At 32.6% G+C, this 71,835-nt stretch overlaps 5 protein-coding genes across 12 annotated transcripts; 4 read left to right on the top strand and 1 right to left on the bottom strand.

Annotated features, from left to right (window-relative positions):
• The first annotated feature begins 15,519 nt into the window (after positions 1-15,519).
• On the top strand, positions 15,520-19,694 carry LOC18612799 (EamA-like transporter family). Of its 3 annotated transcripts, XM_088806112.1 has the most exons (5): positions 15,520-15,729; positions 16,027-16,759; positions 16,856-17,282; positions 19,044-19,397; positions 19,471-19,694. In XM_088806112.1, the coding sequence occupies exons 2-4, from the start codon at positions 16,187-16,189 to the stop codon at positions 19,358-19,360; spliced, it is 1,317 nt and encodes a 438-aa protein (XP_088662238.1). In that variant the 5' UTR covers positions 15,520-15,729; positions 16,027-16,186; the 3' UTR covers positions 19,361-19,397; positions 19,471-19,694. The 3 variants fall into 3 exon arrangements, with proteins under 3 accessions (XP_088662238.1, XP_017982714.2, XP_088662239.1); XM_018127225.2 differs by having other exon boundaries at positions 15,521-15,729; positions 19,044-19,694; XM_088806113.1 differs by having other exon boundaries at positions 15,524-15,729; positions 16,371-16,759; positions 19,044-19,694.
• Positions 19,695-20,031: 337 nt separating this feature from the next.
• On the bottom strand, positions 20,032-23,736 carry LOC18612798 (PPPDE putative thiol peptidase family protein). Its single transcript, XM_007049730.3, has 5 exons — positions 23,587-23,736; positions 22,951-23,033; positions 22,682-22,779; positions 21,184-21,500; positions 20,032-20,655 (listed from the first exon to the last, which is right to left on the bottom strand). The coding sequence occupies exons 2-5, from the start codon at positions 22,957-22,959 to the stop codon at positions 20,255-20,257; spliced, it is 825 nt and encodes a 274-aa protein (XP_007049792.3). The 5' UTR covers positions 22,960-23,033; positions 23,587-23,736; the 3' UTR covers positions 20,032-20,254.
• A 1,985-nt stretch (positions 23,737-25,721) lies between these two features.
• On the top strand, positions 25,722-33,225 carry LOC18612797 (transcriptional corepressor LEUNIG_HOMOLOG-like). 4 transcript variants are annotated; one of them, XM_018113844.2, is made up of 18 exons: positions 25,722-26,157; positions 26,639-26,679; positions 26,828-26,925; positions 27,167-27,276; positions 27,381-27,673; positions 27,782-27,857; positions 27,993-28,104; positions 28,723-28,772; positions 28,868-29,134; positions 29,644-29,733; positions 29,930-30,148; positions 30,484-30,616; positions 30,696-30,805; positions 31,290-31,439; positions 31,634-31,789; positions 31,913-32,029; positions 32,170-32,367; positions 32,766-33,225. In XM_018113844.2, exons 2-18 carry the CDS (start codon positions 26,648-26,650, stop codon positions 32,907-32,909), a joined length of 2,355 nt encoding a protein of 784 aa, XP_017969333.2. In that variant the 5' UTR covers positions 25,722-26,157; positions 26,639-26,647; the 3' UTR covers positions 32,910-33,225. The 4 variants fall into 4 exon arrangements, with proteins under 4 accessions (XP_017969333.2, XP_007049791.2, XP_017969331.2 ...); XM_007049729.3 differs by having other exon boundaries at positions 25,722-26,364; XM_018113842.2 differs by having other exon boundaries at positions 25,722-26,679.
• A 459-nt stretch (positions 33,226-33,684) lies between these two features.
• PRT1 (proteolysis 1) lies at positions 33,685-37,657 on the top strand. Of its 3 annotated transcripts, XR_016025461.1 has the most exons (8): positions 33,685-34,021; positions 34,112-34,140; positions 34,219-34,398; positions 34,817-35,173; positions 35,268-35,471; positions 35,746-35,867; positions 36,522-36,592; positions 36,677-36,728. XR_016025461.1 is itself a non-coding variant. In XM_088804894.1 (7 exons), exons 1-7 carry the CDS (start codon positions 33,807-33,809, stop codon positions 36,522-36,524), a joined length of 1,110 nt encoding a protein of 369 aa, XP_088661020.1. In that variant the 5' UTR covers positions 33,685-33,806; the 3' UTR covers positions 36,525-36,728. The 3 variants fall into 3 exon arrangements, 2 of the variants coding, with proteins under 2 accessions (XP_088661020.1, XP_017969519.2); XM_088804894.1 differs by having other exon boundaries at positions 36,522-36,728; XM_018114030.2 differs by lacking the exon at positions 36,522-36,592 and having other exon boundaries at positions 33,692-34,021; positions 36,677-37,657.
• A 16,021-nt stretch (positions 37,658-53,678) lies between these two features.
• LOC148764606 (uncharacterized) lies at positions 53,679-54,107 on the top strand. Its single transcript, XM_088807059.1, has one exon. It carries the CDS (start codon positions 53,679-53,681, stop codon positions 54,105-54,107), a length of 429 nt encoding a protein of 142 aa, XP_088663185.1.
• Positions 54,108-71,835: the final 17,728 nt, after the last annotated feature.

The raw sequence follows: 71,835 nt of genomic DNA, 5'->3' as shown, positions 1-71,835 counted from the left end.
GTAACGATATATAAAATCTAGGACATGCTCCCTTCATGTGTTTGTTATACTCTTTAACTTCCACAAATCTAAAAGACAACTCATCTATAATGATCATCTTAACTAAATTCCTTTTAATTGTATCCTGATCAAACTTCAAATTACCTAAAGACCCATTTCTTCCTGATGAAAAACCTAATTCCATTTTATTGTTGTCCTCACTAGCATGGAGCATTTTTAACTTTGGACAAACCTTAACATGATTATTTAAAGAAGAAGTTTCATTTTTTGTATCAGCACATAAAACCTTATCACAATGACTACATTTAGCCTTTTGATTACCGTTGTCATCAACAAATTTTGTGAAGTGATCCCATATAAGTGATGACCTCTTGGATAGTTCCTTTTGCTTCTGTGGTTTAGAGTTTACCGCTTCACTTCTTGCATTACTTTCATTAGTACTTCCCTCAACATGAGGTGTAGATGTTGCCAAATTTATAGCATTAATTTCATTTGATATCTACAAAAATAAATAATTAATTAATTATCATATATGTAATTTGGTATGCCAAAGTGAAAAAGAATAATAGTACCAAGCATAAACAAAACAAAATAAGCAAAAAAAATGTTGAAGAAAATGTGTGAGTAATTTAGTACTAATAAATAAATGTAAACATGCAATTTAAAAGGTGAAGAAAAGGTGCACAAATATGAATAAGCAAATACAAATCACGATCATTTTTTATTACAATCATTCCTAAACCAATATATATCATAATACATCAAGAATAGATAGACACTTTGCATATAGTAAGTCCCTTATCTTCTCAAATTCATTGATTTAATAGGTATATGTAAATATGATTTTTTTTTTCCCCAAGATGAAAGAAAGGTGCAAAAAACAACTAATCAAATACAAATAAATAATCATGATAATTTTTTATATTGAATCATAGATCAAGAATAGATAGAAACTTTACGAATAAGAAATCTCTTAAACTTGTCAGATTCATTATTTGAATCTCAAATGCTAAGCTCTTCCAAGATAAAGATAAGTGATTGCTAAATTCTTAAGTGATGGGATAAGGCAAGTTAGTTTCATTTGTGTTGTTGCTTTTGTTGCTTTGTAAGAGAATGTTAGAAAGCTTGAGGGTGATCATAAGAAAACAAAGGTGTTAATAGGTAATCTATTGGTTTACTTGATTGTATTATGCCAAACTTTTGGGTTTAGAAGAATAACCATTACTTTTTTTTTTTGTGTTTCCCATCCTTGATCATTTTTTTTTGAATAGCAGGAACTATTATTAAGAGAACAAATGTCAAGCATCAAACAAGTAGAACAGAGTCCACCAAGCCAAAAGAAAGCTTTGCCAACAGAAATAGAGCAGTAGAAAAAACAGCCACCAGCGAGACAAAAGAGATAAAGCATCAAAAAGGAAAAAACAAGAAAGATAATAGCCACTAGTGAAATAAAAAGTGAAAAAAGAAAAAGTCAAGAACAAAAAAACTAGAGAAAGCAACAATCAAGAATTAGGGACAAGCAAACCATAACAATAATTGAAAAACTTGGATGGTTGATATTTCCATCCTTGATCTTGCTTGTAAAATTCATGGATTATATTTTGGTTTGCTATGGTTTTAGAAAGGCTAAATCAAATAAAAGATCTAAGAGTGGATGTTGCTGCTGTGCAAACCAATATCGTGAGTATGCTAGCTACTAAACTTATATGAATGAAAAATATATTTTTTTGCTATGCACTCTTAATTGAAAGGTGTCTCGTTCATACAAAGATTTTAGTTAAAATATCTCTTTGTTTTTTTTATTCATACCTTCAAGAGTACCATCATTTACAAATAATCATTCATAAAAGAAACAATAATCGAAACAAAAATATGTATGTATCACACAAAGTAATAAACTGTCTTAATTGGATTGAAAGTTGAAGAAAAAAACCTTGAGGCTTACAATACAATCTGGGTATAAAAATTTAAAATCAACAACTCAACATACCTTGAGGCTTGAAGATAAATGGTTGGGTAAGGAAAGGAAAATAAAGGCAGCTGGTGCAGAAACGGTAACAAGCAACAATGGGTCGATAGAAGGAAGAAATAATGGGGGAGGTTTTTAATTTTTAAGGTTTCAAATTTCATACAAAGGAAATGAGGCTAAAACAATTGGGATTCAGGGGGGGAAGATAAGGAAGCAAAATGGAAATTAATGAAGTCTATTATTGGAACTTCAATCGTCCCTCTATTTTTGGTCGATTCAAGTAGGGAAAAAGTGCCTTCAGTGACCGAACTGTGGTGTCCCCAAAATCGTCGATTATAACCAATAGCACAACCGACACCAAATAATCGAGCCGATGATTATAATTATCATTGGTTTTAGTTGATTGTGCAGTTGCAATCGACTTGTGCTCTGTCTTACATATACTAGGGAGAAACATATACCCCTATTGTATATAGTGGAGTAATGAATTTTTCTTAATAGTTGACCATTTAGAGTAATGGATTTTTCAATGGGTGGCCATTAATGGTATAATAAGAATTTTTCATGGCTAAACGAGAAAAAGGTAAAAAAGGAAAACATCCTAACTATCTTCATATTTGAGCCATTAATCTAAGTTCTCAAAACATCTCAAGGGTGAAACTAAATTGTGAATCCTCTCACTTGTCTCAGGTTACTTTCATTTTTGTTCGCTAATATAGCTATACTACACATTTTGTCAATTGTCATTCCTTTTTGTATAGCAATGTGCTTGTTGTTAAATAACTTTTCATAATATGAGAATTATAATATGTTAATAGTCAAAATTGGATATCTATATTTTTCCCCTTCCATGAGAATTCTTGATTTAAAAGATTCCCATATATTGTTAGCCTAGTAAAAGTGAAAAATATATTTAACATCATGTCTTAAAGAATCATGGGTATAGGTATTTTCAAATATATTAATATTTTTTTCAGGTAAAAAGTTTGTAATTTGCATAGTTTTTTATGTGATATGACATTGGTCAGCGATCAACATTACTAAATAACATGCACTATTGCAGGACACAACATTAGTATAAAGGACAGCATTGTCACACAACATAGCATTTTTGCACACTTCGCAACGCAATTCTTTTGTTTCTTGCTGTTTTACCCCTACACGAAAATTCTTCTACTGAAAATAATATATTTTCTATGCACTAGGAAAAGAAAAAATAAGGAATTTTAAGGTAAAGAGGTAAATCAAACGTAAAAGGAAATTAAATATTCTCCTTAAAAAAATTTAAGTCTTTATAGCCTAAAAACACAGAATTGTTGTGAAAAAAAAATTTAATTCAAAGTAAAGTAGTATTTAGAACAAAATAATGGTTTTCTTTTTGTAGATCCGTTTGAGCAAGTAAGTTTTCTTTTTTATTTTTTTTGTTAGGGCATAATAATTTTTTGTTTGAAATTTTTATCTTTGATTCAAATTTATTGAAACCAAAAAAATCTCTTTTTTTTTTTCAACATTCCTTGCACATAAGGAAGCTCCAGCGTGCAGCTTCTTGCATGTAGGGAAGCTTTTATGCACAAAGCTTCCTATGTAGCAAGCTTTTTTTTTTATGCTGAAAATTCCCACAGAGCCTAACTACCTTGTGATCGTTTTATTAATAATGGGAAAAATTAAGTACAGAGGGGAGGTGGATATAAATCGAGCTTTCAGAATTACATGAGTCTGAGGAGAATTAAGAGAAATACCTAAAAAGAAGTCTCATTTTACATGCATATATATGAGCACAATCATAATATTGAGACACTTCCATATTACAAGATTCTAAATAATCATCAAAGTAAAAATAGAAAAACTAAATTAGGAGTACTACTCTTTTACAATTATTTAAAACGAACATAAGGTAAATTTATTTTATCTAATCTAAGAATACCTTTGAGCTGACCTTCGATTTGTGATACTACATGTAGGTTTTGGTGCGAATGCCCTTGATTGGAGAGATGATCTGCATCCTGATTTTCTTCTCTATAAATGTGTGAAATTCGATAAGAAATAGCATTCAAGCATTTGCAGATGAAAGCCAACAAGTATCTAGCTTAAGAAGAGCCTTTATGTCCCTCATGTATCATTTGTATTACTACTTTTGCATCCATTTCTATCCAAATTCTAGACATATTGTACTCCATACATAAAAGTAAACTTTTATGTAATGCCATTAACTCTGCTTGTAATGAATTATAAGGTCCAAAATTTTTAGAAAACCCAAAAATCATGGTATCTATATTATCTCGAAAAAGTCCACCACTAGTAGCATTTAGACAATTATGTTGGAACTACCATCAACATTTAACTTGAACTCACCTGTTAATGGTTTGTGCCAAGAGAATATATTTGGCGGAGGTGGGGATGCCTTATGAAACATTAGGCCACACGCTTGAGCAATCTATAAATCTCCCCTTCATTTCTATCGTTTGAACTGCCTTCTATGAAATAATTAGTTAATAAGTTTCAAATCTCTCTACACCACTCTATTAGAATACATGCCTAGGTTTCTATACTTCGCATCATTACGTTCAACCCATAGAAACCAAAAAATGAATAGAGGCATTAATGTGTGGATTTGCCCTTTTTTCGTATAATCACCAGAGTGAAACCATGCCCATATAATCTGATAAACATTCTGAGGGTGAGTAATGTAGATTTGGAAGAATTTTGCAAAAACATTCCAAACCTGTGTAGCTATAGGACATTCCCACATGACATGAAAAAAAGACTCATCGGAGTTGCAATATTGACATTTGGAAGTAAATTGGAATCCTTAATTTTCAACCCCAAATCAATTGGAATCCAATTCTGTAATAATCTCCATAGGAAAAAAGAAATAGTAAGAGGAATGCTTCTATGCCAAATTAAGTTAAACATAGAGTTTACCGAATCTCTTTGTCGGATTATCTCTCATGTTGACTTAGTAGTGAAATCACCATTTGAAGTGAGGGCCTAATATGCCATATCTGTGCTAGATGTATTAAATGAAATTTTCAAAATTTCAGCAACCATCTCCTCTAGGAGCACATTATTCAACTTATCCACATCCCATTCATCATTGTTAAAGAAATAACAAACTTGTGTCATAGATGATGAAAATGCAGGGAAAAGGTTAATCAACGGTTCATCACCCATCCAACAATCATGCCAAAAGAATAACTTACCTCTCCCAATCTTCCACTACATATGTTGTTCTGTAACCGGACAACAAGCTAACATTCGTTTCCACGTCTGTGAATCATGGCATTTTGGCTGAGTATCTCCTATGTAGCAAGCTTGATTGTGCACGAGGACTCCATGCACACAAGCTTGTCTACGTGTGGTGAACTTAGCCATAGGCGACAAATTGCCAAGTTGCATACTGCAAGTTGCCTTTTTTAAAATTTTTATATGTATAAGATAATATACGTATGCTTATCTCATATTTGACTTTGATGTTTATAGGACTACTTTTCCTTTCCCCTGCATGGCCAAAACTCATTTCACTTTAATGATTAATTATGGTAAGCCTAATGAGGTTGTTGTAATTGGAACTAATAAGAAAACTACTATAAATAAAAAGCGATATTGCTCTTAAACAGATCCAAGTAGGGAAAACTAATGAAGTTATCCTCGTTCTTGAAAATAGGGAAGATGAAGTAATTAGAGAACGGGGAGAATATTGTTTCTAGGAACAAGCCCATGTCATGCAGATTGATTAACATTTGTCTAAACCCATTAGATACGATTAGGATAGCCTCTATTTTGAAACACCTCCACATAAAAGGCTTTGTATTTTGAGGATGTTGGTTTAGAAGTGTAGGTTTGAGCATAGTGAGTTTCCACTTTCCATTATCAAGTTTGGCTCTAGTTCTAATTTTGTTCATGGTTGGGATAAGTGGGTAAACAAAGTGCTGAAGAATTCTGCTCATGTTAAAGTCCTCTTCATTGCAAAAATACCCAATGTTGTACAAGTCATTTCCAAACTCAACATTCATAAAAAGAGAATGATGGATATATGGCATGTTATTCTCGCAAGGTGAAACACTTTCTCTCATACTTTGATTATATCCTGGCATAAATTTAGATGTGCGAAGTCTTTTGAAACTTTCTTGTATTAAAAGAGATGATTTTCATTCTATCAAACTCTTTGAAGAAGAAAAATGTCCTCGTAAATTTTCCTTATATATTTATTGAAGAGTCAAAGTAGGACTTCGAAGGTTGGACAATTTTTCAATTAGTTAGGATTATTTTGTAAAAAGTTCAATACTAAAAGAGTTAAGAGCGATCCTCTTAAGTAACCAAACTATGAACATGAGCTAGTGACTTTGTTAATCATGTGATTGGCTTGACATGTATTTTTGAGGTGTCTAAATGATGGGATTTCTTCAATAATCATCCCTTTCACAATAAAGATTGCTAAAGGTATAATTATTCCCTTTGCTCATTATATATGAGATCTTTATATAAAATGTTAAACTTGTTTTAATTCAAGATTTTAAAACCTATTAGCTAGTGTAGAATTTTAACTCTTATGGATGTTTAGATACATGCAAAATTTTAACTTATAAGGGTATTGCTCCTTTTTCTAGAGCACAAGGTGTATTAGAAAAATGCTTTGATGATTTAATTGATTTGGATGCTCTTGTTGCTTCTCAAATTTAAAGGGAAAAGATAGATCAAGTTAAAAAAAATGATAAAATGCTACTCAAGTTAAGTGAAAAAATGATAAAATGCTAATCAAGCTAAAGTTGTTCAAATAGTTATTGAAAGATTTAGTTTATTGTGTAGATTACTCAAGCTCAGGTTGCTTCATTTGTCTAAAGCGATGCCCTAAACACTTTGAGTAACACAAGTGTTTTTATTGAAGTTATTCAAAATACTAGCACCACTTTTGGAGTTATTAGGAATAACAAAACATGCATTATTTTTGGTAGAACCTTTGAAAGCACTCAAAATATTTAGACTAACATAGGTGTTACGACTTAAAGTATTCATCATAACATGCATAACATGGTTGTTGTGATTGCTCTTGATGCTGATCTCCATGCATCCTTTTTTTACTTCCAAAGCACAAAGACACAAGTAATGATTCTAGCACTCATGTAGCACATATTGAGTAAAGTAATTCAATTTATACTTTCAAGTTTTGTTGCAGAATGTAGAGTATTTTGAGTGTATTTATAGTATAGATTGGAAGTTTTGGAGTCCCCAAACTCTTTAGAGTTTAGATGTCATCTTTTGTATGTTGGAAATCTTTGGCAAAGCTTTAGTGATTGCCCATATTTTGTGAATAAATTCTTCATCGGAGAAATTGAAGTTGATGTTATAGGTAATGGATGATTTTTGTAAAGTTAGATTAAGCTAAAGTGTTACTAGATATCTTTGAAACCCTCTACCTTAGATGAAGGATAAAAAGGTAAATCTTACTTAATGAGCATTTAAAACGTGTTTTCAGTTCTAAAATTTTGAAAGCTTTCTTTCAAAAAGCTCAAATTCTCAAGTTACTAAGTGTATATGTTTATGAGAGAGAAATAAATTAAATGGATGTGTTTTCCAATAGATTTTTACATTCTGGAACAAAACTATTAATACCTAAAAAACAAGTATCGATATTTATTACCCATACAGCTTTTAACAAGGATTTTGAAGAACAAGTATCGATACTTGAAACTCAGAACAAAAGTATTAATTCTTTACCCAAAAGTATCAATACTTATCATTGTTTACACAAAAATAAAAAGGGTGAAACAATATTTTCATGCCTAAAAGTTTCTCTTTTAGGTATTTTTCTAACTTCTCTCAGTCTTGGCCATCTGTCCATACTTTTTCTATCAACTTTCAGCAACTCTTTTACCCTTTCTCACCAAAAACACCATTTTTGAAGATCCTAAACTTGGTTTTGAGTTTTAAATTGACAAAGGTAATGTTCTCAACTTCAAATCCTTAAGTATTTGGTTTCCAACTTTGATTTTTACCATTTTCAACATATTTTGTTTCTTTCCAAAGAAGCTAAGGTTTTATTTTGGTTTCTCTTACTAGCAGCTTACCAAGGTAAAGGAGAAATAAAGGTTTAAATACTTATAGCATTAGTTGGTTGAAACACAGTAAATTTAAAATTAGAAAATTAGTATTAAACAAGTTCAAGTAAGTTTCAAATTAGATTAAGTTAATATCACAAGGTTTTTAGCTTAAGTAACAATTGTGATGATTGTTAAATGCTTTAAGGACTTTTTGAAACTCCAAGAATCGTTGTGGAGTGAGGTGTTGAGTCAGTCGATTTGTTAGTAGAGGTCAAGTTTTCAATGTGAATGAATACACCATTTTAAGTATTTTAATATGTAAACCTAAGCATGGTTTATTGAATTGTTTGACTTGCATGATTTAAATGTTATCTTTATAATAGCACATGTTATCTAAATCCCATATTTTAGAAAGAGGTTTTTGTTTTTTTCAAATCTATACGAGTATGTAAATATCTCTACTAGGCATTAGTTTTTAACAAGGGGGACAAGTCTTTTTAAATGGTGTTCTTCAAAATAAATCCATGATAGTATGTTTCGAATGCAAAATCCATGTATGTCTAGATGGATGCAAACCCATACAAAAATTAGATGAACATGTTATATGCACATGAGTATGTTGAGAATGATTATGAGTTTGATATGTGAATTTGTACCATGTATAAGATGATATAAGCATGATTATGCTTATGAGATATAGTGAAATATGATGATAAGTTAAGATTCTACATGTTACAGATATATTATGCCCTATACGATTACGATGACCTTGATGCAGGGCATGTACCACACACACAACTATACGTAGCCATAGGTTAAGGCGGAATTCCACTCAAAGTGCAAATAGTTATACTTAGCCATGAGTTGGGGTTGAGTACCACTCATAGCATGTTCTAGATTATGGGGACCATACCATTATCCTCGATTATCCTAGATAGTGAGGATTGTACCATTGTCCTTAATAGGTTTCATGATGAATTTACAATGAATAGATATGTTAGATTTGTGGAAAGAATAAGTTCTAAGTTATGAATGTGACTTATGTGTTAAGTAGTTAAAAAATGATGTTACATGGCTAAGTCCAAGTGAAATCTTAGGCTATATGATTTTTTCTAAGTATAGAAAGTGAAGTAAAAGTAGAAAAAGCAGAAAAATGCCCAAAAATCTAGGTTTTATGAGTGAAGTAGCAATACCTAGTAAAAAAAATGCCCCAAGAAGCATTTTGCATAAAATATTGATACTTTCTCCATAAGTATCAATACTTATAGTCCATAGAGCATTGTAGAATTAAATTATCGATAATCCAAAGAGAAGTATTGATACTTTAGGTATAGAACAATGATTTTACTCCATTTTCTTAAGGTTTTCACTTGTTTTCAACTTTCATTTCATTCTAAACTTTTATGCAACTTTAGTCTCAATTAATATCTCATGAAATGATCTTGGACAACATTATTTTCAAGAATTTGAAGGAAATGCACGCAATTTGTTACTTTCAAGTTTATGTAAATTGTGATTTATGCAAAAGCTCTTCCTTTTGACTTGTTCCTTTCTAGTATTCACTCACGGAGTTTTTGACTCACATATGTAAAATAAATTTATTTTACATATTAATAATTAGCTTACTACCTTTGTCACAGAAAAGAGCTCTTAGTCTTTTCTTGATAGGTGTTTTTAGAAGCCAATTTTAAAGCCTAGAGAGTCGAGTCACGTTTTGTTGATGAGTCAGTCTTTATGTTATGCTTTTATGCTACAAGGTGGTTATGTAGATACAAGGTGGCATTATACTTTATAAAAGATAATATTTTTTCTTGATAGGCTTTTGACATATAAATTTTATATGTTGGCTCAAGAGCCTATATGAGTACTTGAGAGTGCATATCCATGTTTATATGAGATAATGCATTAGTTTATATATTATACAATATGTAAATGGAAGCATTTCAACATTTTATAATGTTTAATTCCATATTATGTGATGGTGCATATAGTTAAATATGAAATACATTATATTGATCATGTGATGGTGTGTGTTATGGAGAAGCAAGCCTCTTTGGAAACTTTAACTTGGCTCTTAAACAGGTCTATAAAAAACTCCTTGACACTCTCATTTTCTCTAAAAAGTACGATCGAACAAAAGTCCTCTCACCCAGCACAAGGAAGTTTCAAAAGAACACACACGTCTTTTTGTTGTTCAATTTTCTATCCATGCAAATTTACATATCACAAAGATAATATAGTAATGAGTAGAGTATCAATCCCACAAAGAATTAAATTACTTCTTACTGTTAACTACTAAATTGTACTACATTAATCTTATCCAAACAATTAAATTTAAAATTATTAAAAAGAAAAATTAAGCTAATAAATTGAAATTAAAATTAAATAGTAAATTTATTTTATAAAACTCACTTAACTATTAGACCTAAGATTATGATGTCCCTTAATACTTCATTTGATTTTGTTTCTCTTTTTTAACTTAATTTAATGGATTAAGTTGTTAACCTAGAATTTTAGATTATTTACAAGCCTCTCTCGAGTTGCTCATAAAAAAACCTCTCCCAATTAATTTACTATATATCTATATAAATTAAATTGAAGAAAGACTCATTAAGTTTATGCTTTAAATTTGGCTACGTATGACTTATAAGTGTTTGCTTACCCTAGATGCAAATAGAACCACCTAATCAATTAAGTGCATTCGATCATACACTATTCTATTCAAAGTCTACCTAAATCTTCGTTGTCAAGGTTTAACGTAGGTTTCCAATTCAATCTAATTGGTGATTAGGCAATTAGAAACATTAAGAAAAAAATAAAATAAACAACTTAAATTCATCAAACATAAATAAAAGAGATATAAATAATTCAGACTACATATTGAGTTCAATCATAATCTTAGATTAATGAATTAATTCTCTATAAAGTCACACATCATCATTGAATAAAATTTAAACATTGAAAACAAAATCAAGAGAATAAAAGAATAACAAAAAGATAGAAAAAACCAAGAATTGTATTTTTGATCTCTAAATCTCTTTGGATCTTTCAAATTCTTCTTAGCTTCAATAACTCTGTGGCTTTACTCTCAACTGTCAATCTAGTGTTTTGTTCTCCCCTAATCAAAGTCCTCCGAGACGTTGCTTTTATAGGACTTTGAAGTTAGGGCAAGTTGGGTGAAGAAAGAAGTCAATTTAGCTGAGATTTTCTTATCAAACCACGTAGATCGCAGCTTTGGCCAATTAATTAACAGAAATCATAATTGCTTTAGGACTGCTAAAGTGTGTCAACTTCAACAAGAGTTTTGACCACCTTCCAAGCCGAACGGGTAAAGTAGTACCATGAAAGTTGTAGATTTTTCTCTTATCTTTTCAATAGTCTAAGAATCGCTTCATTTAAAGCACTGTAAAGAGAGTTATAGCTGAAATACTGAAATATGTGTAGTACAAGTCTGCACCTTAAAATTGCTCCTTTTTTTTTCACTAAAATTCTTCTTTCATCAAACACTTATAAAAATACAAATAAATTAATAATAACCTATCTTAATCGCATTAACACCAAATTAAGCATAAAATTAACTAAAATTAGATTGACTCACCTAAATTAACTAATTTAAAATAATTAAATAAAACTTACTACAAGAACTAAGCTAAATTACTATCAAAATTAAGTCCAAATAACTCTATAACATAGAGTTATCATCTTTAAAAGTCAAAGTAAACTCTCCCTAAGCAATAACCATGGTATGCGAAAAAGTACTCCATCTTGCAAGTATAACACCCCATACTTCAATTGTGATCTCTCTACAAATACAGAGTTCAGTGGTGACTCTTACAACCTCAAGGACTCTAGCATTGTTGAGAGTAATCATGCAAGCGGAATTCGTTAAAACTTTTTCTACTTATTCATCCTAACCTTGGATCCATTATGAGTTAGATCCAAATTTCGTGATAGAAAATAGGAATTCACCATGTTCAAATCTAAACTTCAATACTGACACTTCTGAGATGGAACACCTTTTATCTAGAGCACATTCACTATAAATACAGCCCTAATGATAGCCAACAAATGCACATGGATGCCTATCCATTTGTTTTACATGCATTGCTTCTCAAAAGCAATCCTCTCCTCCTTCCTTGATGACACCATTATCCCAATTTTTAGACATATGATGATCTTTACCAATTTTCCCTACTTGCATTTTCTTAAAAAGAGAAGTTGTAGTAGTACCTTTTTTCTTTTCCTAAGTGCAACCTTACTACGTTCACTATATCGGACTTTTGGCGTAAAACAAGTCTTGGCCATGAGATGGAAAACAAAATTTTCTATAAGCACAAACGACAAGCAACCAGATAAGTATTCATGCATTATAATTACTATTTACGTACTATTACACATTTTGTTTATCTTTATCTTTATGCCAAACAAAATAGATAGAAAAAAATATAAATCGTTAACATATACATTAAAAAAAACCCTTCCCTTTTATGAAAAGCTATGTTAGAGCAATAATAAACAAAATAAAAAGAATATTTTCCTTCTTTCTTATGAAAGCTACATTGCAATAGAAAATAAGACAAACAAGAAGAAACTATATAAAAATATATTGTTGTAAAGAGAACTTAATAATTCAAAGAAATTTTAAAAAGAAATCATAGAAGTTGATTGTGAATTTCTGCAAAACTATTTTCTCCTATTTATAGACTTTGAGGAATTATTTTTCTAGTAGGAATTTAACACTTTAAATTTTCTTAACAATTCTTTTTACATCTTCTTGTTTTTCCATATATATATATATATACTTCTCTTTATGTCTTCTACAACTCTTATCTTGAACTTTCCCTATATCATACTTTAAAAAAAATGTAAGGTGTTCAAATCTAAAATAAACCCATGTTTTATCTGCCTAACTAAGAAAAACAATCTTTGAACTCAATATCTACTTTGTTAAGAACATGTCAATATTAATGACAAGAAATTACTTCATTAATCTAAAAACATCCTATTATGTTTCTAGCAATCATGTCTCCTACCTTACTTTAGAATTCAAAATTCAAACTAGCATGTTAGTTTAGGGGATAAGTCTTCATTGTGAACTTACACAACCTCACTTGTTATTAATCATAATATTCTAATTATGCATGAAAATTTTATTAAGAGCAAACAATCTTAAAATGCAAAACCAGCCTTTGTAACACCTTATCAATATGCAAGTAATCAATTTAATGCAAGGTTTTCTTTTGTTTTACTACCATGTTGATTTATAAGTCATGCCTATGCAGGTGTCCCATTATCTTTCAAGAGAATTGTTCTTCCACTTGTCTTAGTAACTAAGGCTACTTGATTTTAGACTTCAATAAAAAAATATGAATCCTGCAATGACATAGTAATCTAATAAAAATTTGCAATTTATCATACTATCATGATACTTGAAAATTCTTTGTCTCCCAATAATAAAATTTTCACACAAGAAGCAAAACTATCTAAGTATTTTCCAAATGTGTAATACCCAAGGACGTTCCCAAGTGCAAAAGGCATAGAACGTTCCTAAGTGCGCAACTCATATGGACGTTCCCAAATGTGTAATGCCTAAGAACGTTCCCAAGTGTATAACATATAAGGACGTTCCCAAGTCCATAACGCTCCAAGTAGACGTTCTTAATTGCAAGCAAATTTTGTAATGACAACAAAAATAATGATCATAAAAAATATGTATAAATTTGCAAGCTATTCTTTATTCTTTGAAGAAGGAAAAATATAAAAACATTGCTTTGCATTACTTATTCTATATGGATCTTCTTATTCTATGCATAAAATTGCTTTTAAGAATTTTTATACATGGGGCAAAATGTAAATGCTCAATTTTGGCTAATTATTGTTTCTTGAAGTATTATGCTATATAGAAACAAATGTGGAACAACTATTTCATACGGGGAAGTGAAAGTAACTCAGAACGAGTGGTAAGATTCATTGAGTTATATTCAAGTTTGGGATGTTCTAGAGAGTTTGGTTTGGTGGGTCAAATTGAAGATAGTTAAGAAAATTCCTCTTAACCTTTCCTTTAATCACATGAGCTTTACTCTTTCCTCATTTCTTAAGATTATACGTGACGCATTATCAAGTGTCACTACTCCTATATCCAAAACTTACATCTACTACCCAACTACATGCCCATTCTTTTAACATCCAATAAGTTGTTCTTTAACATACTCTTTTCATAAAATGTTCTTCTTATAGTGAACATGCTCTTCCCATAACAAGCACGTCTTCCATGATTGAATGTGTTCTGTTAAAAGTATTCTCTTTTTACCAACTACCACTCCTATTTAGTATAACATGGGAGTTTAGAAAGTTGAGAGTTAATCAAAAAATAATAAGAAACTCAACAGAAATTACTCTCAACACTCTCTCAAAGCTTTCTCAAATATTCTCTCTAGTTACCTTTTCCATCCACCATGCTTAGCCGCTTTCTCCACCTTTTCTTATTCCTCACATCTTGCCATTAAAGCACTTACATTTAAAGAACTATTCCAGTCTTCTTTTTTGTCGCCTCTAGTGTATTTCGTTTTACTTATTGCAATATGTCCTTTCTCTTTAGCAGATAACCCTTTACAATGATGTATCTTTTCATTTGGGTTCTATCTTTAAGCCTTCAATGCCAAGTGCTCTTCTATTTTGTTTTTGATGGTCATGGTGGCCCTGATGTAGCTGCTTATATCAAGAAAAATGCTACAAGGCTAATTTTTTGAAGATTTTGATTTGCCACATGTATTTGACATTGTTGCTTTTTTCTTAAAAGAGTTAGAGGATTCTTATAGGAAGGCTTTTTGCTGGCAGACCTTGCCTTGGCTACTGAAAGCAGTGTTAACAGTTGTTGTGGAACAACGATGCTTCCTGCTCTAGTGCTAGGAAGGCATCTTCTGGTTGCAAATTCTAGTGATTACCAAGTTGCTCTCTACCGAAAAGGTGTTGCAGTTGAAATGTGTCAAGTTCATAGACCTTTATACTTACCAGAACACAAACGAGTTGAGTAGTTTGCTGGCTACATTGATAATGGGTATCTTAATAGTTATCAAGTCACCTCTTCTCCAACAACTGAGGTTTAGAGGCTGCAATCTCTTCAAGGGGAATAGGTTGAAGCACTTGCTAGAAGGCAATTGGATGTACAAACATAGGTTAAAGAGCTTGTTAGAAGGCAATTGGATGTACATACAATATAAATTATTTCTCGTTTATTTACTGTCATTCTTAATGAGAGAAATTATTTCAACTTGTTTTTAATTGTTTGTAATGTGTTATATATATATATATATATATATATTTAAAAAAAAATTAAAAAAAAATTATTCGAATCGTGTTCTTTAAATAAAAAAATTATACACTAATTAATAAATTAAATATTTGAGTGCGCGTGCTTTATATTATTTATGCTCATTGCGTGCTTATTATCAATTGTAACGTTTCTTTGTGCTCAAATCGTTCGGTAGCGTTGAAATTTTTTAGATTGACCAGGGCAGGCCACACCTCATTCTTTGACATTTGTTTCCAACATATCGGCCACAAAGAGCTAATAAGCTGGGCCATAACCTACAGATTTGGCCCTTTACAGCCTGCTTTTCTCTCCGAAAATTTTCAGAAACAGAACCAAACTAAGAAAAGAAATTCCTTCAGGTAGTGAGTGACGATATAAACATTCAATTTCAAGTCCATTATCGGGGGAAGGTAATTTATTTATTTGCTAAATTTCTATATCTTATGGTTCTCATAGTTCTGCACTAAAAAGTTTTTCAACTTTTTTTTCCTTTTTCTGATTGATTACGATTGGTATAGTTCTAATCTGTGTCTCTAATAGTCTCGCATGATACGATAATAACTTACGCTTATTTGACGAACTTGCAAATGGGTTCTCTGTAGAATCTCTATTAATTTGCTTTCCTTAACATGAGACTGACCTTAGGATTCATTCTGTTGCAATTTTTCCACTGTTTGCTTATTTTTCTTTTTTTGTCTTTTTTTTAGGCAAACTTCAAATTTTTTGACGTGAGTAATGACTTTGGTATTTGGATAGTCCATTTAAAAGACATTCTCCTTTGTGGGGATTCTTAAATTTGAAGTTTGGTGTGTAATGTTTTGATCTTTCTGGAAAGATTGAGATTTTGAGAGTTAGTTTGATTCAGTAATGGCTTCAAAAGAAATGACAAGTAAACTTTGGAGATGGGGTTTAGGTTTGCTATACATATTCGCTGTTGCAGCTATCTGGATAGCTGCTAGTTTTGTGGTACAGTCTGTTGTTGATGCAGGTGTTTCACCATTTCTTGTAACATACATTTGCAATTCATTATTCATTGTTTATATTCCCTTAGTTGAAATCGGGCGTTATATAGAAGATACTTATGGAAGTTTAATGTTCTGGAGAAACAAAAAGAACAGTGCTTTACGAGAGTTGGGAGAATCAGAGAAAGCTATCCTTCTTGGAGAGGGTGTTTCAGGTACAAAAGCAGATGGATCGAATCAATTCTCACTTGTGGAAGAGGGAGAAATCGGTCGTGGTTCACAGTTGGATTATGGTTCTAATGAGCTTACTAGGACTTTGCCTGGTGAAGGTGAAGTTGATGAAGTGGCTAACATAGACTTGGATGCAAAAGGGCGATGGACACGCACTAGAGTGGCTAAAGTTAGCCTGTTAATATGCCCATTTTGGTTTCTGGCTCAACTGACTTTTAATCTCTCATTGAAGTATACTACTGTTACAGTAAGCATACGTGTTTTTGCAGTGATTGCTTTAGTTCAGGTTTACACATGTTTCATCATTTTGATCGTATTATTTATTTTCCTTTGGTGTATGCAGTCTAATACCATCTTAAGCAGTGCCTCCAGCCTTTTCACATTTTTGGTCTCTTTAGCATTTTTGGGTGAGAAGTTCACTTGGGTAAAGCTTGTAAGTGTCCTTCTTTGCATGGCAGGAACTATTATTGTCGGCCTGGGAGACTCAAGTAACTCCAAGAATTTAAGTGTAATTGTTTCAAACCCTGTTCTTGGAGACATTCTGGCTCTTCTCTCGGCTGCTCTATATGCTATATATGTTACACTTATTCGTAAAAAGTTGTCTGATGATGATGAAAAGCATGGTCGTGCCAGCATGGCACAATTCCTGGGATTTCTAGGGCTTTTCAACCTATTCATTTTCCTTCCTTTCGCTCTTATACTCAATGTCAGCAAGCTAGAGCCTTTCAACACACTATCCTGGAAGCAGTTTGGCCTGATTATGGGAAAAGGTTCGTATTCAATTCATATAATTTTTCTTTTGACTTTCAGTTGCTTTCTTGTCTTGAAATGATGAGATAATTGTCTATAGTTACCTAATATGTTAGGCTTTTAAAAAACGAAAGGTTCATGACTTCATGTATCAGCATATATCAGTGACATTCTAGGGTAGTGTTTGTTAACTAGAATGTAATTCACTCTTGTGAATGATGGTATCTTAACAATTTTCTGTGTCATTAGTGACACCCAATTCCAATATAATAGAAATCAGTGGCTGGGAAAGCCATGATGATTCTAATAAGCATTTATTTTGTCATTATCCTTCCTTTTCAGAAAACCATTTTAGGGATTTGACTCTTCCAAACTGCTCTTAAAAAGGAGAATGCTGTTATTTAGCTTCAGGACTAGCAATTAAGTGGCTTAACTTGGCCATCATGGTTATCATGTAATTTTTAATTCATCATATAAAGTGTTACCATTTCTTCTACATTGCCTGTTGTCCTGATCTATTTAATGTATCATTTGAATTTGATCTTGACAATTTTATGATTTCCATCTTAAGTATATTCTGTTTTGATAAGTGTTTAAAACACACACACACACTCTAAAGAACAATCAGATCTAGGGTAAAAATTATGTGGGAGCTGATGGATCCTGCGGCATTTATTGCATGAAAAGCTGAGCGTAAATGGCAGAACTGTTTGGAAAATGATTGGATATGAAACTCTTTACCCAATCAAATGTATAGCCAGCAGCATGATTGTTTAGAATCTAGCAATCTGCCCATAGTTCTCTTCCCTCTAATATGTGGATGATGGCTTCAATAGTTCATGCTATAGTTTTGTGCCTATGAAGTCTTCATTGTTAGTTGCACTATGATGCTAATTGTCGCAAAAATCCTGTAATGCATGAATAATATGGGAGATAGAAAGGAATTTTTTCTAAGTCCATTTTGAAATAAGTTGGATAATCTCTAAACAAAGGAAAGTGACTCTTCCTACACATACTTGGAGTGAATTGTTGCTTCAAGTCTTTAATCATATAAAATAGCAATAATTGGAAAGAGAAGCATAAACGCTGTTGTATGCTATATCCACACTTTGACATAATGTTGTGATCTTTACATAGCATTCATGACTGCACATCATAGGAAACCTGCAGATGTTGCACACAACAGCATTTATGCAATAGATATAAGTGGCAGTTTGTTGGATTGGAGTCATATCATTTCATTTACTTGATGGGGAAGAAGTTTAACATTAAGTCAACATGATTTCAGCTAGAGTATTCATTCTCGAGACTAATTTTCATTAAATGAAGAAGAAAAAGAAAGTGATACTATTTACGTTTTAATATCATTGTCATGTAGGAGAAAATTCGGTATCACTGATAGTGTTTGGAGCAACTATAAAATGTTGCCACCTCTGCAAGGCTGTCTATTTTAATTTTTTACAGTTAAAAGAAGAGAGTCAATGGCAATTTCCTTCACTAAGGAGAATCATAGAAGAATGTCACCTCTGCAAGGCTGTCTATTTTAATTTTTTACAGTTGAAATAAAAGAGTCAATGGCAATTTCCTTCACTAAGGAGAATCATAGAAGAATGTGATCAACTAGATGATGTCAATCTTTTTGTACAGAGAACACTATGTCATGCAATGCTTTCTCCTAGCAGATGAATCCTATCTTTCCACCACAAGCGCTGGATTTATTGTTTGTCTTTACTTTGACACTACTTGTATGTCTTATTCTTTTATTCCTTCATCATACATAGGTTTGTTGGACAATGTGCTGAGTGATTATTTATGGGCAAAAGCTGTTCTTCTCACCACAACAACGGTAGCAACAGCTGGTCTGACTATTCAAGTGCCATTGGCAGCAGTAGTCGATACGATAATAGGCAATGCTCCACATGTCATGGATTACCTGGGAGCTGCAGCTGTGATGATTGGTTTTGCAGGCATCAACATCCCTTCTGATGTTTTTGGCAGATCTAAAGAAGCTACCCTTGAACTAGAAAATGAAAATGTGCGTTCAACTAAGGAAGAGCATATCCCATCACTGAACCAAGAAACAGTTGCCATTAACTAACATGTTGTTGCTGCTGTAAAGTTACTACACGTTTCAAGTAAGTTAATTCTTTTGAGAATATATTTTATTTTTAATCAAAGTGGCAAAACTGAAATAAATGTATACAAAAGGATCGGGATTGATAGCATCTCAAGCTTCAGAAGGCCATTGGCTTTGGTGGGCTTTGTTTGATGGTTTTTTCATCTGACTGTGTACTCTGGTAACTACGAGAGGAAGACAGCGTGGAGAATCCATCATGGTGCTAGGAATTGTGTACTTGTTTTGAAGTAGGAAAATAGGGAAAAACACGTTGAAATTGAAGCAGACATGAATACAAGACTCTGAAGATTTGACACCTCCCTTGATCCTACATTTGTTTGCTTATTGCTTAATGACTATTTTATTTCTTGCCAACAATGGACGACTATCATCACACAGTTGGGAAATCATTCCCTCTCAGAATTATTAGTCCATGCACAGTTGTTGTGCAATATATAGTTCTGAAATCAAGATCTAACACGGCTAGTTTGAGGATTCAAATTTTACTCTTCAAGCAGAAAAACATACACCAATCAATAATGCACTCAACAAATGATGTATTTTGCTTTGTTTTCTTTCATTATTAGTAGCATTATTTGTGCAACTCTGTTCTAGCTTTTGGATGCAGTAACTAACACATACATGCCCTTCACTTTACTCCAAACATCAATACGGTGTAAATAGTCTTAATAAGCCAATCAGTCCCTGCAGATAATTTTGGGTCTTTGAGACCTTCCAAAGATTTGAATTAGTTAAATTTCGAATCCTTTTAAAATGAAGATAAAAGTCCAATGATAAATGATTTCACTTTGTCAATCGGTGTCCACATCCAAATTCCAGGATTTGTAAAAATCATTTTTCTTGTTTTCCCTGTTTCTAACTCTGTGGCATAGCAACATTCAAGTGTCCATATTTCTGCATCACTTTCCTTGTCGCCAGTGCCGCTGCCTCACTAGCACGCAGCGTTCCAGTAGCCATGATTGTGGCAAATTCACGGCTTATCTCTTCTTGGACCTTGGCTCTAGCATCCCCAAGAGGGTCTGCTGCAGCTCTGTTGGTTGATGATTTCTCCTGTGCCCCTGCTGTTGTCTTTTCTGATGTCTTTACCTCAGCTTTCACCTTATTGTCAACCTCCTTTTCCTGAGCACTACCAGAGGAACTGTTCACCTTAACAGTTGAGGGCTGAGATGGCTGTGCAGATACAGATGGCCTGAATTGAGGAACTTGAGGAACAGCACCAGCCTTCAAAGTTGTCTCCAAATTCTGTATCATGGGCACTGTATAAACAAACTTGCCATATTAGCACACAACATATTGAACTTCATAGGCATGAAACAGAAAACTTTTATAAACACAGACATATTCCTCTTTTCTAGCAAAAAGTCTAGTAAGTTGAAGAGAGCCCCTAAAACTTCAAATTAACCAGCTGCTCACTGAAGAGGCGCTCTATTTAGAAAAGGACAGAAAAAAATTAAAAAAAAAAAAAGGCTGTTTTTCCCCCTTTCTGCTAAAATGGAAATGGAGCACATTCATCAAGGGGTAAATTTTATTCATCAAGCATACTATTTTAGTGTTATTCATGTAAGATAAGAAGAAAGTTCCTCTTAACAATATCATAAATCATCATATTGGATGGAAAGGACTAGCTAAGCCAATCTCACATTAGAAAAAGTACTAATCAACAATGATCCACCACAATTAAAATGAAAAATGTTAAAAAAGCTGTCCCTGCATCATACATGCCTCTGGACTCATCAAAGATATACAATAAATTGAAGAAAAAATTGAGGGCAGATATAACTTACTTAAAAGTGCACCCATTGGACTACTCATAACTTTGTTAGGAAGCTGCAAAATATAGTCTGGAATGTTAGAACCCACTAGAAATTGGGCAACCTCATTGCTGAAGTTGTTGCAATTGTGAGTGAGCAAACTGTAGGTCTCAGCTGTGTAACGGGGACTAATCTCCCGCAAATACATCTCAAAGACATCTTGAGGCACATGAGTGACGCCTAAATCGATCACTCTGATCGGTTTCCCATATGGTGTTGTCCCAAGAGGAGCTTGCTGGATTCCTCCACCAAAATAGTATTCATTACCATAAACCACAACTCCAGTGTGCCTGTCAAGCAAACATAGATGAATAAACTAAGAAATTGAGCATATTAAGCAATGCATCTGTGAATGCCATCTAATACAATGGAAGTGGGGGTAGAACATCTTATGTGACAAAGAGAAGTACAACTTCAGTTAAAGAAAGTTGGGGGGAGGGGGGAATAGACAACCATTGATAAATAAACTTTCAAGCCTGGCTTATGTTAACATAACATAGGTGAGAAAAACCTCAAAAAAAAAAAAAAAAAAAAAAAAACTAACATTCAATCCATTGATGCAGTTCAACATAAAAACTAACAAGCCCAATATATTCCAGTATTGAATGAAAGATGCAACAGATTACAATTCAAAATCAGACGTAGCTTACAAGTGCCTGACTCAAAAAGATAAAAACAACTGGGAAAGTACAAAACTATCTACCAACTCCAAACAATAATGAAAGAAAATTTCTTCCAAAATTTGACAAATAGTACAAGAAATATCTTTCTTCCTCTTTTAGCAACTAGCTATTGATTTAAGTTGTTCACTAGTTGACACTTTACAATATATGCTTCTTAACTGTACCTGCTGATGGATGTTCTAACTGTTTATTCACTAAATCCTTTAAATTGTATGTTTCTTCCTGTATTAGCAATCAGTTTATTGATTTAAGTTGTTCATTTGTTTACACTTAGCAGTATATGCTTCTTAACTGGACCTGCTGATGGATGTTCTATCTGTTTATTCACTAAATCCTTTAATTTGTATGTTTCTTCCTGTATTAGCAATTAGTTTATTGATTTAAGTTGTTCACTAGCTCACACTTTACAATATATGCTTCTTAACTGTACCTGCCAATGGATGTTCAATTTGTTTATCCACTAAATCCTTTAATTTGAAGAGTTATTCACTCATTTAACTATATTGAAGTGGGGGATACGTTTTGCAATGTACACTTCATTATAATAAAACAAAACTTCAGTGAACAAAGACAACATAATTTCCTATGTTTCCTTCATTGTACATGCATAACAAGTTTTATGAGGCCTGAATACACAATTTCTTTCAGAAGTGGACTACAATGTAACCGTTTATGAGCTAAAATATCAGATGCATGACAAGAAACATGCTTAAGAAAATGTTAGGCTTCGAAGAAAATCTCTCACATCTAGATACTACCATCTTTACCCCCTCAAACTAAATGCTTACCATATTCCCTCAATAACCTTCCCTAAGAAGGTCATTGAAAGCTGCCGGGCTAGTCCTTGGCTCAAGTCATACACATACAAGGTGACCTTGTGACCCTCCTGTCACCAATCCAAAGTAATTATTAGTTCATAGTATTTCATAAAACCTTTATCATAAAATAAAGTCCTTGTAAAGCACTCTATAGAAACAAATGCAGATAGGCAAAGCGAATATAACAGAGCAAAGGGAACAATTAAACGGAGTTGAAATATACGAGGAGGATTCCATACCTCAGCCATCCCTGCAGTTCAATATAAAAGAGCTCTTGCTAGAAAGTATTATTCCAACCTCCAATAGAACTGACAAAGACAACCTGTCCAAACAGAAATCGAAACAGACCAATAAGACCAATGTACACATAATTTTTCCTATTAAAACAATATATTCTGTCAAACAAAAGGCAAATATTTCACGTTTTTCTCAAGGCTTTCCATACATGTCATAACTTGATGCATTTGTAACCAGATTTCAGCACATTCGTTCGTGTTAGACAATGGTGAATATCCAATATTTATTTTCCAAAAAAAAAAACTCAAATTTTTAGACCTTAAAATAGCTAACTATCCAGATAATCATACATATCAAATCAAAATCCCTAGCTTTTCACCCAAGATAATTCATTGACTCAACAATTGTCAATTCCTCATGACGTCCCTCATTGCAAATCACGAAATTAGAAAACGAAATTAACATTTATTGCTCCACTGCCAAACACGCACATCTACAGCGCAACAAAATCGCATCAAACAAAACCAAAAGTACATTCAAAATTCTTCAAATTTCAACCAAAAACGCAATCAATAAAGGGAATTGAGATTTCAAATCTTTTGGGTAATGGAACTGTACGGAGAGGCAGAGAAACGTACCTGAGAGGAAAGCGCGAATGTTCTGATCCCTTGGGTTTTTTTTTTTTTTTTTTCGTTGCGTGACACCGATAACGGGTCGTAGATAAAGCGAAAGATCTGTTTTTATAGTTGCTCGGTTTGGGGGGCCCCGGATTGTCTACGACGACTTTGGAGTTTGGATTCCCGGTCTTCTATGACCTTCTAGAACTTACCATCCACTCCTTTTGTGCCACGTGTTTGTTTCCAACGTTCGAGACGGTGACGGTCATACGTGGCAAAAACAAACGCGGCTCTGACGTGGGGTGTCAACTCTGTGTACAGCGCGCGAACGAGCGATCTTGCGTTTGCTTTCCGAGTTGCTTTTCTTTTGTCCTTTAGAAAAAAAAATATATTTGTTTTTTCTTTTTTTAATGCTAAAATATTTGTATTTAGGACGCATAAAATGCAATCAATATGTTTCCAGTTTTAGAAATTTCAATTTTTCTACAAATTTAGTGAAATTCGGAAAAGCGTTAAAACCAAAGTAAATTTCACATAAAGTTCAATAAATTTGATCTTATTGCAATGTACTAAGTTTAATTTCAATCATTGATCAAAAGTAACTTGTAAATTGAAACAGCTGCCTCAAAATTAAATAAATTTTTTATTTTATTTTAAAAATATAATAAAAAAGATTAAAATTTAAAAACAGTCAACTTAATGTGTTATTACCATCTAACTAATTGAGTAAATCGTGAAGTACTTAACTGATAAATAATGTTTTAATCACAACTCTTTATTTTCTTATTTTTTAATATTTAGTGCATTTTATTAAAATATACTCAAACTTTTACTTACATCATTCATCCATATACATATATGTATTAAAAAATAATTAATGTGAAAGCATAAATTGCATGTTCATTCGTTAATGAAATAAATGTCCTTTACATTTTTTTCTTATCTTCTCTAATGATATAATTATCATTATTATTATTATTATTATTATTATTATTATTAATAAATAAATAGCGTTAACAAAAAATACCATTACTTTGAATCCAACTAAGGTTAGGCGAGGTACAGAGGGGAAGAAAGGGGGCTAGTAGGGGCCGTCCCTCTAAAAATTTAAAAAATTTGAAAACATATTTTTACTTTTTAAAAATTTTATAATTTTACTTCTACAATAATTTAATAACATGTTGCAATTGAGTACCATTGTCGAGTCCATTTATTTCTGGTTGCTATTGATTCACTTTTAAAGGAATTGAATTTCAAAATTTAATAAGAATGTAGTGAAATTGTTCGCTTTTGGTATGATTTTGAACCTTCAAAATAATTTCGAATCGTTTGATGTTAAATATTATCTTGATGACTTTATTGAGTATTATAAAATGCATTTAAGCTATCAATTAGATTTATTCAAATTGAACATACTTTATAATTAAGCTTGAAAAAAATGTATTTATGCTCTCTCAACTATGTTAAGTGTTGAAAAAAATTAAAATATCAAAAGTTTATTGTTTTACTGATAAATTGATCTAACTTGTCTTGACTCTTTTAATTTTTACAACATTAAAATATATATTTTTTATTATTAAAGTCATAATAAAATGTTTGATGATTTTTTAAAAAATTTATTAATTATTCTCATTAAAAAAATTATTTAAAATTTTAACATTAATTTAATAATAAATACCTTTAACTATATAAAATATCATCGAACTCAATTAAAAATATTCATATCTGGCATGTAATAATTGTTAAAAAAATATTTTTATTTTTATATTTAACATGTAATTAAAATTATTTATATGATTTTTACATAAATTTTTTTAAATTATTTTTTTATAAAATATTAAAATTTTAATATAATTATTCTATACCCATTATCTTCGTCTAAACACGAAACGCTGACTCCATTATCGATGAGACAGACACGAAATGACTGTGTTAGAATATAGAAAGGAAAACAAATAGTTGTAACTCGTGGCAATCGTGTGGCCTCCATCTTGTAACTTGAGATCCCGACACCTCTTGAGCGTTACGTGAATTCATGCTTCATTCCCATGACACAAAAACCCCGCAAACCAGCCCAAATTTACATCCCCGATGCCACTCGTTAAACCTCTAACACCTTCCTTCCCTACTCAAGTCTATATCATTTGCCAAACACGCGCGTGCACCATAAAAACCCTCTTCTCTGACAACTAAACTTGCTCGACACATAACCAGGCATCAACCCCCCGGGACCGATTAGGCCCACCCGAACCAACTAAAGAGCGGTTACTTTCCACGTCGAACCAAATTCCACACCAAATACACTATAAAAAGAAACAGAATCTGTATCCGAGCCGCAGGCTAAGTTTCTTCAGAATAAGCTTTTCTGTTTATTTTCTTTCCTTTCTCTCACTAAATATCTATATGTTCCCTGATTCTGCAAAAAAAGAAAAAACCTCTTCTTTTCTCTGTCTCTTCTACTGTTAAAGTTCGAGCTGTTCTACTTCAGTTACACTCAAAAGAATCATTCACAGTTTTTTTGAAGAAATAAATTAATTCTTTTCTTCAGCTGAAATAATTCAGAGAATTGGCAAACTCTTCAAGCTTGTATATGTATATATGGTTTCAGTTACAGATCACTTTAAGCTCTGCATAATTCTGTCAGTTTTAATAAAATAACGATCTCAATATTTTTTTACTCTCTTTTTGATCTTTTGTTTTGCGAAATTAGTTTTCTCTTTTAATTTTTTTAGATTGAATTAGTATTTGTCAAGTGGAGATCTTGTTGAAAGGTTGTTTAAGCATTGATCCAGTTCACTGGTAATGATTTGTTAGCTTAACTGTTAATTACGTTATTGAATTTTCTGTTTTCGATTGTTTGGTTGCTGAGAAAGCTTGAGGAAAAGATAAGAAAAAGTTTTTTGGCTGTTATTTTGAAGAGAATGTAAAAAATCAGTTTCAGGTTAAATTAATGCAAGCTGAATGTTTTAAATTCTTTTCTAAAATCTTACTTAATTTGTGTTTTCTTTCAAAGTGCCTATTAAGGAAAGATCTAAGGCAATGGAGTTCTTGTTTTTGTTTTTTCTTTTTGCAGGAAAATAAAATGGCGCAGAGTAATTGGGAAGCTGATAAGATGTAAGAATAGTTGTAAAATTTATAGTTACAGCTTTTGTCTTTTGAAGTGATTATTTGATTAACTAATTTTGAACTTGTTCACTGTCTTTCAGTAGCTTCAAGTAGTTATTATTATTTTTCTTTTTATGTTTTTTGGCTCATGCTACAGGCTTGATGTTTATATTCATGACTATTTGTTGAAAAGAAAGTTGCATGCTTCTGCGAAAGCTTTTATGACTGAAGGAAAGGTTGCAACAGATCCAGTAGGTAATGTTTGCAAGCTAATTCGTTTAGTGTAAATCAAACTGCAAGCAGAATTGTTTGAATTGTTAGCTAATTCTGTTCTTGACAATGCGTTGATCATGCATGCCCTATTAAACCATTTAGTCTATGGTTGTTGTCTCATATTGTTTTTGTTGCTATTTTATCTTTTCATCTAAATCAATAGGAGTATTTCCTATTTCCATGTATGGTAAGCTTTGTCCTAAGATGTGAATTGTTTCTGCAGCAATTGATGCGCCAGGAGGATTTCTTTTTGAGTGGTGGTCTGTCTTTTGGGACATATTTATTGCAAGGACAAATGAGAAACATTCTGAGGCCGCTGCAGCTTACATAGAGGTGCCTCTATTTTGATATAAGTATACTTGCATTTACTTTCTACCTGGGTTCCTTTATATCATTATGTCATCTCTGTTTTTTTTTTTTTTTTTGGTGAAAAACAGGCACAACAAATTAAAGCAAGAGAACAACAGCAACTACAAATGCAGCAGCTGCAACTAATGCAGAACCGCAATGTGCAGTTGCAGCGAAGGGACTCGAATCATCCTGCTCTCGGTGGTTCTGTAAATACTATTAACTCTGAAGGAATGATGGGACAGTCATCAACCAGTGTATTGGCCATGAAAATGTATGAAGAAAGTGTGAAACACACTCATTCTGTGGATTCAGAGACATCATCAGCGCTGATTGATGCCAATAGGATGGCCCTTCTGAAAACACAGGCCAATCATCAAGGGTATGATTAATTTAATCCTCTTGTGCACTTTCTTTCCTAGTTTACCACTCTATGATCTAATTTGGACTGAATCTCTTATTTTTTATATGGTACATTTTGTATATACAGCCAGCTGGTGCAAGGTAGCCCTGGAAATATGTCAGCAGCTTTGCAACAAATCCAGTCACGAACACCACTGAGCACTGTAACTGCCCAGATTATCTTCTTTGCATTCATTTATAGTTAATGTTATTTGTATCTTCTTCTTTTTCTTCTCTTAGTCTTCCATTTGTCATTAATTCCTCTATATTTAAACTGTACAATATTTGGATTTGTATAGGATATCAAAAGTGAAGTTAATTTGGGTGGAAGTCAAAAAAGCTTACCTATGGATCCCTCATCCATCTATGGGCCGGCAATTTTACAACCTAAATCTGGACTAGGTGGTGCCGGTAATATTACCTGACTTTTCCAATGCAAAAGCAATTTTGACAATGTAGTTTCATCTTTTAATATTGATGACATACTACTTTTTCTTTTTCTTCAGTTTTTAGTATGATAAATATATATTAGATACTAGATTTTAAATTGCCTGTACTGGTCCTCTTATAAGCTTGCTTATTGTCAGAAGAAGGCATCGTACCTATTATATTCATTGCTGGATTTTACAGGGGGAAATTAAGGTCACTTTAGTTTCTTTCTCTGAAAAGTTTAATAAGCATTACCTAAATGATTTAATCTGGAAAAGGTACATTAGTTGCAATTCAGAATGTTAGATTAGCCGAGGGATTGAATGCTGGGAAGCTAAGCATCTGTATAATATGAAGACTAGTATAGCTGAGATGAAGGTGCTACAACCAATGTCTGGTATATAAGAAAAGATAAGAATCATAAGATTAAGATGGTTGAACATTGCTGCAAATTTGAGACAAAAATGTTCTAGCAGTTATAGGATTTTCATTTTTCCCTGTAGGGCCTTTATAGTATTACTTAATATTTTGGATCTGCTAGAGCATTGTTCACAACTTTTTACTGCTTTTAACCTGTTTACCTCAACTGTCTGCCCTCAGGGCTGAGTCAGAGTGTCTCTGGTCTCCCATTAAGGGGTTGGCCTCTAACTGTAAGTTTCACTCACCCGTTCCTGTCCTTGTTGTTCCATTCGTTCATGCAGTTCATAGATACTTCAAACTCAATTGGATTTGCTAAATCGTACAGGGAATTGATCAGTTACGGCCAGGTTTGGGTTTTCAAATGCAAAAGCCTAATCTGCAGACTCAAAATCAATTCCTTTTGGCATCACAACAACAGCACATGTTGGCACAAGCTCAGTTACAAGGCAACCTTGGAAATTCAACAAACTTCGGGGACACTGATCCTCGTAGGTTTGGTCAATTGTCTAGGGGTAACTTGAATCCAAAAGATGGTCAATCTGGTAGAAACGATGGATCCATATGCTGCCCTGTGCAATCATGTTCTCCAAAGGTTTAAAATTATTCTTGATATGAGAATGCTACTCATGAAATCAAGGTTTACTATTTCAAGAGATAGAGAAGCTATGTCATATGATTGAAAGTCAGTTTTTGTTTTTTAAAAAGAAAATTAAATAGAATAAGGATCATAGCATATTCAATATCTTTAACTTCTGTGTGAGAGCGGGGAGACACTGAACCAGATGGGATGTGAGATATAAATAAAATGCGTATCATTAATGTATGAATGCACCCTATTAGTCTGTTGATTGAATGCATGAACTACATGTTTGTAAGTGCACAGTAACTTGTAGTGTATTTTGGTGTATGGACTGATGTGCTTTCATTAAACACTGCTCTGAATTATTGGGTTATGTCTCTTACGAATTCTATATAGACATTGATATGTGCAACTCTCTTTGTTGGCATTGCTTTTTATTCTGCTGTTTTGTGGTGGTCATTATCTGTTAATATGCAGTATTTGCAAATGCCTTGTGTCTGATAGCTTTGCTGGGTTCTTAACAGATGAAGATGGGTCAAATGTCACATTCTTCCTCTCAACAACAGGACCAATTGCAACAGCAGCAGCAGCAGTCGCAGCAAGTGCTACAGGTTGTACTTCAATGAGAATTAATTGAAGGATCTCATTCATGAGCTAAATTGTGAGCTACTTTACAAGAAAAATTCTTTTAGCAACTACAATGACTCCCAATTAACTATGCTTTTATTATTGGATTTTTCTTAGTTTTTCTTTTTTTAACTTCTAGATAAACTAATTCCCATTCCATGACTTTTCATTATGTTGCAGAATAACAGAAAAAGGAAACAACACTCTTCTTCTGGAGCAGCTAACAGCACTGGCACAGGAAACACAGTTGGCCCTTCACCAAATTCACCACCGTCAACTCACACTCCTGGTGATGCAATAACTACTGCAACCAGTTTGCAGCATGTTAATAGTGTTTCTAAAAGCATGACATATGGTGTAGATGCAACAGCTGGTCTTACATCATCTTCCAATCTATTGGTAGGCCATCTACGAACTTTGAAATGACTTTTGAAGCCTGTGTCGGAAGTGTATCTATTTTTATTTACCCACAGAAGCATTCACATGCTTCACCAATGATATCATCTATATTTTTTCTAGCAATATATGAGATGAGATGTATCATTTGACCAAACTCCGTGTGGTAATTTTACCTGTTAGCTCAGACATGAAATCTTATTGGCTAGTGAAGTGATGCAGCTGATAGACTTATTTGTTAGGTTGAGCTAATAGTTGTATCAATATGTATTTGTTGAACACTTGTTCTCTTGTACAAGTTAAAAAATGCTGAAATTAATGGCATCATTATTATGCAGGAAGACATAGACAGGTTTGATCCATTGGATGAAAATATGGAGACACTACTTTCACATGATGGAGGTGATGGAAGGGACATCTATGGAACTGTTAAACAAAGTCCTAGTGAGCACCAAAAGGAGTCTGCTAAAGGTAAGTCTTATATATCTTCTGTCTATACATATTGTTGCATTTGGTTTTTTCTATGCTGACCTCAAATTCTCCATGTCAGGCTTCACTTTTGCTGAGTTTGGTTGTATACAGACCAGAAATAGCAAAGTTACTTGCTGTCATTTTTCTTCTGATGGGAAGTTGCTGGCTAGTGCTGGGCATGACAAGAAGGTACTTGCAACACTTCTTTTCATTTCTTTTCATTTTCCAACTTTTTTTCCTTGGTGTTAAGTTTATAAATATAACTTACTTCAAGTGAATAACAAATAAGAACTAGAGTCTTTCACCTCACATATTGTTCGGAAATCCACTCAGTGTTAAAACAATGGGAATGAACTTTATCATGTGTGGGTGGGCTCAAAATGCCACAAAATTGAGGATACTTGGTAAATAGATATGGGATAAACCTGATTAGCCCTTATGGCAAAAAATTTTCCGAATAGTGGTGACTTAATAGAACCTTATCCAAAAGAGAAGGGAGTTGGATGAGAGAAAAGTTATTGTTCTTGTAGAGAATTTGTAAGCTGGCTTGGGAATCTCCTCTATCTGGTTAATTTATTCGACTGGTGGCATATGTATAAGAATCAGAGGTTGATGAAATAATAAGTACTTACTATAAAGTTTATGTGGTGACATGCATTTCTTTCTTCATTAGGTGGTGCTTTGGAATATGGATACCCTGCAAACAGAGAGTACTCCAGAAGAACACAAATTGGTCATTACAGATGTACGCTTTAGGCCAAATTCATCTCAGTTGGCAACAGCTTCTGTTGATAAATCTGTGCGATTATGGGATATAGCCAATGTAATCATCTTTCCTCTTTTCTGCTTAAACCATGGATCTATCTCAGGCCTTTTGTAGATATTTGCAATAATGACTTTTGCTGTTCCGATACTTTCTTTTTTCTCTGTTGGTTTCTGGCATTGTGAAAGACTTTCTTGATGAAGTGTGTGTGAATTGTTTCTATGCTGTTGTGGTTGACAAGTTCATTGTTACAGCCAAGCTTTTGTGTGCAAGCATACAATGGCCACACTGCACCTGTGATGTCCCTTGATTTCCATCCGAAGAAGACAGACCTGTTTTGCTTCTGTGATAATGACAACGAAATTCGCTATTGGAATCTTAATACATTCTCATGCACACGCATGTTCAAGGTTAGAAACTCTACATTTCCTGTCTAATCTTTCAAATTTGAGACAATTATGGTGCATTAGGTTTTGTTTATTTATTTAGCCTTTGTTTTTTGTGTCACTATTTTTCTTTGATTCCGGATGCAGGGAGGTACAGCCCAAGTGAGATTTCAACCAAGAATTGGACATTTGCTAGCTGCAGTGTCAGATAAAGTAGTTTCTATCTTTGATGTTGAAGCTGATAGGCAAACATTTTCCTTTCAGGTATTGCTTGTTTAAGATCATACTTTCTTCCACTCTTGAAATGCTTAGATGTAATAAAGAAATCTAAAACAAAGGCTTCATCATAATTAACAGCTACATTAATACATCTCTTTTTCCTTCTTTCCCCTTTCTTTCCACAGGGGCATTCAGAGATGGTAAACTATATATGCTGGGATGCAAATGGAGATTATTTGGCATCTGTGAGTCACAGCTTGGTAAAAGTGTGGTCAGTGGCTTCAGGGGAGTGCATTCAAGAACTAAGTTCTGGTGGGAACCAGTTCCACTCTTGTGTTTTTCACCCAAGTTATTCAACTCTTCTGGTGATTGGAGGAATTTCGGTAATTCTTTGTGCTCTATCAATGGTTTCTGTTTCTTTTTATGGAGGTTTGTTTGTGAGTCGTGTAATGACCATAACATGAATGCTTTCTTAGTGAGTGAGTGGTCTCTAACGGGAAACTTATTTTGCTTTATTATCAAACGTTAATATAGATTCAAATCCACATAGTTGCCTCTATATATTTTTCACTAGTCCTTAGTTTATGTATGAAATTCATCCATTGATTAGATTTCAAGTTTCTGTCAAGTTTTGAATGACTTAAGTTTTTGGACTTGATACCAATGATATTTGAATAGCATGCGCAAAGTTGAATTTGCTTTCGTACTCATTGTTGCATAGAGAATTTCTTACTGACTTCATCTTTAGCTAATGTCTCCCTCTCTTGACCAATGGGTGCAGTCCTTGGAGCTGTGGAACATGGCCGAGAATAAGAGCATGACAATTCCAGCTCATGAGAACATAGTTTCAGCGTTGGCGCAGTCGCCTGTCACGGGAATGGTTGCATCAGCAAGTCATGACAGCTCTGTTAAGCTATGGAAATAACCCTTAGAAACGTGATAAAATGGAATACATGGGGAGCAAAAAGCACTGCTTCCAGTCCCATGGAAATTGGGGAAGAAAGTGAGGTCAAACTGGTAATTACAAAGCGTGGAAGCTGTTTCAGCTGTGGATGTATAAATAAATATATAATGTGTGTAATTTATTTTGCGTATTCTTGGTAAGTTTGCTATATCTAGTAGTAGCTTGTGGGCTTAGGGTGAGAATGGTAGCATACTATTCCTATTCATAACACCATGGTCATATCCTTTTGTCAGTATTATACGTAAGGTACCTCCATGTTTTTCCATTACTGATAAAAGGACTGATTTCTCAATTATTAAAATGTTATTCAGTTGGTGGTGCGAGTGCAAGTAGCAGGTCACAGTCAAGATGATGTGTGAAAAACCGATGAAATTCCAGCCAAATTGTGTAGCCACTTTTAAGCCCGATTTTAAACTAATCCTGACCCTTAAAGCGTAGGAGGGTTTGTGCTTTTACAGAAATTGAAAAAACAAAAGAACATAGTACGGAAATTTTATTTTTTATTCAAATTATAATGTATTAATTATTAAATCAAATATTCGGACGTAACACGTATAGGTGTCGGATATGGAGTAAAATCATAGCTCATGTAATCTATTACAAGTCTAGAACCTTCCAGAATCTGTCTACTCTTACCTCTCAAAAATATCCATTATATATGCTTATAACCTTTCTTAGAAAAAAAAAAGAAGGTATAACTAAATTTAAATAACAAGTATTATTTTGCTAAAATATTAATAAAATTTCATTAATGAATTTCATTGATGATGAGTGTTTCAAAGGATTTCTTCTTTTTTTTTACAAAAGAAAAATTATAGTAGTACATTGAAAGCCATTAAACTGAAGAATGCGAGTAGAATGGTGAAAGTTAATTCCCAAAAGGGCAGTCCAAAATATCCTGCCCTACTGGATATAAAACATAGCAAGAGGGAGATGGGTTGCCAACCGCCAAAATTCAGAGTGGAAGGAAATCCAATGGATTCGTCAGAAACTTGTCTCATGGAAGATCAATCTCCTGAAGCTCTCCTCAACTGTGAAGAAATCCCAGACAATTTCGTTTGTTGCGTCTGTTTGTAAGTAGTAGCAATCAGAAACCACTTTTTCCAGTGTTTCTTCCGATCTTGTCCATACTCAAACTGTTTGCTCATTTTGTTGTTCCGCAGGGATCTTCTGTACAAACCAATTGTTATGCGTAAGAATTTTGCTAGAATTTTCATTATTTTTCTTTTCTTTTATTGATCGATTAGTACTTTTTTTTGTTGATTTACAGGTTGTGGTCATATAGCATGTTTTTGGTGTGTTCAGAAATCAATGAGTTCTCGATACGAGTCTCATTGTCCTATTTGTAGAAATCCATATTCTCACTTTCCAGGCATCTGCCAAATGCTTCACTTCTTGCTGTTAAAGTTATTTCCCATTACGTGTAAGAAAAGGGCAGACGAAATTCTAGGTAAGCTTGGTTTCTTCTTCTGTTTCATGTTCTTCCAAATATGTTGTCATGCTTATTGTTAATTACCGGCAAAACCTAGTAAGAAATTGTTCATTTCCACCAAAAGCAAAGTAAGACAAGTATCAATTCAACATGCCCTTATCTGTCGACCAGTATTGCTTATGAGTATAATTTTCAAGAGCACAATTAATTTCATGAAACTATCCTTAGTTCAATATAAGTAATTTGTCACCCAATTTTCGAATTCAAATGTTCTGTTTATATTTACCTGACTATCCAGTAGTGGATTGTCTGTCAAGAAAAGGAATGGACAGTTGTAGATAGTTACAAGATTATTCTCACCATTTCTTGTGCAGTATTTTACCTATGTTGTTTCATGTTCTGAAGCTTTGTATCTTGTTGTCTTGGTTTGCTCCAGATGAGGAAAAGAAAGCTGGCTACTTCTCGCCAGAATTCAACAGTCATGCATGTGAATTACATGCTGACGGAGAATTTAATTACCTCAGAAATCCTGCACATTCTTCTGCCATGTGTTTTCGGTCTAGCTCATATTTGAACTCTCACGCTACCAGCAAAGACAACCTTTGCAAAACTGCTGGGCAAGTAGAGTCTCATGATAATGACACAATTCATACCAAACAAAACTCTGATAGAGATCTTAGTCAGATAAAACCTGTTGCTCGCCAAGAAAAGGAGCAGGTTTCAGTTGCAGATTTGCTTTGTGCTGCATGCAAGCAATTGCTTTTTCGTCCTGTTATTCTTAACTGTGGCCATGGTATGCTTTTGAAATTTTTGTTTTTTTCAATTAGCATCACTAAGCTTTAGTTTTCTGTTATCTATGGACTTGTTCTGATATTAGTCTTTGTCAGTTTATTGTCAAACTTGCATCATCATCCCTGCTGATGAAATGCTTAGATGTCAAGTTTGTCAAGGTTTGCATCCAAGGGGGATTCCAAAAGTCTGTTTGACGCTTGATCAGTTTTTGGCTGCTAAATTTCCCAAAGAATATGCATTGAGCAGAGATGCTGTTCAGCTCAAGCAAGTTTCTTCCAAGCATGAGAGAGCAACCACATGTATGTCTCAATGCTCAGTTGATTTATCTTATTTGAGAGCCGATCAAGTTAAGATTTGGTTAATTTAGTGGTTAGCTGGATTAGAACATTTGTTCCACCCCCTTTCTTGCCGTTATGTTTCTTGCCATATTTTTGAAGTGTAAAAATGAGCATATGATTACTGATATTGGTAAAATCCATCTTAAAGGAGTTTGACGGTGATACTATTGTGTTGCATTAACTTTTGAGTCCTGCACAATTTCAGACTACTTATTACCATGCTTGAAGTTTTCAGGTTCCTTGGAAGCTGGTAAGCAAGATTTCTCTCCTCTCCAGTTGCCCTCAAGAGACCATCCATCTTTCTCAGTGCAGCCTGGCGCATATATACATATAAGAGTTGGTTGTGATGCTTGTGGGGTAAATACTTTGGTCCCTGTCTCCTAAATGAGTGTGTGTGCGTGTCTGTTTTGGTGTCACACCAATTCAGTGTCTTTAAAAGTTCAATTGAGCTGGTTTTTTGCTTGTTCTTACTTCTTTTTTCTATTTTTTCTCATTTTATCTCCATAAATAACATAGCCTTTTCTAGAAGTTTTAAAAACTGTCATCCTTTTATTTTCTGTCATCACATTTTGACTAAATATTTTTGCCTAATTAAAATTATTTGTATTTAGTCTAGTGGAAGTGCAGATTGCTAGTGCATATGTACATGCTTGTTTTGGCCTGTGTCTTCTCTTCTCTTTCTAACACTTATTAGTTAATGTCTGTTGATTCATTGTGGACATTGTAAATTTGTAATGATAGCATTTTATTGCTTTAGGAGATCATAATGTAGGATAACCTGGCTCTCTATGTGCTTTAAGATTCAATTTTTGCTGGATTTTTTTAAGAACTTTTCAAGTAACATTTATGCTTGACCTGATGGATAAAGATGAGGGGTTCTATTGCTTTGAATTGCTAAACTAATTGAGTTACTTATCTCTTCTTTTTCTATCTATTTGATAATCATTGCTTGAACGTTATTTAGTAAGTTCATCATACTTGCAAGATATGAAGGTTGTAGCTAATTTGCAGTGAGACTTGAAGTTTCTCAGTAGAATGTCAAGCTTGCATCCAGCTGTTGGCTGATAGAATGAGTTAATAAAGTAGGAGATTGCTAGTCTTTTTTGTTTTATCAGTTTAAAACAAAATCAGCAGTAAGCCAATAATACTTGAGTTTGTACCAGCAGATGTCTCCAATAGTTGGGGATAGATACAGATGCAAGGATTGTACGGAGAAAATAGGCTTTGACCTTTGTGGAGATTGCTATAAAACTCGACCTAAGCTTCCAGGAAGGTTCAATCAGAGACACACCCCAGAACACAAGTTTGAGCTTATGAAGCGTGGCATTTTCTGAAGGTTGAGGCTGATGACTGAACAATTAGAGAATGGTTCTACTTCTATTGTTATATCCGACGATGCTTCAGAAATTTTGGAAAATGGACCAGTATGGCAATTCTCAGGATAATACTAGCAGTAATCTAGCTGCTTCATTTCTTCAACATGGATAGCATGGGGGACCAAGATGATACCCTAACCACTGATTGAATATAGAAGTCCACAAAAACCCCCAAAGTCATTTTCTGGTGATATGGACAGGTGGATTACTTATGGATCATGGTTCTTAATTAGTTGTGTAAATTGGGCGGGAAAAGGCAAGGTACTAATCTAATCCGCATTACATTGCGATACAATTTTGTATATTTCATGCAACCCTGTGGAGTCGCTTTGATTGTTGCATGCTTATATGTATCTATGGCCTTTTGCATTCATTTCAAATTGAAGCTGCCCTTGGTGTGTGATAGCTCAGGCACCTGGCTTGTTGGAAGCTGCTGCTTGTTTGTGATTAGGTGACCTAATTAAATATCATTTTGGTTCTTTGCATCTATTTGTGGTGGCATGCCAATGTGAACCTCCATGCTTTCTCTGGCCGAGTCTGGTATGTTTGTCATATGTGAGCCGACATGCTGGCGAGTAGAGATTTGGGGCATCTGTTCATAAGTATAGCTGTCTGTATATTCCTGGTGGACATTGTGTATATGTATAGAACTACTCTTTACATTCATGATTGGTTTATGTGATTGGCATCTTTGGCGTTTGTGAAGAAAGTGGAGAGTGACAGAATTTGTTTGTGAAATTGATTTGTAGCTTAGTCTTTGATTGGGCCTTATCTTTGTCCCAAAAGGCATTGCTTGTGCCCTTTGTTTTCTTGTGTGAGTTTTTAAATTGTATAATCACATGCTGATTATGCCTATTAGTAGATCACCATTTGCAAGCATCCCAATGGGCTTGGGCTTTGATTATTTTTACCTTCTTGTTAGCGGGTGTGGTCTCCCACGCGCTCTCTGATTGCTTCAAGAGAACCCTGAGAGTAAGTTGCAAAGCGTAAAGCTTGGCCCGTGGGCGCCGTAGCCGTGAGATAAGTTGGTGCCCACCCAATTCCAAAACCATCCTCAATCGTTATAACAAAGCGATATCATTGTCGGTGCACTCCACGCTCTATTCGCACGCTTGGTCTTAACTGTTTATTTTTCCGGGTAAAAGGTTAAAAGAAGCGGGAGGACGTGAAAAAACGATTGTATGGAGTTAAATAAGGAGTCATGATTGGGGTGTGGTGTTCACACGTTTGCCAATTGTACGGCTCTTTATCACCCTCGGGAGTTGGGAAGCAGCAAACCAGTCAGGGTAAAAAGTTAAGGAAGGGACTGGGTGGGGGGCTGTGAAATTTGCGTTCCATAGCAAAAAAGTAATTATAGAGCTACAAACAAAAAAGAAGGGAAAATATTTGGGAGTTGGAAGAGGTGGGTTTAGGGTTTGTAGAGTCCCTAGGGCCTTAGGGTTTTTAAAATGGAGATAAGGATCCAAAAGGAGTGCCTGCACCATTATTCCATGCATCATCATGCATTGGGATTTGGCCCTTTGCATGTTGTTACGTGGTCTGAAACGATTTCAGTATGCATTAAAAGTGCCATAAAGATTATCAAAGAGATACACTTCTTACGATTTTGTTAATTGAATATGTAGGCTAGGCTTTGGTTCAAACCCATTGGTCTTGGTTTCATTAACACCACCAATTTCGACCTCTTCATCACAATGCCCTTGCCCTGCTAAAGCCCTAATGAGGTCAAAATGGGTTTTTGGCGGGAAATTTTTGCCTAGGAAAAGATTCCCTCAACCTTTACATTTTCTTCTGTTTTTAGAATTAATTGAGGATGATGCAATGGACATTGGTAATCGTGCATTAACCTAATAACTCTTTCCTACTTTAATAAAGCCCTAAAATTGGCAAAAAAAAAAAAACAAACAAAACAAAAGGTGGGAATTGTTTATTAAGGGTTCCACTGTGATAGACTTGTTGCTTCAAGAGAATAAACTATAACATCACTCATCAATGTAACATGATTTGGTTTGACATGGCTTGCCTGCCGCTTAACTAAACTCTTCTCAATCCACTTCTTTGTGTCTTCTCCTATTTTTGCACAATGATCATCCCATTCGTGCAACTCTCTCTTCCATATTTTAAACTTTCCCATCTTATATACAGGCACACCACAGATAAATTGTTCAAGTCTTTGGGATCAATGTATTATACTTTGTACTTTGTAAGAATATCAAAATTCAAAATTAACTTCAACCAAATATTATTGATATATATAGAGCTTGACCTCGATACCTTTTACTTTATAATTCAATATTACTTGATACAAAGTGCACTGATAGTGCACCATTGAATTAAAAAGATAAGCTAAAGAACATCATGTAATATTATCCCTTTCTCTCTTTAGTTTTTTTTTTGTTTTTTTGGATCATTTTCCTTTGATGGACTCGGATATAGTAGTACTTTCCACCTGAGAATCACTACTTTAATATGTAAATATTTTTTGCGTCAGGGCACAAATTGATTGTGATGTCCCAAGGTTTTTTCCTTTGGGGAAGGAGCAGGCGAGCAGCACAAGAAGCATTGTGGAACTATTCATGTTTCACTCCAACTAAACATGAAGAACCTGAACCATATGGCTAGCCCGAGCAGGGTGGCCCTTAGGCCCTATGTCCTTCAACTTCAGCAGCCTGGGTGTGGATCAAAGCATAATGATTGTATCCAGGCTTTATTAATTTATGCTCCTCAGCTCCTGTTGTCTGTTGATGATTAAAAAGTTAGTATGCAGTATGATATTTTAAGGAAAGTGAGAATCTCTGAATAGTAGAGCAGGAGCTTTCCCTTTGATATGTGTTTTTTATTATATAATTTCAATGATTGATTAGAGATTAAACTATACACTACTTTTAGTTTTTATAAGCTTGAGAAATGATAACTTAAGTTGTCGTATTTGCACCTTGGGAAGGAGGGCATGTAAGTTGTTATTTAACTCTCTACCAAAATCAACAATGGCCTTTTAACATGTATATGTAACTATTTATTTTTTTTGGTGCTTACAAGTTATAACATATAGAATTACCATATGTTTGATGAGTATTAATTTTCCTATACCCTTTATAACTATGGAAAGTGATCACTTTCATGTATAAAAGGCTTCTATTCTTAATTATTCTTTATGGACTCACTCTTTCTCTCTTTTTCTCTCATTACTCTCCACTTTTTTATTTACTTGATCCTGCCAAGCACAACTCCAGCCCTTTTTCCATCGTTGTTTGTTTTGCGGTTACTTGACCTGAGCACCAACCCTGTACACTAATATTTGATTAATTAACTATATATGAAAATAAAAGCTATATTCTCCGTACTATTTGGTGGTAATTAGATGGATTAATTCGGGGGTTTAATTGTTTCGAGATTAGATTATTTTGGATTTATGGTTAATTTTACGTTTGGATTATTTTGGATTTCTGTAAATTTTGGATCATTTGGGATTCATATAAATTATAGACATTTTTTGCAAATTCAAATACGATAAATAACTTTGTTTTTTTTTTTTTGGTAATAGATGGCAAATTGATAAATGTTAAGTCAATAAAATTGATTAATTTAACAAATTTAAAATAAAAATGCGATAGAAAAAGTTTGAAATTTGAAATAATTAATAGATATTTGTATGATACTATAGTTTTATCTATATATACTTTCTATTAGTATTTTTTTCGTTTGCTTTTTATTTTTATCTTTTCAGTCATTATATTTTTTAGTAGTATTTCAATTTTTCCAGAATTACATCTTATATTTATTTATTTATTTTGGTTTGGTCACAAATATAAATATTAGCACTAGATATAATTATATAGACAAATGTCTGATTGAATGAATAGTGGATATTATTAAAAAGAATACCAATTCCCGTTCATAAAAGTATTAACTAAATAAGAATATATACATATACCATTCTATGGGTCAATTAATTTACCTAAAATTAATACTTAGAAATAATAAGATATCATGATAATTAAAATTAAATGATGTAACATTATTCTAGTTTTAACATTTGACTATTTTCATTTTTTGGCATTAATGGAATATAAAATTGTCTTGACTTTACAAATAACATAATAAATTTAATCAATAAATAATTCTCATATTGTTGATTAAAGTTTGCAACAATAGGAAATCACTAATCATGGTATTTAAATTAATTGCTACAATGTTAATTTATTTTAACATTTGATGATTTTGGCACTGATGAAAACTTAAGAATTAAGAGGTCCATATTGTCTTGGTTTGAATTAACTTAATAAGTCTAAATATTTAATTAATCAATTAATTCATTAATTTGTTTGAGTAGTAACCTTGTTAATTATTATTTATATATTATAATTTATAAAATAGATAATATCATGATATTTAAAAGTTAAAATTAATTGATATAATTGTTTGGATAATGATGAAAAACAGAAATTATTTTATTGATTTAAAATTTTTAGACTTGAGTGTTTGAGTATTAGTTTTGTTTTATATAAAAGTATAAAGTATTTTAATATCATTTAAAAAAACTCAATAAGTCTAACTACTTAAATATGATTAAATTTAATATTTATAAATTTTAATAAAATACGTTATTAAAGATAAACACCATCCACAGATAAATACCAACTTAACAAGAAGTGGTTATATATATATATATATATATATATATATATATATATATATATATATATATATATATTTATAAAAGAAAGGGGAGAACCCCATTAGAGAGTTGAAGCCTGTGGTTAAATCAACCACCAAATAGTTTAGATTTAAATGTTTTTGTAGAGAAATTCAATCTCTTCAATACCAACACAATTGATGAGCTAATCCATGCTGTTGAGAAATCTTTCAATGAATTTCTGGAAAATAGTCTAAAAAATATCTATGATTGAACTCAAGTAATGAAAGTTGCCATATAAATCGCAAAAGGATGGCAATTTGCCTTGTACATACCCTTCAGTGAGATTGTATAAATATATATTGGTTTAACACCACAAGCATCCTACTTGTCTTTTGCAATTGCCCACAATGCTTCACTAGAATTATCATCAAAGACTTGGCCACTTGTAAACTTTTCTTGTTTTTACTTTATAGACTTAATTTCTTTATTTCAAAATTAAAGAAACAAAATATACTTGTTATTGGATTTAGTCTAACTTTTGTGTGCAGTTATGATTTTTTAATTATTGCTTTTAAATTTTGGTTTTTTCATTTATATATTAATGCCATGAGAAGGTTGTAATCCTCAGGGGTGGAGCTAGTCAACTTTTGTTGGAGGTCAAAGACAAAAAGAAATAAATGTTAAAATTTTTAAAACTAATATCATGATCTTAACCATTAACAATTAAAAGATTCATTATAAATAATAATTTTATATAACATGTAAATCAAAAGAAATAAGAAAAGAAAGACTTATAATAGTCTTTTAGGAAAGTTGTGTTTGGCGATATTTCTTGAATTTAAACTCATCAATTATTGACTCCATACTAAAAAAGACTAATAATGTATTTCTCAATATAAACAACTAAATTATCTACAAAGAACTCACCATCCATTTTGTTTCAAAGTCTTGTTTTTCTCAATATAAACAACTAAAAAATTAATACAATCAACCTCCAATATTCTTATTTAATTTCTATTTAAACTTAAAATTTAAATATAAAACTATAATGCATAAAATATAAATAGTTAAATACGATATACAAAATTAATAATTTTCTCTTATATAATTAGGATTGATTAAAGACTAAATATTCAAAATAATTTCCTTTCAACTAAATATAAAACATATAACACATAAAAAAGATATACTCAAGATAGTTTCTTCTTATATAATCAGGATTAATAAAAAATGATATATTAGTGAAATTTTAAGCAACAACCAATAATACAACCCTACAACTTATATTTGAGAATTACATGATAATTTTTAAAATTTTAAATACTAAAATCATTGAAAATAAAATCCACGTAACATAAAAAAAGAAGAACATGGTAAGTAGAAGATAGAATCCACATAATAAAAAAGAAAAAAGAAGAATATGGTTGATGGTTCGTAGAAATTTGGAAAAGAAAATCTATAGAAACTTAAAACATATAAGCAAATAGAATTGAATTGAAAAAATAAATAAATATAAATAATAATAATATAAATAGAAAAAGAAAATAAAAAAACTTTGTGTTATCATAATTTTACAATGAAAGAACAAAAGAAAAGATAAAAAGAAAAAGAAAAAGAGGGAAAAAGCTGTGGAGAAACTTAAAAAGTTAGAGAAAAACTTAAGAGTTACGGTATAGTTGAATGGAGCTTATGGAGTTATTTTATTTTTTTATTTATATTAATTATTCAATAAAAAATTATTTTAAAGAGATCATTAATATATATATATATATACATACAGAAAAGTTCAAAAACTTTGAGGGAGCCACGTGTCACAAGCTTGGGACTTTAACCAAGATCCACACGGCAGTTAGGGCTTGGGGATTGAAGGCCTAAGCCAACCAAACTTAGAATTTTACACAAAGACACGAAGCAAAAACTCAATAAACTTGAAGAAAAGACTTTGCGAAAAAATAATTATATTATTCCCAAAAGAAAACAAATACTTAAGATTCTAAGTAAATAACTTACGAATACTAGAATGCTTGAATGAATGACTACTGGGGCAATTGACTCTAATTACCTTTGCTCTAAACCTAAGGTAGCTATTTATAATGTGATAGCACTTTTTTCTAATCAAACTCTAGTTCTAGTTGTCTAATACAATTAGAGTAGGTAACAAAAGATTTAAATAAAATTAATATTCTATTCCTAAATAGAACACCACTAGCCTAAAGTCTTACTGCAAGCAAAATAAATAAATAAAAAATTTAGTCCCATTAAAACTATTCTATACGGGCAATCCTACTCGAACTTGAGCTCTTCATGCAAACTCCTTATGTAGTCGGACGTCTAGAAACTCCCAATCAATGATGGCCCTATATTGGTTGTCGATGGGCCCATGAGTGATGTCACCACAAGCCTAATTTATGCCCTTAGGCATTGTGTAGCACAAGTGTGTGCTGTTGGTCCGTGCCCTCCATCGAGCTGAACTAGTCATTGGATCATGGACCATGACATTCTCCCCTACTCGATTTAGGTAGCACCCTTATTGCTTTGTGGTCTCTCACCATTACAAGTCTTCGGTGGGCTCCCCACGATTGGTGTGGGCTCCATTGAGGCAACCTCCCCAGAGGTTGTTTCTAAAACACCTCCAAGTTCGGATGTGTTCTGCCATGTGGATGTCTAGCTCGTGGTTGGCTTTTGACGTCCAAGTACACGGCTCCTATGTGCACGGTGTTTTCGTTTATGGCACACATAAGATACGAGGGGTTTGAACTTGATGCTTGGATAATCTAGTGCCAAATCTCCGTTATTCAAATTGCCTACTTTAAAAGTCACGTTGTGCAGCTTCATAATATTTGTCAACTACATGTGCAACTCTCTACTCGAGACCTCTAACAACCTCTGTCAATTGCCATTGTTGCTGCTGCATAACTGCCATCAATTCATTTTGCCCCACATCATGGAAAATTAAGTTGTTCAATGTGTTGTGCCATTTCTTGCAAAGCTCATCACTATTAGACTTTAGTTGATCAATGTTGTCTTTAACACATTCAAAGTTGCTCCACACCTCGTGGTTGATAATCATCTCAAGGCAGGATACACGATTATCTAGTGCTTACAAAATATCTTCAAACTCGTAACGCTCCGCAGTACGTGTGTGCATTGTTTCTAGGTTTACAACGCTCACACTATCTTGAACGAAGGCATGCAAGTGTGATGTGGTCTGGTCACCAATTGATGTCAACTCTTTTTCAAAACTCTTCATTCGTTTCCCAAATTTCACGACTTTGATTCTAAATAAATTTCTCCTTTCCTTATGGCCTTTAGGGTTTAAGATAACTTACCCTAAAACCTTATTTACTAAAAATTTAAGGCTTCACAATATTGCGAATTCCTTAGGGTTTGTCAGTCATAACTTAACCTTTGGATGTGCAATAGGCTTTAAAATTTCCCTATGATAATGGGAATGTCATCCTTACCTAGCTCTTAAAGGCATTTGTCACGACCCGGTACTCCCCTCGAGCCCGTGACAACCGTCGCGACGTCCCGGTAGACATTCGTTACCCGGAGTGCTAACCGGAACCTTACAAGGCTTTAGTACCATTTTTTTCATCTCCCCTGTGAGAAATCATAGCCAAACCTTGTTTTTAAAGAATTTTAAGCTTTTTCCCTTTTAAAACCATGGAAAAATAATTTTCGCCTCACAGGGACATTTTCATCATTTTTCCTCAAAATTTTCCAAACCCGATTAAATATGTAGTAAATGAGTGGAAAACACAAATTTCATGATTTCAAATAAATTTGGGTGTCTAAAACATTTATTAAAAATGATATTGCAACTATTTGAATAAAATAAAAATATTTAATAAAATATTCTAATTTCTTGTAAAACAATATTTATAGAGTCATCGGTAAATAATATTTTTGTAATGTAAAAGCTAAATAAATTCATACGTACTATAATACAGATAACCGGGATATGAAATTTACTTTACAGTGACTTGTGGGCCCATAAGGAACAAAAGTACACAAAGCCAGTAAACCTACAGTTTTTGGAGTAGTAAAGTCGACTATAATTCTTGACGATATCTGCTATCCACAAGGTACCTCATGCCTGAAATGGTTGAAAAGGAAGATGGTGAGATTATAAAATCCCAGTGAGTAAACAAATACCATCTAAATCATCTAAAGTCAAGTAAATGGAGATAGATAAAACAGTTTAACATACTGAAATTCATCACCTTTCAACTTGTTTCAACCAAATAAAATCAATTCATATAAATCGAGTAATTAACATGGCTTATGAATTTCTTAAAACTTTGGCTCGTGCCAAAATCATTATCATACTCAGTCATCAGGGATACCTTGGTCGAGGGCTATCCCAAACCGAGTCCGCCAAGGTTGTTAAAAAGTTATGTACGCATAAATCATGTTTTTGTTTTGAAAACATAGCCGTTTCTTGGCGTTGGCCGAGTTCACCCTCATGTGGTGGTTTGGCGTGAAGTGAGCTCTAAAGTGTTAACCTCAGGAGTTATCCACCCGCGCCTCTCTTACTGAGATAAGAATATAACTAGGTTACCGTGCCCCTCTAATAGGCTGGTCCACGGAACCCGCCCACTGCAGTAAGCTAATCAATTTCCCGCCATACAATAAAAATTCAACAGCATGACATGGCAATTTTATCATTATCCAGCCTATCAAGGCAAACAACAGTTTATACATTTCAACACAAATATCAATTCAACCATTCATGCCAATATTGTCATAAGCCAATCAATTAGAACCATAAATTCACAATACATCAAATGGTCTCCAATTACTCTATTTTCAAACCATCATTCAATTTTAAAACAATTTTATGAAATCATTTCATTAAATCACATTTTGTTTATAAAACTGAAAAATTAATCATTTAATTCATTTTCCATAAAATTTACAAAATTGGATAAAAATCACTTTAGATAATTAAGATGATAGTAAGGTTACTCACAGTACTAGGAGTTCGATATACTCTTATTCTCGGTCTTCGAGCACAATCTCTTTACCTTTTGTTAGAAGGCTCACCACTTATACATCATATGTGACACGAATTTCAATAAATTGTGTTAATTTATTATAAACTATTTCAGGCTCTATAAATCTATATGAATGCACGAAATGTGATGCAAAATGTTCGAATAGCCGTTTAAATACGGTATTCGACCTAATTCGCACTATTCTCGGTGTAATTGGCTAAAACCTCTAATTTAACTCTAAATCGATTTTTTTCACTTTCTACACTCCAATTATACTTAAAATACCTCAATGACTGTGAATATGATTCAATTTATCAGTCCGAACCATAAATCGCACATGTCTATACATTAGGTAAAAATTCATATTTTCATGCCAAAATTTCCCATTAAATTTTTAGCCTCACCAATCATTAAATACCACCAAAATATCATGAAATATCATCAATTTCAGCCTTAATATCTTCCCTAGAAAATTCGGCCTCTTGTGGGTTTGTGAAGAACAAAGTGATTCCTTGCTAGATTTTCATACTTTCCATTCCCAAATAACCAAAAACACTTAACTAGCTTGAAATCTAGCAAAATCAATGCTCAAAACCTCTACTCTCAAATTCGGCCAGTATGAGTTCATCATGCAAACTTGAGTTCTAAGCATGGAAAATGAAAAAGAAAGCATGGGTAGTGTAAATCACAAGATAAAATCACAAAATTTTACCTTTATTACCTTAATCCCTTGAAATCCCACACTTTTTCTTCAATTTTCCCACCTAGGGTTTGTGTTCTTTCCTTTCCTCTTCACTTCCTGCTTTGGCTGGCCATATGGGTGAGACTAAGAGAGTTTTAAATAGATTTTACAAGGAAATTCTAGAATAATCCAAGCTTGACACATGGCATGTTTCCATTGGTCCATGTGTAATACTTATCCATTAAGCAATCTCTCTCCACCACATAAAATGTTTTAATTATCCACAATGCAAAATGTTAATGGTTGAAATCCATGGGCATGACAAGTGTTAGGTGGTGTAAAATTTCAAAATTTCAACTTTGCCCCAGTAAAATAGTAAAATTATCGTTTTACCCCTAGGACTCCAAAAATGTCAGAATTTAAAATTTTCACCTCTCAAACTCAAATCATACTCCAATGAGTCAAATGTAATCAAAATCTTTTCTAAAAATTTCCATTTTGTCCATAGGTGACAAAATTACCATTTTACCCCTAGAACATGAAAATTTCAAATTGACTCCAATTCAACCCTCGAACTCCAAATAATCATTTTAAGTCATTCTGGGGTTTTAAAATTCTCAATTTCATCTTAAGATCTCTATTTAGACTAGTTCGAGGCTTAATTCAACTTAATAGTACCATTTGGTACAATATCGACTTTTGACGATTTTTCGGGGCTTTCCAAGTATGCAAACAGGCTATCCATCACATGTATGTCATGACAAATATTTTATAAAGTCGGGCTTTACAGAATTGCTCTAATAAAGTGTGTACTTAGCTCTAGAAAGTGTTGCTCTGATATCAACTATCATGGATCTGGAGCTTTAGCTAAGATCCACAAGACGCTTAGGGTTTGGGGATTGAAAGCCTAAGCAAGTCTAACTCAGAATTTTGCACAAAGATGTGGAACCAGAAACTCAATAAACTTGAAGAAAAGACTTTACGAAAAAATAATTATATTATTCCCAAGAGAAAACAAATACCTAAGATTCTAAGCAAATAACCTATGAATACTAGAATGTTTGAATGAATGACTATTGGGGCAATTGACTCTAATTGAATTTTTCGCTAAACCCAAGGTAGTTATTTATAATGTGATAACACCCTTTTCTAATCAAACTCTATTTCTAGTTGTCTAATACAATTAAAGTAGGTAACAAGATATTTAAATAAAATTAAAGGTAAAATACTCTGCCTCCTTTAACTTTTAACCATAATTACACATGGGTGCACTAGTTTGTAAAGTGGACACTTCGCCTCAAACAGTTAAATGGCGTTCATATCTAAACTGAAATGTTGAAATGCCTTTTTTTTTTTTACTTTTTTCTTTTTATTAGGCTGACCAATGATGTTCCTACCCCGACAGTCCACTTCGTGGCCGAATCTAGCTTAGATCTAGTTGGATTTCTTAAGGAGCACTAGATCTGGTGTTCCCAAGACCACCAAGACCGGTGCTCCCCAAAGAGCATTGGATTTATGCTCCCTGTGGAGCACGCAAACGGTACTCCCAAGGAGCACCCAATTGTGCTTTCTGAGGAACACACTAATGGTGTTCCCATAAGAGCAGTAAAACAATGCTCCTAAAGAGCACCATATTAGAGCACCCATAATGGGGAGCACCCACTAAGGAACACCACGATGGGTGCTCCTCTAAGGATCTCAATCCTACCGAATCTAGCATTTTCCAACCAGATTCAGCCATGGGGTGGTTGATCGTGAGGAGGTCGATGGCTAAAGGTAAGATAGAAAATTATTTTTTGAAAAATTATAATTTAGTAATTTTTAAAATTAATAAAGGATAAAATTGTCCTTTTAATAATGCCACATCTTTAAACTAATAGCAATATTAACGATTAATTAACGATTAGACTTATTTGTCCAGCAGAAGATATTCTTTTACGATGAAGTGTTCACTTTGAAAACTAGTGGATCCACATGTAATTATGGTTCAAATTTAAGGGTGTTAGGGTATTTTACACTAAAAATAATGTTTTATCCCTAAGTAAAATACCACTAGCCTATAGTCTTAGTGCAAGTAAAATAAATAAAGAAGAATTCTAGCCCTATTAAAACTACCTAATGCGAGCAGTCTAACTTGAATTTGAGCCATTCATGCGAACTCCTTATGTAGTCGGGCATTTAGAAACCCCCAATCAATGGTGGTCTAATGTTGGTTGTCGATAAGCTCCAAAGTGATGTCGCTCCAAACCGAATTTGTGCCCCTAAACACTATGTGGCACAAATGTGTGCTACTGGTCCAAGCTTTCCATCGAGTTAGACTAATAATGGGATCGGGATCACAAACTGTGACACATAGGCCCCCATAATAATGGGACGTTTCACCCCTGGTAATCCTAAAAGTTAAGCTTACATGGATCTTGAGATTATTTCAAAAGTAGTAAGAAAAAAAAAACAAACCAAGCCAATTGCATTTTTGTCTTTTTTTCTAAAACATATTTTTTCTTCCTCTTTTAATGGAATTTTACTGTTGGCTTTTTGGGTTTTCTGCAATGATGTTAATTGACAATAAACAAAAAAAAAATACTAAGAGTAAACTCAAGTACATTTATTGTTTAGGGATAAATATATTGAGACTTCTTAAAAAGGAGAGATGAACAAAACAAAAAAGAAAAAGGAACATTTTTTCTAAAAAAAAAAGGTTATCAATGATTTATTTAGTCATTTTGGACAAACTCAATTAATTATAATTCAGATCTTTTTAGTTATAAATTCTAGTTTTTATAAGTTTCATATAAGATGGATCTTGAAGTTCACATTGTTGCAAGTTTGGTTGACCTCAAATTTGATTTTTGTTGGGTTTGAATTTTTTCAAATTCATATCTTTGACTTTTTTTTCAATAAATTCAGATCTTATCAAGTTTAATTTCAGATTAATTCAAACAAGTTTTTGAGTTCTCTCAAATTTTGCAACCTCTATATACTATGTCATATAGAATAAACTACTTTTTTGATTACTTACTAATTTGAGATGTTTTATTTCGATTACCAAATTTTGAAAAGTATCTTTTTGGCTCCTTAATATTTATAAATAATATTATTTTTATTATTTAATTTTTAAAAAATAATGAAACTCTCACATAATATTTCACATCATTATTAACATGAGTTGCTCTTGTCAGGTGGATATAATCATTCCACAAATTGGCAATAAAATTTTTCAGAAAGATATATATATAAAGATATTTTATTTATTTTTTATAAATTTTTTAAATAAAAAACATAGATGGTGACGTAAAATGTCACTTAACATGAAAGAAGGTACGTTAGAAGTATAAAATGGTTGCCCAAGTGCCTTAGTCGGTGGGCAATAATAATGGCCTCTGCTTTGGACAAACCTCAATCTTCATTTCTTAGATAACAACACCGACTTGTCCCTTTTCGCACCCCAAACAAGTACCACATATATATGATTTTTTTTTTATAATTGGAGGAAGGAGGATACGAACCCTGCTCTTCTTTTCTCTAGACAATAGCTTAATTTATATATATATAAAACAAAACAAAATTTGATGAGATTGTTGGACTACATTGAACCCAGAGTTATGCTTGTCAAATACCAACCATGAACAACCTTTTTGTAGGGAAAAAATGCCTTTATGATTAATTCAAAACAAGAACATCTGATTCCTATTTGTCATTAAAACACTACCTCACTTCCACCCATTTCCCACTTTTGGTTAAAGCTACGATCAATTGATAATGCTGACCATGTTCATTAAGGTTGTAAGTTTAAAGTTTAAACCTTAGGAAATTGAAGGTTTCAACAAATTAGAATTTTAATTTTTTATTCAATAACAATAATTATTATTTAATATAAAATTCAAAGATCTACTACAAGAAAATCATAGAAATAAAATAAAGATATCTCAAAAAACGATTCAAGCACCTCGTCTTCAAAGAAATTCATGCTTTGTGTCTTTTTAAAGTTCTTTAAAAAACTATTGTTAATTAATTTTAATGGTCAAGTAACTAACAACCCTTGTTTATACGAATATACTAATGGACTTAGAGCCACTAGGTGCAATCCATAGTCTAACAAGACATATATAAAACACAAAAAAAAAAAATATATGTAGAATCTTTAAAGATCTCTTTCAATTTTTTTAATTTGAAAATTCAAATAGCACGCGTGCCAGTTTTCTCCTAACTCAAGTGCCTTTTCCGGTTAAAGCAAGCTTTAATTAGTTAAAGTGCTATTAACTTAAAGGATTTTGTTTTAGTTTTAGTTAATAGAATTGTATTAATCAGTTAACATGACTTTTAGCTGATTAAAACCTTATTGACATGTGCTTCTATTTTGCATATCGATTCATCCTAACTGGTTAAAGAAGATCTTAATTGATCAAATCAAGTTTTATCTTTTTTCTAGGATTCCTATATCTAAACAAAATCAACCTTTAATCAATTAAAGCATGAAAGTAAGACACAAGTTATAGAATATCTCATAAAAAACATAATCAAATCAATTCCATCAAAATTCATTCACATCAAGCTTATTAATTCTTTTTTAATTCTACAAAATTGATCTTCACTTAATGGTTTTGTGAAAATATCAATCAGTTGATGTAGGGTATATACAAATTCAACTTGAACATCTCCCTTAAGCACATGATCTCTAATAAAGTGATATCTAATTTTAATGTGCTTAGTTCTAAAGTGTTGAACAGGATTTTTAGAGAGGTTAATGGCACTAAGATTGTCACAAAAGATAGGAATTTTATGCATGGACATGCCAAAATCGTTTAATTGTTACCAAATCCATAAAATTTATGCACAACAACTACCTAGTGAAATATATTCAGCTTCCATAGTGGATAAAGCAATTGAGTTTTGTTTCTTACTAGACCAAGACATAGGCATGTTCTAAATAATTGACAAGTACCACTTGTATTTTTTGGATCAATTTTGTTGCCTATGAAATCAGCATCAGAATAGCCAAGAAGTTCAAAAGATAACCCTTTTGGATACCATAGGCATAAGCCTTAAGTATCCAAGAGGTATCACAGTAGTTAAGTGTGATTCCTTAAGACATGATTGAAATCTTGCATACAAGCATGCATTAAATAATATATTAGGTCTACTTACTATTAAATAAAGAAGTGAACCAATCATACCTCTATTAAGTTTTTGGTCCACATCTTTTCTTTTTTCATCTCTATCAAGCTTTGTGGAAGGACTCATTAGTCTTCCAATTGACTTCAAATTCATCATACCTAACTCTTTTCGTATATGTTTCTTGGTTGATGAAGATTCCACCCTCACATTGCTTAATTTGTAGACGAAGGTAGAATTTTAATTCTTCCATCATACTCATTTCAAATTCACCTTACATTTCCTTAGCAAAATTCTCACAAAATTTTTTATTAGTAGCACCAAACACTATGTCATTTACATAAATTTGAACAACAAGCAAATCCTTTTTGTCTTTTTTAATGAAAAGAGTGGTATCTACACTCCCCTAAAAAATCTTTTTTCTATCAAAATCTTTGAAAGCCTTTCATACCAAGCTTTAAGATCTTGCTTTAATCTATACAAAGCTTTATGCAATTTATAAACATGATTTATCTGTTCAAAATCTTTAAAACTAAGGGGTTGTTCAACATAGAATTCTTCTTGAATAAAACCATTTAGAAATGCAATTTTAACATTCATTTGGAACAATTTAAAATTCATATAACATGCATATGCAAGCAAGAGTCTAATTGCTTTCAATTTAGCTACAAGAGCAAAGGTTTCATCATAATCAATGCCTTTGTCTTGATTATAGCCTTGAGCAACTAACCTTACTTTGTTCCTAACCACATTCCCCAACTCATCCATTTTGTTCCTAAATACCCATTTGGTACCAACAATTGGATGGTTGGTTGGCCTTAGAACTAAGGTCCAAATGTTGACTCCATATATTTTTGATGATAGCAAAACATTGCTCATTCATTGGTGACTATTTACATTATGTGTGCAGGACAGAGATTAAATACCTTGTTAAAATTTTTGTTTGAAAGCAAGCCAAGAAGCTTGTTATGTTCCAAGATTGGTTAATCAGTTAAAAAGGGCAAAGAACAAAGGACTAAGTGAAGGCATAACAATATTAACTGATTAGCTAGCACACTTAATTAGTTAGCATAAGGCTTAATTGATTAAAAAGATATTGAGTGCTAAAACAAAATTTTTTTAATAAGTTAATTGAAGAAGTTAATCAGTTAAAGATCAAAACTTGAAGTATGAAAAAGAGCCAAAAAGAGGAAATTAGGTGAGTTTGAAACTGTTGCACTTACTGAGGAATGCAGTGCCATAATTCAGAATAAGCTTCCAACAAAGCTCAAGGTTCTAGGGAATTTTTCTACTCCTTGTACTATTGGGAACTTTAAATTCTCTCAAGCTTTATGTGATTTAAGGGCTAATGTCTCACTTATGCCTTTGTCTATTTCTAGGAAACTTAGACTTGAAGAAATACAACTTACTACAATTAACTTGCAATTAGCAGAAAGATCAATCAAGCACCCTGTTGGGATTATAAAAGACATATTGGTTAAAGTTGGGAAGTTGTACATTCAAGTAGAATTCTTTGTGCTTGAGATGGAAGGGGATGTGGAAATTCCTCTAATCTTGGGACGACTATTTTTGGCTACTGCAAGCGCAATCATTGATGTGAAGAATGGAAAGATAGCTTTCAAAGTTGGAGAAGAGGCAGTTGAGTTTAATATATTTAGTGCAACTAAGTATCCTTCCTCTACAAAAAGTTGCCATAGAGTGGATGCAATTGATGAGTTTACTAAAGAGGCTTTTGACAAGAAATATGCAAAGAAACCTCTTAAATTTTTTGTGGGAAAAAGTGAATAGATTCCACCACCTTCAATTAATCTTGATTTTAAGGTTGGACAACAAGTGTTACTAACCAAATTAGTCAAGCTCTTTCTATAGAAACAAAAATCAAAGTGGTCAGGTCCTCACAAGGTGATTAAGGTTTATCTTTGTGGTGCAATAGATATTTGTAATGAGGCTACCGAAACATTTGAAGTGGATGGGCAGTGTCTCTAGCACTATTTGGGAGATGAATTGGATCACCAAAGATCCTCAATCATTTTAGTGGACAACAATAAAGACCAGCTATTGTCAACCTAATGACTTTGAAAAAATGCTTCTTGGGATGCAACCCAAGCATTCTAACTTAATTTATTTACTTTAAATTATATTTGTTTATTTATTCAGCATTTGTTCTCATTAATTATTGGTATTTTATTTATTTTTCTTTCTTTTTACAAGTATTAAAAAAAGTACTTAATGCTGCGACATTAGAGAGCTAATGCCATAACACCTCTAGCAAATGAGAACGTGAAATCACAATTATGATGTCGCGACACCTCGAGATTTACAACACACCTAACTAAAAGGGCCATTCAATGCCGTGGCATTGGAAGAAGTGTGTTGCGGCACTACAAAGTTTCATGATGCCCATTCAGAGGCCCAAACGCTACATCGCGATGGCAACCCTAGAGTGTCGTGGTGCTGCACTGAGAAACCAATAGATATATATCAAATCCTAACCCTCTATTTAAACCCTTTTTGCCAAATGACCCTAACAATGCTAAGGAAGCTAACGACGATGATGCGAAAGACAACATCTAGATTCTTTCTACCAACTGTTAGGGGGGTTTCATTTACCTCTTTCTTTGTGTTATTGTCATTTCTTTTTCTTATACATTGGGGACAATGTTTCATTTTAAGTTTGGAGGGGAGTTTTTAGAATTTTTTTTTGTTTGTCTTAATGGTTTGCTTGCTTTTAGTTTGTTACTTTTAAATTTTGTTATTTTCTGCTTCTATAAAAAAATTGCTTGAGATGTTTTGATCCTTTGTTTATGATTTTTCCTATCCTAGGATGATATTTTGATTTTCTTATGATTTTAGCTTTTGGGAAAAATATGGATATGATTTAAGTTTGTATTGATATTCTTGTGTTAGTGTCATTGTAGGACGAGACTTCCAATAATTGGCACACTCCATCTTTTACTTAGAATTATCATTTGAATTAGAGGAAGTTTATATTGATAAAAATTATAGTGAAGTCTAGAATTCTAGAATTTTTTGGATTCTCTCTTGAGGTAAAATCTTAGATAACACCTAGGATAGAAAATTATTTAAGCCATCTTTGGATCATTTGAGCCTTTTTAAACCTATTTTTATACATATTTATCTTTAGTGACCCCTTTTGAGCCTAATTTCCTTTTTCTTTGACAAACACATATTTATTTTAGCCTTATCCTTTTTATTTACTTCCAATTTGAACCTTTTAGCCTTAAGCATTTTGATCTTTCTAAGAAGTATTTTGAGGTTAAAGTTAAAAGCATAGGAGAAGGGTGGAGTGATGGAAAAAAGGTGATGGGTGCAAGAGATGATTGGTTTGATTTGCGTGTAAAGTAAACATACACTGACATGTGATATGTAGCCAAGATTATAGTGTAAGATTAATGAGTCTTTTTTAATTGCAATTTGTATAAATATATAATGAATCAGTTGAAAAAGATATTTTTATAAGAAAATCAATGGAGACTTATAAATAGATTAGAACTCTAGACTAACAACTCAAGCCTATCTAGTAAGTAAAGAAAGAGTATAAGAGATTCAAAAGAATTATTGAGGGGATATTATGGTTCTAGACTTTTGGTTGATTGATTCTAGTTAAATTTCTATTTTTGCTTTTAGTTCTAGCTTTAGTTTAGTTTCTTTAATTTTCAATAGCTTTAAATTCAGTTGTTGTGTTAATTTTAGTACTTAGCAAAAGATTTGGGCAATTCTCTATGAGAACGAACTCTACTTTCTGTTATATTGCTTGTTAATGATATGTGCACTTGCGTGGTGAACCCGACAACATAAAGCAATTGAGTTTTGTTTCTTACTAGACTAAGACACTAACATGTTCCTAAGGAATTGATAAGTACCACTTGTACTTTTTCGATCAGTTTTGCTACTAGCAAAATCAGCATCAAATAGCCAAGAAGTTCACAAGATGACCTTTTTGGATCCCATAAGCCTAAGCCTTGAGCATCCAAGAGGTATCTAAAGATCCTCTTTATAATGGTTAAGTGTGATTCCTTAAGGCATGATTGAAATCTTACACATAAGCACACATTAAACAATATATCAAGTCCACTTGCAGTTAAATAAAGAAGTCAACCAATCATACCTCTATAGAACTTTTGGTCCCATCTTTTCCTTTTTTATCTCTATCAAATTTTGTAGAAGGACTCATAGGTGTTCCAATTGACTTCAATGTCATCACACCAAACTTTTTTAGCATTTCTTTTGTATATTTTTCTTGGTTAAAGAAGAATCCATCCTCACATTGTTTGATTTGTAAACCAAGGAAGAATTTCTATTCTCCCATCATACTTATCTCAAACTCACCCTGCATTTCCTTATCAAAATTTTCACAAAATTTTTCATTAGTAGTGCCAAATACTATATCATCTATATAAATTTGAACAAAAAGTAAATCATTTTTGTTTCTCTTAATAAAAAGTGTAGTTTTTACACTTCTTTTAAAAAATATTTTTCCTATTAAAAATTTTGAAAGCCTTTCATATCAAGCTCTAGGAGCATACTTCAATCCATACAATGCTTTATACAATTTATATGGTCAATCTTTTTAGAGTTTTCAAAATCAGGGAGTTGTTCAACATAAACTTCTTCTTGAATAAAACCATTTAGAAATACGCTTTTAACATCCATTTAGAACAATTTAAAATTCATATAACATGAAAATGCAAGCAATAGTCTAATTGCTTCTAATCTAGCCAAAAGAGAGAAAGTTTCATCATAATCAATACCTTTTTCTTGATTATAGCCTTAAGCAACTAACCTTGCTTTGTTCCTTACCACATTACCCAACTTATCCAATTTGTTTTTAAATACCCACTTGGTACCAATGATTGGATGGTTAGTTGGTCTTTGAACTAAAATCCAAACCTTTTTCTTTTCAAATTAGTCGAGTTTTCTTGCTTGGCAATCATCCAACTCTCTTCTTTTTCAACTTCTTCAAAATTCTTAGGTTTTACTCGTGAAATGAATGCCACATATTCACAAGTTTCCCTTACTCATTTTCTAGTTTTGACACCTTCCAAGGGATCTCTAATGATTTGCTCTTAAGGATGATTTCTTGTAAATCTCTAGCTTTTAATAAGATCGTTATGCTAATTTTCAGCTATTTGCAAGTCTTCTAATAGAGGTTCTTCTTTATTTCTCTCTTTAGAGTTGTCCTTATCATTTTCTTTGTTCTCTGAGTTCATTCTTTTCATTTTCTTCTTAATATCATCTGCATTATCATTATTCAGCATTACTTTTCTTGGTGCAGCATTAGTCTCATAAAAAATAACATGAATAGATTCTTCTACGATGAAATTTCTTTTGTTAAACACTCTATAGGCTTTAGAATTTAATGCATAACCTAAGAAAATGGCTTTATCACTCTTAGCATCAAATTTTCCTAAAAGGTGTTTTCCATTATTTAAAGTAAAACACGTGCATCCAAAACTCCTTAAATGTGAAATATTTTGTTTTCTTCCTTTGTAAAGCTCATAAGGGGTTTTTGAAATCATAGGTATAATGGAATCTCTATTTAAAATATAAGTTGTTGTATTTACAACTTCAACCCAAAAATATTTTGACAAATTGTTTTCACAAAGCATTATTCTTGACATTTCCTTTAAGGTTTTATTGTTCAATTTCCACCACTCTAGTTTGTTTTGGAGTTCTAGGAGTTGAAAAAATTATGATCAAAGTCATTTTCATTGTAAAATATTTCAAAATCATCACTTTCAAATTCACGACCATGGTCACTTCTAACACTAATAATGGAAAACCCTTTGTCATTTTATGCCTTTTTACAATAATTAACAAAAGTAGGTAATGCATCATCTTTGTGAGCAAGAAAATATATCCAAGTATACCTTAAATAATCATCAACAATAACAAAGCCATCTGACTTGCCTCCCATACTTACAACATTAATAGGTCCAAACAAGTTAACATGCAATAATGCAAGTGGTTTCGAAGCTGAAATCACTTTCTTTGATTTGAAAGAACTCCTAACTAATTTTCTAAATTGACATGCATCACAAATCTTAACGTTTTCAAATGAAATCTTTGGAAGTCTAATAACCAAGTCTTTTCTTAAGAGTTTTAAAATGGTATGCATTTAGCATGTCCTAGTCTTCTATGCCACAACAAACTATCACATACATCATTGACCATAAGACAAAATTCATTTTTAAAATCAATCTTGTCAAGAAAATTCACATACATATTCTCAATTCTTTTGACAATGAATACTAATCTATTAGTGTCAATTTCTACAACTTGGCATCCACAGAAATTAGAGCAAACTCTAAATCCCTTGTCACAAAGTTGACTAATGCTCAACAAATTATGCTTTAAACTTTTAACAAATAAAACATGCTTGATTTGAGTTTAAGAAGTGTTACTAATGGTTCCAATTCCTATGATGATACCTTTGAAGTCATCACTAAAATAAACACTTCCATTTTTCTTTCTATTAACTTCAGAAATAATCATTCATTTTTTATCATATTATTTAAGCAACCACTGTCCAAGTGCCAAGGTTGCCTTTCCTTTGGTTGAGCCTTTAAACATTGTTTCTTTTGCTCTTGCTCAACTTACAAAATAATTTTTCAGTTCTTTTTTAAAGGTACCCATACTTTGATGGGTCTTTGGAGGTTAATAAGCACATATGAACCTTTAGGCACTTAAACCAATTTGGTTTTGGGTAGGTTATGTCCCTTATGATAGCAATCATAAGAGAGATGACCTCTTTTACCACATACATAACAATGATATGAGGATGCATAATTTTTCATTCTAAAAGTGGCATTTCTTTTTGGTTTTCATTCTTTGTTCAGTTTCATTTTTAAGCTCTCTTCCATTGAAATATTGATAACAACATTCTTATTCAATGCCTTTTGTAAGCCTTCATTGTTACTTTCTAGTTCCAACTTCTAAAGTTCAAAATCTGTTTTGGAATGCTCGAGCTTAATTTGAAGTATGTTTCTTTAATTAAAAATATATTTAAAGTCATACTTAATTTCTCTAATACATCTTCTAAAGACATGGTTTTTTTCTTCAAAACTTTATACTTTAAAGGAAGCTTTTCAAATTCAGCATATAGACAATCATACTCATCTTGAAAATCATAAAATGAAATTCGCATAAGCTAGATGTTACCTCGGGTTCTTCATCCTTGGCCATCAAGAGAAACTGGCTCTTTTTTTCATTTTCTCTTTCTCACCTTTCGAGCTAAAAGAGTCACTATTTGACCAAGTTGCAACCACCATTGCCTTCTTTGGCTTCCTAGTTTTCTTTGAAGATTCCTCCTAGACATTCGAATCTAGAGTAGCTTAGTTTTTTGCATTCAAAATATACCACTTAATCCTTTTTGTTGGAATCATTATTATATTTGTTTGTCCATGAAGAGCTTTGATATTTTCTTTGATTTCTTTTTGCAAACCTTCTGCCTCTTTGTCCTATAAGCTTTTTGAATCTTCTAGCAATCGTGGCTAGCTCTTCATCATGATCACTTATGAGGTTTTTCAATTCTCCTTCAAGTGAGCTCACCTTCAATGCAAGACTTTTCTTTTTCTCATTTGCCTGCTTTTTTTCTTCTTCTTATTCTTTCTTTATTTCCAGCTCATGAGTAAAAAGTGAATTACATATCTCATCAAGAGTGATTACATTGAGGTCCTTGACTTCTCAAATGGTAGTTACTATAGGTTTCCTGCTTTTTAGTATGCTTTTAAGTAGCCTTTTTACTAACTCATGTTTAGGTATGACTTTTGTTTGTGCAATAAGCTCAATATGGATATTTCCAAGAGGGGGAGAATTGGAATATTTTAAATATTTGAAAATTTCTTTTCAATTTCAAGAAAGTAAAGTTTCTTCAAGTCAAATCCCCTTTTTAAAAGAAAACAAGAGAGTTGATTTTTTATCAAATAAGAGAGGTTAAAAACATAAATGAAATTAAGGAGTGAGAGAGAAAAATCAACACAATAGTTTTTATACAAGTTCAGCCTCCTTGCCTACGTTCTCTCCTTTAGATTTACTAAGGAGTTTAAAATTCACTATTGAAAAAGATTCAATATAATGTCTTTTGTGAATCAAGCACAACCTTTCAATACAATGCCTTTTTATGGTTAAAGTACAACCGCTCAACCTTTTATCTTGGTTAAGGTATAACCATTTAAATACTACCATTTCAATTAGTAAAGATATAACCACTCAAGTGAATACAATGAAAAAAATTTAAATGCAATTGGAATGCCTCTTAAAGACTTAGTAGCTAGTTAAGTATAATGTGTGGTGAGGAAAAGAATAAGTAATGAAGGCTCAATAAATGATATAATGGAAAACTTAAATAGTAAAAGAGGAATATAAAGAGTATTAAATGATTTGAACTGAATCTTTTCTTGGAGTTGTGTTTTAAAGTCTTCCAACCTTCATAAATGTGGTGGGACCTTGTATTTATAGTTACTGAAACTTCTGAGGTGGTTAGAGATGCATTTAATGTGAAAATAGTTGTTTTTCTGTTCATTTTAGGATCTAACGGTCATAATGTATTGATACATGTGTGGAAGTATCGATACATTGTTGTTTTTATTTTTAAATTCCCGCTAAAATGTATCGATACATTTTGGGTTGTATCGATACTTTTGAATTGGGCTATAAGGGCTTGAACATTTTGTTGGAAATGTATCGATACCTTTGCTAATGTATCGATATTTTTGAGGCAATGAACATTATGTTGAATATGTATCGATACATTTGATTAATGCATCGATACTTTTGAGGCAGTGAGCATTCTGTTGAATTTCTATCGATACATTTTGAGAATATATCGATAGATTGAATTTGACTTTTTGAATATTGACTTTTCTCAAGAATATGTATCAATAGATTTCAATGTCTATCGATACTTGTCCAAATGTATCGATACATGAAGAACATGTACCGATAGATTTAGACTAGAAAGCATTTTCAAAGTCCTTTTTCATTGTTCTTCTTCTCAAACTCATTTGAAAGTGCTAAAGGATGTCTAGACATGATATGTCAAGACTAAAATAAAATTTTGTTCATTTTCTTTTGTCATTTCAAAATATGGGATCAATTTGAAAGCTATAGAGCTAACAATCTCCCCTTTTTGATATGTCAAAACATCGAACAAAATTTGTACAAACTTTTTGAAAATAGGCTCCCTTGAAATTTTAAGGATTTGAAAATTGTGTGTAGATTTTTTTAATTATCTTTTAGTTTGAATCCTCCTCCTTAATTTATGCTCCCCCTAAATTTTAAGACTTTTTAAGAATTTTTAGCTTTAGAAATGATTTGGCCATTTTAAAAAAAAACTTATTAAATTTTTGCTTGTTAAAACCATCTTTCCCTTTTTGTTATATAAAAAAGAAAGTGAAACGTGAAAAGGAAAGCGGATCGGATTTGGAATTGTGAATTAAGAATTGTGTCTAGAAAAAGGCTAAATTACAACAAATATATAAAGATCAAAGATTAAAATTACAGAAGTTTAGCAAAAATGAGATATGACTATTAACAAAAAAAAATGAGTCTAGAAGCAGAATCAAGCAAAAAATGGTAAACAATCCAAAATCGACCGTCAATGACCTTCTAATACAATGCAAAAAGTTCAAAAGTAGCAAGACACACAACAACTAAAATGAACAAGCATGATTAAAATGGTATGAGAAAATGGCCATTTAATCCAAAAAGTAAGGAAATGCCAAAAAAAAGTTGTGTCCTCTGTGGGGAAATCAAGACGATGGTGGAAAATGAGCCCTAAATGGCTCCTCGAAAAGTTGCTAGCAATGTAATAGCTCGCAGTTCTAGGCCTCCAAAGTGTCTAACTTGCTAACCACACGAGCATCCATAGATTCCACATATGATAACAATAGAGTAAAGGCCTGCTCGGAGTCTAAGATAGTAGACATAGATGGGTAGCTAGGAGCCACACTAGGGTTCATATTAAGATCGACACTAGGGACTACACTAGGTTCAGCATGGGCCACATCATTCATCTTATCCCCAACTATTTCAAGCTCATTGACTGTTTCCGTATGCACCCAAGAATTATTGACATACATAAAATTGAGCTTGTTTATGGCATGCTCAATGATTGTGGTGTGCATGGCATGTGGTTTAGGTGGAACACATTTAAGAGAGTGCCCACTGAATCAATGATAGCGCTAATGGTCATTCATTAAAGTAGTTTTTTTCTAGACTTATTGATGATTTTCAGCATGTCATCAAGGATAAATTTGGACAAATTAACGTGATCTTGAAACTTTATGTGATAAAAAAAAAAACTAGAAATCCCCATTCTTTATAATGGAATAATTTGTGTCGTGAGAGCAAAAGGTATGAAATAGAGTGAGGTGAAGGATATGGTCATAAAATTATAGGCATTTGACTTTAGTGATACTTTTTCACTAGCATGGTGGTAAATGTAAACGATGGATAGGATTTCATTCATTAATACCCTTCGACATAATCCCTATCCCCTTAATGGACATAAAAGTCTAAAACTGAGTCTAGGGTGTGTTCAGCTACCATAATTATCTTTCCCATGACAAAGGTGACAAACCTATCTATGTGTTCTACAGGTTCATTGCCCTCGTAATCTTGAAATTTGGTAGTGGTATTGAAATAGAACACTCGAACTGAATTGACATAATATTTATAATTCATGGATAGGTACCTATACCAACCTATTTCTCAAAAGTTATCAATATATGGCAAATTAATGCACTAGAGATAGTTAAAGTCAATTACCTTGCTTGGCTTGACATCCTGTTCGGCATAATCTTTCTCAACTTTAAGCTCTAGAGACAAGTGAGAGAAATTTCACTTGAATGATGGCTTGTCGTGGCGTGGTGCCAATAGTGGTGGTTGGGAGGCAGAGTCATCACCCTAGTTCGAGTCCCATTGGCGAGAAGCAATGTGCTTGGTCTATTTAGATCGAGAAGCCACTGGATTTTTTTATTTTGGGGAGTTTTTTAGGAAAAACAATCGATGGAAATAATGGAGATTTAAGAACACTTTTAATCCATGTAATTTCGACCAAAAGAACCGATTAAACCTTCAAATTTGAAAAAATTCAAATCTAGGGTTTCAAAAAGAGATTTTGCGATTTTAGGTTAAATTTGATGTTTTAGGGAGGAAAAATGGTTTTTTGACATATGAAAACACTCTAGAAATATTTTAATCAGTGCAAAAGTGAGCAAAAATCACATTAAAATGATTGAGGTTGAGAGAATTTGAATGTTTAAGTTGTGAGATAGGTGAAGATGACACAACAAAAGCTTTAAAAGGAGTGGTGTATCGATACACGGGCACATCTATCGATGCATTCGTGGTAAAAAATTTTATTTTTTGCTACTAGAAAAAATGTATCGATAGATTTGATGATCTATTGATACATGTTCTTGCATGTATTGATACATATGACTATGTATCAATATAATTATCACAAGATTTTAATTTTGGCTGCTGGATGAATTGTATCAATAAATTTGGTGATCTATCGATACATGTTCTTGAATGTATCAATACATGGGGGAATGTATTGATACATGAACCTCTATAGCCTTCAAAGAATGATTTTTCGTTTCTAAAAATCTATGATTTCGTCCAAGCATGTTATTCATTCAGAATAATGTGAAATTTTTGTTTGAAAACAGTCTGAAAACTTGTCTAAAGCCAGTGCAAGTGAGTTTTTGAAATTAAATCATGAGTTTTGAAAGAAAATTTGTTTCCTCGACAACTCTTCCACATACCTTAGGAATTTGATGGCCATGGCATAAATGCACATGAATGTGTATATGAGTGAATGATTAGTATTCATATCAATTTCACAAAGACATGCCAGTTTCTGCATGCTTAACAAAAGTCAATCATCATGCAAATTTTACCACAAATATTTTCCTTAAGGCATATATGACGTGAGTAATAAGTATAACTATACATGCTTCATATATTCAACATTTTACAGCAATGTTTATCATACTAAACCAGATTTCAAATTCTTCTTATGTAAGGTGGATTCATGAGACCCAATTCACTCCTTATCTTGCAAAATTGGTTTCTATTAAGTGGTTTAGTAAATATGTCAACTAGTTGATCTTTTGTACCTACGTATTCAAGAATAATGTCCCTTTTCTTAACATGGTCTCTAATGAAATGGTGTCTTATCTTTATGTGTTCTGTTCAAGAGTGATGAATGGGATTCTTTGTAATATTTATGGCACCAGTGTTATCACATTTAATTGGAATTCTTTCATATCTAGTCCATAATCATCTAATTGTTGCTTCATCCATTGCACTTGAGCACAACAACTTTTGATAGCCACATATTCAGCCTCAGTAGTAGATTGAGCTACATTATTTTGTTTCTTTAAGAACCATGAGATCAACATACTACCTAAGAATTGATATGTACCGAATGTGCTCTTTTTATTTATTTTGCATCCACCAAAATCATCATCCAAATATGAGTGGAAATAAAAATGAAACTCCTTGGATACCATATTCCTAAATTAGATGTGTCTTTCAAATATATAAAATTCTTTTGACAACACTTAAGTGTGGTTCTCTAGGAGATGATTGAAATCTAGTACATAGTCCTACGCTAAAACTTATGTTCGATCTATTAGCGGTAAGATAAAGCAAAGAACCAATTATGGATCTATAGAGCTTTTGATTAACGGGCATACCTTTTTTATCCTTGTTAAGCATTCTTTAGGTGTTCATGGGATTATGGTATGTTCTTGTGCTTTCCATGCCAAACTTTTTGAGCATATCATCAGTGTACTTGGCTTGGCTTATAAATGTTCCATTTTTCTTTTATTTTATTTGCAGTTTAAGGAATTAGTTTAGTTCATCTATCATTCTCATCTCAAATTCTCCTTGCATAGTTTTAGCAAACTCTTGACAAAGAAGTTTATTAGTAGCACCAAAAATAATATCATTAACATAAACTTACACAATTAAAATATCTTTGCCCTTACTTTTGATGAAACAAGTTTTATCAACCTTTCCTCTATTAAGATCATTTTTTATTAAGAATTTTGACAATGTTTCAAACCAAGCTCTAAGAGCTTGCTTTAAACCATACAAAGCCTTTCTTAATCTAAAAACATGATTTGGAAAAGTTGGACTTTCAAAGCCGGGAGGTTGTTGAACATAGACTTCTTCATTAATTAAGCCATTGAGAAAAGCACTCTTAATATCCATTTGATATAGCTTAAAGTTCATATAGCATGGAAAGGCTAAGAGTATTTTAATTGCTTTTAGTCTAGCTATTGAAGCATAAGTCTCATCATAATCTTTTCCTTCCTCTTAACTATATCCTTTAGCAGCTAACTTAGTTTTGTTTCTAGTTATTGCTCCATTTTCATCCATTTTGTTCCTAAAAACGCTTTTAGTCCATGCAATTGGATAATCATTTGGTCTATGAACTAATTCCCATAGTTGACATCTCTCAAATTGATTTAATTTTTCTTACATGGCTAGTATTTGATAGTTATCTCTAATGTTCCATCAATGTTTTTAGGTTCAATTTGAGAAATGAAAGCAACACACTCACAAACATTTTTAATTTTAGCTCTAGTTTTTACCCCATGCGTAGGATCACCAATGATTTTGCTTTCATCAACTTTCTTCCTCGCCATTGGGTAACTAGGCTCCTTTTCTTCAATGACTTACTTAATTTGTTGCTATTTTCAATTTGATGCTTCTTCATTTTGTTTTGATCCTTCTTGATTGAGATCAAGTTCTTCAATTTGCTTTTGAAGGATACCATATCATCATCAAAATCTTCCTTTTTAGGAGGTGGATCAGAATCATCAAATAACACATGTATTGGCTCTTCAACAACTAATGTTCTTTCATTAACAACTCTATATGCTTTAGAAGTTAAAGAGTATCTTATAAAGATTCTTTCATCTTTTTTAGCATTAAATTTTCCTAGATTCTCATTTCCATTGTTTAGCATAAAACATTTGTAATCAAATGCATGAAAATATACAATGTTAGGCTTTTTACCATTGTATAACACATAAGGTGTTTTCTTTAAAATTGGCATCACCATTACCCTATTTATAATGTAGCATGATGTGTTAATAGCTTCAGCCCAAAAGTACCTAGGTAAGTTGTTTTCACACAACATAGTTCTAGCCATTTTTTCTAGTGTTCTATTTCTACTCTCAGCTACTCCATTTTGTTGTGGAGTTCTAGAAGCTAAAAAATTATGACTATATCCTTTCTCATTACATAATTCCCAAAAGCCTATGTTTTCAATTTTTTTTTTTGTGGTCACTTCTAACACTAGTTATTATATATCCTTTTTCATTTTCAATCTTCCTACAAAAGTTAGTTAAAGCATTTAAGTCCTCTATCTTTTGTTGCTAAAAATAATACTGAAGTGTACCTAGTATAGTCATCTACAATCACAAAGCCATAAGATTTTCCTCCCGAACTAATGGTTCCAATTGGTCCAAAAAGATCTAGATGAAGTAATTGCAATGACTTAAAGGTTGTAACTTCATTCTTGGATTTAAAAGAGCGTTTTCTATGTTTGCCCTTGGCACATGCATTACAAAGTCTATCATTTTCAAAGTTCAATTTAGGTAGTCCTTTTAGTAGATCTGGAAAAGATAATTTTGAAATTGTGTGCATGCTTGCATGTCCAAGTTTTCTATGCCATAGCCAATTATCTTCATTTTTATTAGCCATAAAACGTACATTACTTGAGCATAAATCTTCTAGATTTGTTAGCCATAGAAATTACCTTGAGACTTCTTACAAATAAGATTTTGTTTATTTTAATGTCAACAGCATGGCAAAACAATGCTTCAAATATTACTCTAAAACCTCTATCATATAGTTTACTAACACTTAACAAATTATGTTTAAGACCATTTACAAATAAAATGTTTTCAATTTAAGATGAGGAATCTTTACTTGTTGTACCAATACCTTCTATGGGACCTTTTGAGTCATCTCCAAGGGTCACATTTCATCCATTTTTTAGTTTTAATTCTTTGAATGACTCTTTGTTTCTAGTCATATGTCTAGAGCATCCACTATCAAGGTACCACATTCCTTTTTCTTGTGCCCTTGACTTCAAGCATGTGTGTTCAGCCTACAAAGAGAAATTTCGAAACTTTGACTTTGGTACCCAAACTTTCTTGGGTCCATATGAGTTAGTGCTTTGGGGTCTTTTTGGAACCCTTTCCAATTTCACTATTTTGCCATGTAAAAGTTTAGTTCCTTTTGGAATCAATACTCTCTTGAAAACTTTTCCTCTATATGTAGAGATTTTCAAAGGACAAGATTGATGGAATGTTCTACTTTATGACAACAAATTCATCTAGTGAATGGGCTAAGTTTTTCATTTTCTTTGATAAAGAAATTTATTAAATGAGTTTCTTTTTAAGTACCATCATAACCTAATCCTTCTTTATCAAAGAATGCTCTTTGTGTTTCTAGAATGTTATTCAATTTTTGTTGACTCATGTGAAATTTAGAAAATGAATCATGCAAGTTCTCATTTTTCTTTTTTAACTCATTTCTCTCAATTTCCAAATCCTATGCTTTCTAGCTCTATCTTTGTTTTGATTAAAAACTCATTTTCTACTTTAAGTTTGGATATGACATTTTTATATTTCAATGTCTTTTCTTCAAATTCAAATACTAGATCATCATATGCATCTTGGAATTTATCAAATGAATATAAGTTCTCATCAAAAGCACATGAGCTAGAATCATAGAAAGTAGAGCGTACCTTGGAGTCTTCAAGTACCATGAAACAAAGGTTGGCAGCTTCATCTTCTTTTTCATCTTGAGAATCATCACTATTGCTCCTTATGGCAACCATTGCTTTCTTCTTGAAGCTCTTTGAGGTGCTCTTCTTGTTTGGGCACTCATACTTAGTGTGTCCTGATTTTCTATACTTATAACATATCAAGTGATCCTTGTTATGTTCTCCCTTGGGCATATCTCTCATAAGGGGTCTCCTACTTATATAGTTTTTTCTCATAAATTTGCTAAATTTTCTATTTAGCAAGGCTATTTCTTCATCTTCCTTATTATCATCTCTCATGCTTGTCTCTTCTTTTACAATTATGGATTTTAATGCAATGCCCTTTTTTTCTTGGTGTCCTCCTTCCTTTCATCATCTCTCTCACTTTCATGTTTTAGGGTCATTTCATAGGTGACTAAATATCTTATGAGTTCTTTTAGTTTAAAGTTGTTTACGTTTCTTGCTTTCTCTATGGCTGTTACTTTTGGTTTCCATGATTTTGGTAAGCTATAAAGTATCTTTTTAACTAGTTGAAAATTTAGAAAGTTTTCCTAGGGTCTTTAATCCACCAACTTATTTGTGAATCTCTCAAAAATTTGGTTTATAGCTTCACCCTCTTTCATTCTAAACAACTTATAATCATGTGTAAGTAATCCTATTTTGGATTCTTTAACTTGATTTGTTCCTATATATGTGGTTTCTAAGGTGTCTCAAATTTGTTTTGCAGTTTCACACATTGCTACCTTGTTGAACTCACTAGCACTGAGGGAGCATAGAAGAGTGTTTTATGCCTTACAATTGTTTGTATCAATTTCTTTTCTTTATCATCTCACTCTCTCCTAGTTTTAACAATAATCTTTCCATCTACTTCCTTATAAGGGACATGGGGACCATCCAAGATGACATTCCAAACCTCAAGATCCATGGATTGAATGAACATCTCCATTCTCTTTTTCCAATATGGATAGTTTGTACTTGAAAATATTAGAGGTCTTTGGATTGAATGTCATTTTGAAAATATTAGAGGTCTTTGGATTGAATGTCATTCACCAAGAACGGTTACAGTGATATCCATCTTGATGTGTCGAGCATTGCTTTTGGATCACTTAAGGTTGTTAGACTTGCAAAATTGAGCCCTAACTTTAATATGAATTGTTAGTGCAATAAGCTCAATATGGATATATCCAAAAGGGGGGGGGGGGGGGGGGGAATTGGAATATTTTAAATTTTTGAAAATTTCTTTTCGATTTCAAGAAAGCAAAATTCCTTCAAGTCAAACCCCTTTTTTGAGAGAAAACAAAAAAGTTGATTTCTTATCAAATAAGAAAGGTTGCAAACATAAATGAAATTAAAGAGTGGGAGAGAAAAATCAACACAATAATTTTTTAAAGGTTCGACCTCCTTACCTACGTCCTCTCCCTTAAATTTACTAAGGAGTTTAAAATTCACTATTGCAAAAGATTTAATACAATGCCTTTTGTGGATCAAGCACAACCTTTCAATATAATATCTTTTTATGATTAAAACACAACCACGCTACCTTTTATCTTGGTTAAGGTATAACCACTCAAATACTACATTTTCAATTGGTTAAGATATAACCACTCAAGTCCATACAATGAAAGAAATTTTAATACAGCTAGAATGCCTCTTAAAGGTTGAAAAATAGGTTAAGTACAATGTTTGTTGAAAAAAGGAATAAGTAATTAAGGTTCAATAAATGATACAATGGAAAACTTAAATGCTAGAAAATGAGTACAAAGAGTATTGAACGATTTGAGCTAAAATCTTCTCTTGGAGTTGTGTTTCAGAGTCTTCCAACCTTTATAAATGTGGTGGGAGTTTGTATTTATAGTTGTTGAAGCTTTTAAGGTGGTTGGAAAAGCATTTAATGAGAAAATAATCATTTTTCTCTTCATTTTGGGCTTTGACAGTCATGTTATATTGATACATGTGTGGATGTATTAATACATTGCAGCTTTTATTTTTGAATTCCTGCTGAAATGTATCGATATATTTTGGGATGTATTAATACTTTTGAAGTTGGTTACAAGGGTTTGAACATTCTATTGAAAATGTATCGATACATTTGTTAATGAATCGATACTTTTGAGGTGAAATGTATCGATAGATTTGTTAATGAATCGATACTTTTAAGGTAGTGAGCATTTTGTTGAAAATGTATTGATACATTTGATTAATGTATTGATACTTTTGAGGCAGTGAGAATTCTGTTGAATTTCTATTGATACATTTTGAGAATGTATTGATAGATTGCATTTGATTTTGCGAATATTGACTTTTCTTAAGAACATGTAGCGATAGATTTCGATTTCTATCGATACTTGTTTAAATGTATCGATACATGAAGAACATGTATCAATATATTTAGACCAAAAAGCATTTTTCAAAGTGCTTTTTCATTATTCTTCTTCTCAAACCAATTTGAAAGTGCTAAGGGATGTTTAGACTTGATATTTCAAGATAAATAAAAATTTTGATCATTTTCTTTTGTCATTTCAGAACATGGGATTAATTGAAAGCTATAGAGCTAACAACTTTTCCAATCAAATAGAGCTTATTAACTATGTTAATGAATCGATCATATATTATAGTTATGTCCTCACTAGGTTCCATTTTGAACATTTCATAGTTGTGGGTGAGAAGGGTGATCTTGGACTCCTTAACTTGATAAGTCTCCTCATGGAAGATCTTAACTTTTCCCAAATTTCCTTGGTTGTGGTACAGTAAGAAATTTTGTTAAATTCAATAAGGGTTAAGGTACAATGAAGAGTGTTGATGGCTTTGAAATTTATTTACACTTTTCTCATTTCGACTTTAGTCCACTCTTCTCTAGATTTGAGAATTTTCTTACTCGTGATCAAATTTGTGCTAGTAGGGATGAAAGGACCATTTGTGATTACATTTCACATCTCATAATCAACATCACTAACGTAGATAGATATCCTAATGCTCCAATATTAGTAATTTGGTCCATCAAATAAAGAAAGCCTATTTGTGGATTGCCTTCAGCCACATTTGAATTTTGTGTGGCCATTGGATCTCCCCTAAAAATGTTAAGCCTTAAATTCAAGGGTTAGGCTCTGATATTACTTGTTGGTTCCAAAAAAGTGTTAGAGGGGGGTGAATAACACTAAAAATATTTTGAAGGAAGTTCTTAAGTTTTGAAAACTATTGAATAATTTTAAGGAGGAGAGTTTAAAACTTGTTGAGCTTAAAACACACCAAGTAAAAATATGGTAAAGAGAAGTGGACAAAACACAAGTATTTATAATGGTTCGGTCTCTTGACCTACATTTACTACCTTGATCTTCCAATCAAAGATTTTCAACTCAACTTCACTAAATCAGATGAATTAATAGCTTACGCCAAGTTTTTACAAGGTGAGCTTCTAATCCAAGCTCTAAACCTTTACAACAATCCCTTAGAGTGTCTCACATACTTTAATTTATCAATAACTAAGAAAAAGATGGCGTACAATGATCACTCAATTCATTTAATGTGTACAAGCTCAAGCTTAAACAAGTTTACAAAGAGTAAGTGAAATACACTTGTGAAGAGAAGGTTTTTAGAAATTCTAAGCTCAAATACTCTTTTAGTAGCTTCTTTATGCATTTTTGACTGTTTGAAGCCCTTTAAATGCTTAAAGGACAAATTCTAAACATTAGAGACAGT

This window comes from Theobroma cacao, chromosome 1 (assembly GCF_053813885.1).
Source record: "Theobroma cacao isolate CCN51 chromosome 1, ASM5381388v1, whole genome shotgun sequence".
Classification (NCBI taxonomy): Eukaryota; Viridiplantae; Streptophyta; class Magnoliopsida; order Malvales; family Malvaceae; genus Theobroma; species Theobroma cacao.
The sequence above is the reverse complement of the archived record's forward strand: the minus strand, read 5'-3'. Positions and strand labels throughout refer to the sequence as shown.

Excerpts from the sequence above, each read along its gene's own strand:
- LOC18612798 (XM_007049730.3), bottom strand. Across the intron at positions 21,501-22,681 it reads AAGGTTATTGAGGGAATATG|GCACACTGGAGTTGTGGTTT; the intron begins GTAAGCATTTAG and ends TTTGCTTGACAG. Across the intron at positions 20,656-21,183 it reads TCCAATGGGTGCACTTTTAA|TGCCCATGATACAGAATTTG; the intron begins GTAAGTTATATC and ends TTGTTTATACAG.
- LOC18612797 (XM_018113842.2), top strand. The coding sequence starts at position 26,516 with ATGCAAGCTGAATGTTTTAAATTCTTTTCTAAAATCTTACTTAATTTG. Across the intron at positions 26,926-27,166 it reads GGTTGCAACAGATCCAGTAG|CAATTGATGCGCCAGGAGGA; the intron begins GTAATGTTTGCA and ends TTGTTTCTGCAG. Across the intron at positions 30,806-31,289 it reads GTGCTGGGCATGACAAGAAG|GTGGTGCTTTGGAATATGGA; the intron begins GTACTTGCAACA and ends TTTCTTCATTAG.
- PRT1 (XM_018114030.2), top strand. The coding sequence starts at position 33,807 with ATGGTGAAAGTTAATTCCCAAAAGGGCAGTCCAAAATATCCTGCCCTA. Across the intron at positions 34,399-34,816 it reads AAGGGCAGACGAAATTCTAG|ATGAGGAAAAGAAAGCTGGC; the intron begins GTAAGCTTGGTT and ends GGTTTGCTCCAG. Across the intron at positions 35,174-35,267 it reads TATTCTTAACTGTGGCCATG|TTTATTGTCAAACTTGCATC; the intron begins GTATGCTTTTGA and ends AGTCTTTGTCAG.
- LOC18612799 (XM_088806112.1), top strand. The coding sequence starts at position 16,187 with ATGGCTTCAAAAGAAATGACAAGTAAACTTTGGAGATGGGGTTTAGGT. Across the intron at positions 16,760-16,855 it reads TGAAGTATACTACTGTTACA|TCTAATACCATCTTAAGCAG; the intron begins GTAAGCATACGT and ends TGGTGTATGCAG. Across the intron at positions 17,283-19,043 it reads TGGCCTGATTATGGGAAAAG|GTTTGTTGGACAATGTGCTG; the intron begins GTTCGTATTCAA and ends CATCATACATAG.
- LOC148764606 (XM_088807059.1), top strand. The coding sequence starts at position 53,679 with ATGCCTTTGTCTATTTCTAGGAAACTTAGACTTGAAGAAATACAACTT.